This window comes from Lipophrys pholis (assembly GCF_963383615.2).
Source record: "Lipophrys pholis genome assembly, chromosome: 9".
Taxonomy (NCBI): Eukaryota; Metazoa; Chordata; class Actinopteri; order Blenniiformes; family Blenniidae; genus Lipophrys; species Lipophrys pholis.
This window is the reverse complement of record NC_137639.1, coordinates 22,042,297-22,098,685: the sequence shown is the minus strand read 5'-3', so window position 1 is coordinate 22,098,685 and position 56,389 is coordinate 22,042,297. Positions and strand designations below refer to the sequence as shown.

Here is a 56,389-nt window from a genome sequence, read left to right as displayed (position 1 = left end):
TCTCCTCTCCAAAGACCGGGAGATTACACTTATTATTTACACTTATTTATGTATAGTTAATCTTATTTGCATATGTGCGTATTACTCCGTTTCCATAATTCACACAGTGGAGTATATTAATGAAACAAGTGGAAAACACTGCTGAATTTAATTCCATAAATGTTTGTACAACCGCTAATACATTGTCTAAACTACTCAATTGCAAAAAAAAAAAAAAAAGCAGGTATGGATTTATTTTCTCAAACGGTATTCAACGTATTAATTTATTTTCAAGCACATTTAATTGCGATGTCAATAGAAGATATTCAATTCATTTATGGGACATGGGTTTATATTTTTTGCTTCACTCCCAGGATGATGTTCGTTTTTCTTCCAGCAGATGGAGATAAACACTCGCCTCGCTGCTCTGCGCATTATAAAAATAAAAACACAACCCTGTCCTGCTTCTGTGGCCATACTTAACATCGTGCTTTACAGATAGTAAGAGCGTCTTCACTTCTTCTATATGTTCCTCGAAACTCATTGACAGGTAGGCTGGCCTAATCCAAGTTGCAAAGTCCAAGTAAAGGCTGAGTTGACACTAATTTGGCTTTAAGTTTATTTGTCCCTTAAATACTTTGAGCTGCGTTCTTATATTTATGAACTTCACAATAATACACAACTTTTGAGCTATGTTAGAATATGTTTTATTTGGTGGCACATTGGTATCTTACCTTGAAAACATTTGTTTTATTTGAAAGTCAGCCTAGACACAATCGTTAAACTTTCAGGTGTAAAGAAAGTCTTTCAACTCATTGCAAACCTGTTACACAAGATCAGGGGATGTAAAGCATCTGGCTGGAGGGTCAAAATCAATCTAGGAGGACTCATTCTGGCCCACTGGATCAGATGAAGACACAATAACTTCTGTCCACTGGGGGTTGCACTGCTTCTTTACGTGTAGAGTTTGTAAAGCAACACAGACAAGCTTAAACTGAAGTACTACCAATACAATACAAACACAGCGACACAATCGTGGATTCAAACACCAGCCGGGCCTCTCTGTGTGGGGTTTGCATGTTCTCTCTGTGTGTGTGCGTACGGGTTTCCTCTGCGTAATCCGGTTTCCTCCCACAATCCAAAAACCCTAAATTGCCCCTATGAGTGTGTGTGTGTGTGGTTGTCTGCCTCTCTAGTGGTCTGTCCAGGGTGTATCCTGCTCTCACTCATGGTGAGCTTGGGATCTGTCACAGCACAACAAATAACACACACAACAATATAGGGTGCTTCATATTTTTTATGGAAATATCAATGAAAAGGACTTAAAAAAAAAAAGATGCTTAAAAAGTTTACCCATTTCATTTTAGAAGTTTAGAGACACAATGTATACAAAAAGCTTAAAGAATTGTACAAAAATATTTGTAAGATTATAAAGAAATAGGGTGAAAGAATCAATTTGTCTGACACAAATCTTATTCAGACTGAAGGATAGAAGAGAAATGCCCACAGAAATAAAATACTGTATCCGCCCATGTGACCCGGTGTTTTTTTTTTACAGTCTTTGCACGATTCTTTATTCATACAGTGACTTTTTTAATCACCCTCTGGCTCTCCACAAGCACCTCTCTTCCATCCTGTCTCTCTTGCCGTGTGATCACTCTCCTTTTTCTTGTCAGGAGGTAAAACGCAGACACGCTTCCCACCGTGGCAAAGCTGAGCGCCAGAATCACAAATCCCAGTCCAAGCAAGTGAGACATGCCCCCTTTGGACTGGTTCAGTTGGTCCCACACTCCCACCGCCACACAGCTGAAGCCAATGAGGGTTCCCCAAAAACCAAAGGCCAGCATGCAGGACCCACACGACAGTTCGACACCCCCGGTCACCACCGTGATGCCCGCCACGGAAACAACTCCATCTGGTAGGGTCACTGTCTCAGACTTTGGGTTGTAGGTGACTGTAGAGGGGGCTTCTGCCAGAGCTGCAGGATTGAGGGTCTCCATCTTTGCCTGGTTAATGGCCAAGAGTGATCTCACGTTCAGCTTCTTCTTCTTCTTTTTTTCTACATTATAATACAACAAATTATTATCAGATTTCCATCTCTATTTTTACTCACATGGCTTCAAGTTTAAAAAGAAACAATAACAATCATGAGACTGAATCACACATAATTACAATCTTTTCATTTCTTGAAGATTCTAGAAGATAGTTTGTATCCATTAGTGCAAAATATTAGATTTGTATTTATTTTATTTGTACAAGTAAATCACTTTGAGACACATGTTTTCATTTGAGAGAGAGAGACGTATAAAAACACATAACACAAACATACATAATATTATACGAAGTCAAAGACAGAATAAACAACCAGACAGTTGTTTTCCAGGTATGCGTGTTACCATCAAATAAGGTTATTATTTATTACACACTTCCTAAAACGAATATCCAGATGTTGGTGTTTTTTAAAATAATACTTTGTGATGGTGACAATGTTTGTTTTCAAAGCTTCGTTTTGTAAAGACTGATCCATGGGAAAGCTGGGACAGGTTTAGACACATTAAATAGGATAAAAGCCCAAACTGTATTACATTTTAAACACGCATACAGATGTCGGCTATTTTTAGCTTTTTTTTCCATTTAACCTCACCAAGATTAAATCCTGGTTTAATCAGCTAATTGCCACAACTCTTCACCGGGGCAGAGCCTCCATGGTGACACGAGGACTCTCATCCCAACACGCCTGTTATCTAAGTGGCTAACATCAGTGTCGTTAGAGTTGCCACCCAATATTTCATTTTGAAAAACAAATAAAATGCAAACCTTAAATATTTAAACAAGGAGGTGTAAGATCAAACTTACAATATCTTTCATTTCTCTTTGAGGATATTTCTGCTTGTTTTTCACCGTGAAAAACTAAATGAAAATAAATGTGTTGTTTTTGATTTGTCTGTATAAAACCTGCAATGAGCCAGATCGAACCAACAATGGAACCGAGTCAACATGTCCAGCAGAATTTTAATACACTGAAGTCGCATGCAACCCTCTTCTAACAAAGGAAGAATTCATTTTGCCACGAAAAGCAGGTGAAGAAAGTTCATTGTTGTCACTTTTTGCGGATATCCTTAATTAGGTCAGATTGCCTGTAGAAAACATAATATATTATTTAAAGAGCTGGAGGACTGCAAATAACTTGGTAAAGTATTTTAGTGAAACAGGTAAGTTGTATTCACAATGGAAACAAATGAAACATGACTTACCTCTGTGTGATATCAGGACTATATGTCAGCAAAAAAAACAGAGTTGCATTCAACAATGTGATTCACAACTCTCCAAGCGAAAGCTGTGAGATGCTCACTTTCCCTCTGGACGGCGGGAACTGACGCCCAAGTCTGTTTCTCAAAAGCACAAACTTCTTGAGGCCCCACAAAATGGTGGCGGCAGCCATCAAGATTGTTACCATAGTTTGTTTGTCCTTCTCTTTCCTTGTGTTCAGTAGGAAGCTCTCGTCTGTCATTACGCCTCATTATGACCCATTAACAGATATTTATCTGGAAACAACTCCCTTCCTTCTTTCCTCTCGCTTTCAGTCTTAAGATTTGAGTTGTGTCCCACCAAGGCATTGTTTGGGCTGAGAATGGGTTTTTCCTTTAGATTTTTTTTTTTTTTTAAACTTTGTCCTTGTTCAGCAGTCTCAGTTATTGTGTCACTGGAGGATACTTGTTTTTCTGTCTGGGCTCTGATGTCTGAAACTTTGAGGTGGACTGATCAACTTCTTGGTTAGTCAAAATAATTAACCTTATTATAGGTCACTCATTAACTGGCTTGTATTTGGAAAATTTTAACTTCGGGATCTTTTTAAGAGGTCTTTCAGGGGACAATTTATAACTGAGACTTTTTAAAGTCATCAGAACAAAATAAAACAATCATGTTTTGTTTAATTATAATAACGGAAATGATTTTAAAACCTAAATCTCACATATTTATTGATTTATAGCTTTAAAAATACCTCAATAGCATCTATTTTCTAATAGATTTCTGTTGGAGGATACAAAGTCATGTTAACATATGTCATTAAATATTACTCTCCTTTGATGTCATTTGTTATTTGCAGCAAAGTTTGCTAAACATGCCTCCCATGTGTCGATTGTTATGTTTTCTATGGGACCCATTTTTCTTATTTTGTTAGAATTTGTAGTTAAAAGCATAGATTAGATGGTCTTGTTCACCAGTAAGTTGTGCTTCTTCAAGGCAAAAATGAAAAACACATAACTTGCCCAATAAAGGATTTAACACCCATTATTGTTTAGAAACACTTTGACTTGAATCCAAAGTCGTCGTCTCAAAGCTGGCTCACCCTTTACAATCAATGGCATAATTAGCTCGACTCTTGTGTTGACACTTTGCCTGGGGGAGGTTGTGAATGCTGACGTTGTGCAGGTCAATGCTTTAACACAGGTGACGTGTGATACAGGCCATTAATACCGTGTAAAGCTCCACAGTCATCTGGAATTTGGCCCATTGGCCTACATATAGATCATTTTAGATCTGTTGTCTTCTGAGGAACTTTCTTTTGTGCTTATTTCAACAAGTGTAATACATTACACCCTAGCCTAAATACACATTTTAATGTTATGAAGCAAAGTTGAGGGAAATAAATGCCGTTGTATGTCTTCAACTAATAGCTCTATCTTGACAATGGCTGTGGTAAGTAAGACATCACACATTCACATGACATCCACAAGTACGAGACCTTTTTAAAAGTAGATGTAAATCCTCACTTGCTCTAGCTTCAGCAATTAGTCCCGCCAAGGGTACAGGTCATATGTCAGGGATTGCCCCGTTAAGGGGGAGGGGTGGGGTGGAGTGGGGTAATTCTTTCAGCCATCGCAGTCACAGGATGAAGATGACGGTAATTGGCTAAGGACTGGATCGGGTGGGCCGGGGCGGGGCTTGTGTAATCCAATAGATGGACTCAGCGTGCATTATTTATGGTGCAAAAACATATCCCTCTGAAAAAAACAACTGATGAGGGATAACAATGAAACACGCAGGAAGTTCCTCTGGCTGTCATTGCTGCTGTTTATAGATGTTTCTTGTTGAAATTTTCATTTTTAATGTCCATATTACATTTCACCTCAACACTTCATTAGTCTGAAACAATGTCTGACACAGTAGAAATTATATTAATAGTATAAATAAAGCAGGAGCAAAGCACTCAAAGTGTGATGAAGTGAAGTTGATGTGGGCCCTCCGGTCAATAATTAAGATCTAAGTGTGTTGAAATAATGAGATGTGCTTCAGGATTGTGGTAAATAAAGTTATCCTCTAATGAAAATGAAGGTGAAGTGATTGTGTATGTGCTAATCAGCGTGAGAGTCAGGGAACCTTTAAACCCTTTTTAGAGGAACGAAAATTAAAATGATTAGCCCTTTACCAATTAATTCTCCCAAACAAAGAAAAGACTTGAGGTAAAAGCAGGTAAAACTATGGCTCACAAGGGGGCAGGATGCGGAGGGAAGGCCTGCAGTGACACTGATGTGAGGGGTGTAGGTGGGGTTGGAGGAAGGGGGTAAGTGGGAGAGGGCTTTACGCTGCCGAGGCAGATGGTAGACTGGAATTAGATGTCAGTGGTCACCTAAACCCATTGAGAGGCCACCACTGAAATAGCCAATGTGCCGCTGGTAAACTTTAAGCCACCGCTTTGAAAACACCCCCACGACCACATTGACAGAGTTTCCAGGATCATATCTGATAATCTGCGGACGATTTTAAGCAGTTACATGTTTTTTACGAATTTATGGCAATCACCTACACATCAGTGTTTTGAAGAAGTTATGACCTATAATAAGATGCTCCAGAGCTTGATGCAGTGGCTATTATTAGGCTGTTAAGACTTACTTCTTGGGTGCAATACTACAAGCAGAACTTTGAATTTTTACAGTTTTTAAGTGACCTAACAAAGGAATTTCTATGACATTGTTACACAGTGATAGAGTCGATCTTTCTGGACTTTCCAAACCCAATAGAGAAAATCAGGATCTGGGGGTTCATTTTAGTCAAAAGCTCATCCACCTTAAATCCAGCATTAACAGAATTAACCCAGTCATCTCCTGGAGGAGTTCTGTCACCCCCTCCCCTCCTTATCCCTCTCTGCTTCTCAAACCAGACAGACACTCAGTTCTCCAGACATCATCCGCCCACACCACACACAGGTAAGATTTCCAGCCACTTCTGATCACATTCACACTGCCAAAGTAAATATTATTTCACATGGTTTTAAGTGTATCATGTCCTATTCCTTTTCCAGTAACTCTCAAGGCTTCCGTTTGGCTTTTGTAAAGAAAAGCCAAAGAGCCAAAAAGAATATATTTTGGATAAAGAAGAGTCATTTGGCGAAGACAAAGAAAGCATCGGAAGAACTCAGGTGGCAAACATTTGCCAAGGGGTTTGACAGAACTGACGGATTTGTAAGACACTCACAGTCACAACAATGGGAAATGCCACCAGTAGCGCAATATCGAAGGAGATCCTGGAGGACTTGAAGCTCAGCACCAAATTCACCGAGACTGAAATCAGCCAGTGGTACGAGAACTTCCAGAAGCAGTGTCCAACGGGACGCATCTCGCCAGAGGAGTTCGAGCAGATCTACAGCCGCTTCTTCCCTGACAGTGACGCCAAGAGCTACGCGCGGCATGTGTTCCGCTCCTTCGACACCAACGACGACGGCACGTTGGACTTCAAGGAGTACATCATTGCACTGCACATGACCTCCACCGGGAAGACCACCCGGAAGCTGGAGTGGGCCTTCTCTTTGTTCGACGTGGACAAAAATGGATACATCAACAAGGCAGAAGTGACGGAGATCTGCCAGGTGAGAGGCACTCACTCACAAGCGTGTGTGTGTGTGTGTGTGTGTGTGCGTGTGTGTGTGTGTGTGTGTGTGTATGTGTGTGTGTGTGTGTGTGTGTGTGTGTGTGTGTGTGTGTGTGTGTGTGTGTGTGTGTGTGTGTGTGTGTGTGTGTGTGTGTGTGTGTGTGTGTGTGTGGGTGTGTGTGTGAGAGAAACAGCAGGGATACAAAGGAAAGGAAGAGACTTTATTCATGTTTATGCTGTTAAAAAAAGAAGGAGCTGGTTTTGAATTCCATAAAAGATTGTGTTCAACTTTTTTCTTTTTGACAATTAAGTGGATTTCCAAACATTATTTTCTTACTTACTGTGGCACTTGTTAATTTTTCTTTAATATAGTTGAGATAGTTATTACTTTCTTTGAGGGTGCAGTATTTTTTTTTACCTCACAATAATTATCTTCTTAAAATATATATTTTGCCAAGTATTATAAGGACTATTTTAAATGATACAACTCTGGTAGAGCTGATAGAACAATAAAAAAAGTAATCAATCTGATGATTCTGCATGTTTTCAAGAAGACCGATTCAAGCTAAGTTGTCAACAACTGGAAATTGTCCATCCTTCTCATGGTGTGTGGACTCAGTCCTAATTACCAGCCCAATTAGCCAGTCTATTTGAGCCTAAAACTCCCTATAATCTCTGTGATCACAGGTTTAGCTCTCAGCCAATATAGGCCTCTCAACTCCTGAGCAAAGCTACACTTGAAGTTTATAACAAGTATCATCGTCGTCCACGTGTCTCTGACTCGTCGGGGGGGGTGGGGGCGTTTCGCACCGTGGGCACCGCAACAAGCACCAGCCGTAGTTTTTTTTTAATAGTCAAAACACAGCCTGGAGGGTGTCAGGTTTCTTATGTTTTACTTCAGAACAAATGATGTGAAATTGCAAGAGGTTTAATCAGATGAGCTGAGAATCCAGCTGACATTGTAATGGGATTTAAATCCTGGCCAACTGGCCTGACTCCATAAGCGTCACGTTTTAGACCACTGCATAAAATAGCTTTATTCAAAGGCCTCGTATATGTTGAACAACCTACATGATGTATGTATTCACAGTTTGTAAAACAGTTACTGTTTTGGATCTGCTACATGTACTGATACTATATCCTTTTTTCATAGAACTTTATTGAAAGGTATGACATGGAGATGTGGGTTTAATAAAGAAAATATAATTTAGGGAAGCAGATTTAGCCAATCAAATAGACGAACCTCTGCGGTGAACCACACTGACAGAGCAGAACACACAACTCAGTCCAGTTGTGTGTTTCGTATTGCTTACTTTTGTTTGTGACCACCGACAGCAGCTTCAAGTCATGGCAGGTTTACAGTCTGAACTGTTCAGCCCACAATCTCGGAGGGGAAAGATGGAGGGAGAGTCCAGGGAGAAAATACATGACATCTTGTCGTTTGGCATGTGGCCTGAGTCTTGGCACTAATCCATGTTAATCTAGGTGTCTTAAATGTGGGAGATGAGTGCTTCCTCTCTAAGTGGGACACACACTTAAAGGCCTGATGAACCTGAAGTGCACAGTCATTTAAAATCCCGTGGATTTTAAGTGGCAGATCAGCTGCCTCTGACAAACCATGCACCAGCTGCTCGATGTGATGTTGTAACTTTTAATTTGGACATAAACAGTGACGTTTGTGTGATTCTATATTGTGATGCTTAGAAGTGCTCTTTGTGCTGAACTTGGCATGAGACTCAGTTGAGCATGTGACGGCCAAAAAGTCACTAATGATGGTAATGAGGACAAAAGAAAAGTGGAGGCTTGAAGTCTTTCTCTCCATGTGAGGCTTTTTTGTTGTTTTTCTGCAGCAGATGCTTGATTATTACACATATGTTCAAGAGACCAATTAACTTCAGAGGACAGTGAGCGTTCTCGTTCGAGGCACGGGTTACATACAAGCCAGCTTGTGCACATTTCCTTATGGCCCGATGTTCAGCAGACATGATGCAACATCATCACACTTCTCATCTCCATTCTGCCTCTCAGGCCATTTTTAAGTTGATCCCCAAGGAGGACCAGAGTAAACTAGCAGAGGACGAGAACACACCCGAGAAGAGAGCCAACAAGCTGTGGTCTTACTTCGAAAAGAAAGACAACGGTAAGCGAGATCACATATGCGTATGTATACATCGTGTCCCTGCTGTGAACTGTGTCTCTGTGTACAAGGGGGAGATAAAGTGTAAGCTCTGACTACCTTTCTTCAGCAGATGTTTCAACATCCTCCAGGGGGGATTACATTTTACAATCAGCTGTTTGGCTTAACAATAATACAAGCAATAAATCCACCTGGGGGCACATGGCACATCCCCACTTAGAGCATCTCTTATGTCATGCAAGCTTTACTATGTACGAACCAGCCACTGGCTGTTTAACCTGAGGAGACGCCACTGTCTCTCTCTCTCACACACACACCGGAAATTAGATGATATTCTTTTGATTGTCTTACATGAAACAGAGTCAGAGTTGCCTCACGATCCTCACTGGTTCTCAACATTTCTCCTTCTCTTTCTGTCCCGACAGAGCGACTGGCTGAAGGAGAGTTCATCAAAGGTGTGATTGAAAATGAGAATGCGATGCGTCTTATCCACTACGACCCTGTCAAGCAGTAGTCACCCCTACTTGTCCCCTCTTCCTCTCTTTTATCAAACCAATCTGCTCCAAACATGTTTTTACTCTCCTCTCAGCCTCAGCTCCTCCGACGTGTAAATACTCATTCATGCAGTGTCTTGGTTTCAAATTACTTTTTCAGTAAGTTATTAATTTATGTATGTTTGTGTTACTCTTTGTGAACGAATTTATATCAGATAGAGGCCAGGTGAAGCAAATTGTGGTATAGTGTTTCAAGATGTGTACACTGAAAAGGAAAATGCATAGCCCTATGTGGAAACTTTTAACAGAAAAGCTAATCTTGTACTAAAAGTAACCTTTATGAAATTATTCAGGAAAAATTTACTGTGATTGACCTTATTATTGATAATTACCTAATTGATAGCCCCTCATAGATTTTTTTTTTTTTTTTTTACAGAATCTGAATTGTCTTAATTGAGGTTGTCGTAGTAAAGTGTTGTACTCCTTCACTGTACAATAAAGGTTTTCTCATATATCTGTGGTTTAAAAATCCATTTATTTATCTAGCCCAGAAAACAATAAATTCTTCTTTGACCTAGAAACGATCTGTATATTACAATGCTAGTGGCTGACAAAAATGACGGGTTTTAAGTTTGCCGTTTTAATCCCAGACTGTAAATCCTGGATTAACTCAAATGTATAACCTAAAGAAATGTAAGGTAAATTTAAGTACACAATTTGGACTTTTTTAAATTGTTGTCTTCTCTGATATGTGAAATGCAGTAAATCCCAGTGCTCAGTTCACTTTTGTAAACCTTTGGCTGAGAGTTTGAGTGTTTTCAGGGTGCAGATTGTAATAAATGTGCGCGCAGCCCGGAGCTATGCGTGCCTGCATTTCTTTTCCAACTTTCATTTTGACCCCCGACAACCCGCTCCTTTCCCGGCCCTCGGCATCTCTCCTCACTCTACTCCTCCTTCTCTCCATCCAACTCGGGATTACTGGTTTGCACATAATCTTCTGTTCAACATCGGAGAGCAGACTTTTCAAAATCTCTGTAATCTTTCTATCTCTATGGGTTTGTTTGTGCTTCTCCACTGAGACCGTGTTTGTTGGAGCTTCTGCACATGCATGGCATAAAAATTCTGTCAAAAGATTGTGTCTGCACAGAGGGAAGACTTGTTCTTTCAGATATACTGTATATATGTGTGTGTGTATATATATATATACGTATATATATATACGTATATATATATATATATATATATATATATATATATATATATATATATATACACGTATATATATACACGTATATATATACACGTATATATATATATATATATATATATATATATATATATATATATATATACACGTATATATATACACGTATATATATATATATATACACACGTATATATATATATATATATATATATAGTACATGGATCAGCCGTTACATTATGACCACTGACAGGTAAAGTGAAGAACACTGGTTATTTCTATGTCATGGCACCTGAATGAAACCTTTTCCTCAAAGTTGATGAGTCAGAAGTGGAAAAAGCGAAGGAGAGCGTAACTGTGATGGCGAGAGGAAGGGGAGGAATTGTGGAAAAGAGGTGAACTAGCAATAGACTTATGTGTAGACTTGTGTTTAGAAGATGCATGTGGTGATTGAGACTTTAATAGCAGGAGCTCCAACCAAACTGCTGCAGGTTCTGATAGAAAGTTGTCAGAATACATTGTGAATTTGTTTTGTCCGGAGGGCCGACAAAGTATTAGCTCATAATGGTCATGATGTTATGGCTGATCAGGCGGGAGACAAACATTTGCTTTCCTACAGCGAGGCACTGAGAAATACCCAGAAAACATGCAAACTTGCATGCGAGTGTAATCTGCACATACATCATAGGCTTAGCATTTTGATATGTGTTGATTCCATTGTTTTTTTTTAAAGCCTGTTCAGTTTATCCATAGTTCACAGGAAGCCAAAACAGACGACAAGAGAAACCCGAAGCTGGTTTCCATTTTGACTATATAGTCTTTCTCCTTTAGTTTTTCAGCCCTTTCAGTTGAAGTGTGTAAGCAATCCCCTAACAAGGTGAATCAGCTCTGTCCATGGCGTCGTCCATCTCATCCATCTCCCTCTCACAGTCTTCACACCCCTCCGGTCCACAGCCGCCAACCAAAACAAGGGTTGGTACGTCCCCGTTTCCCACGCCAACCACGCTGCCGTTCGGGGCCCAGGCCACATCAATCATGCCATCTGGACACTGTAATAAGCCGCTGACTGAGTAGAGTCCTCCTCCTGGAACGACCTCATCATAGGATGGGGCGTGAGTGGCGGCTCGAGCTTCCTCCAAACGCAGTCTCTGCTTGCGACGGAGCTCAATGATGGTCTTTGTGTAGGAGTTTAGTGTGACCACTGCTGCTCCCATACAGCAACTGAAGGACACCCAGGCAAGACTGGGAACAGAGAGACAAGGGAAAGCACGTCTCTACAACATGTTCAAATCTAAGAGAAATATCAGAGTAAAACAGGCTTCAGTGTTGCCACATACGCAAACGACCAGCCGTAGTCCCAGGACTGAGGCCTCCAGTCTTTGGGGCCCACTATGACCGTCATCTGAAACACTGTGGTGTACATCATGTGCGCCACCATCCCAAGAAGGCCTGTACAGGAGGTGAAACAAACCAATTCAAGGAGCTTGAATACATTTCCAAAAAAGATAGAGGTACAGCAGTTACAAAAACTGAAGGGGTCACTTGGCCTCACCTGAAAGCACAGTGCAGATGGCAGCATAGGCGTTGATTTTCAGAGCGTGCATCTCTTTATGGGAACACAGGACCTCCAGCCACATGAGTAAGAAGCCCATCCCCAGCAGGCCAATGTACGTAAACTCAGAAATAACCGAGAGCCAGAGCACACCTGCAACGTGTGCAAGCAAACACATGAATAAATGCACGGCAAGACACACCAAATAGAAATTACGGGGGGGGGGGGGGGGGGGGGGGGGGGGGGTCTATTGAGGTCACCTTGTGTTTCCCCTGGAGTTAACTCTATGAAGCTGCGACATTTCTCCCCTGAAAACAAGATGTCAGAGAATCAGCTTCGATAACAGGCAGATATGTTACTGTGACCAGGACCAAGTGTTCTTCTGGATCTCACCGTCACTGTGTTTTTCACAGCTTTCCCAGAAGCCAGTGTGAAAATATCTAAAAGCAAACTTGTCTTCCCCCGTCTCCCAGATGTAGTGAACCGCATTGGCCAGCTGCCTCTGTCTGATCCTGGCCAGCTCGTCTCTCCTGGCTGGTGACAGTGTACGATTGAAGGGGTTCTGAGTGGGACTCTCTGTAGTCGAGCACAAGAAAACAAGCTCACTTTTGCATCTGAATATCTGTTAGAAATCCTCTCATCTTTATTCTCACACATTTATGATAAACCTATTTCCCCTTCGCCTATCCAGACTTGCATCTTTTAAAATAATGTGGGAGGAAACCTGCATTAAACAAACACAGGACCATCTTCCTTCTTGCCAGGCAGCAGCATGGACAAGTCATCCGACAGGAGGAACATTCAAATTACAGAGCAGACGTGTGTCAACAAGTTCACTGCTCAACCTCACTGAAGTATTTTCCATTGTCAAAATGTCATGCACAAGATGCCCCACATATATCAACAAGTACATACAGCATCTAACAATAGGTAAATGAATCAAATTCCTGCTTGAAAGAGCCGGAGTCTGCAGTGCTGACCACATCCTGGTCTGCCACATGCCTTATACAGACACGATTCACCTCATCAGAGCTCATCGTCATGTGCTACATGTTTTGCTGTTGTATGCAAATAAAGTAATTTTTTTCTCAAAACAGACAAAGCATACAGGTGATGATCAGAGTTGATTCCTCTCTGCAGTGAGTGCTGCCAATCTCGGAGCGGATTAAACATGTCTTTCAAGAAAATAGAGACCAGAGAGCAGACGGAGTCCCCTCGCAGGGCAAATAAACCTTTAGGAGCCGACCTCACACCCCACAGATTAATACTAAGCCATAATTAAGTCTGCTGGGGGACGAAGGTACGTGTAGAAAGAGATTAAAAAGCATCACAACCAAGGCCATCGCTTTCTAACAGAGGTGGGAGTCACTTTATCCAGTCAGATTATTTCCAGGTATTTGATTGTTACGCAGTGAACTTCAACGCTTGTGTAATCAGATCAAACAGTCAAAACCAAAATGTTTGAGGACTTTGAGTCAGAGAGCGTCAGTGACATATAAACACAAACCCACAATTTGGCACGCTACCTCAAACTGCACACATTCGTTTCTGTTGTGCACACCTACACAGTCACGCAAACAATCTCTCCATTCATTTAATGTTGGATTGAATCTTGATGTACCCTTAAATTGTCTAAAAAACAAAATCAAAGCTCATTCTTTAACTTTAAGAAGGTGATGAAGCAAAACAACCCTCTTCACCAGTGACTTGACCTTCCAGGAAGAATACAGATTTGATATTGTACCTGTGGCAGATGTGCAGCCTTCTTAAATACTGCATTTCTATAAATTTCTCAGATTGTGGGTGTGTTTATTAAGTGTAACCCTGTGACCCTTTTGGTTACAATGCTGTAATCCAATTATCTCTGGCGCCAACAAAGGCCTGGAGCCAAGAAAACATTGTGTCGGCAGGTGTGAGAGACGCTTCGGTGAATCCAAGAAACGACGTTGTTAATAGTAGAAGGTGACTTGCCCATAAACATGTTACAACACAAATTCAGATTACTCATCGGGGTAGTTTCCCACTTTCTGGCCGTTATTATCTGTTGCACGATTTCAAAAGCTCCTGTTTGTTGCTTTAGAACATAACAAGGGCATTCACTTAAAAAAAAAAAAGGGTATTCATTTTTAGGTAACGTATGTTAATTAAAGCTTTTCTCCTCTCATACAATGACTTGTTGCAACGTTTAACACTTTATGCACCATAATATTCAGTCTTATCTACTTAGAATGCAATTATAGAAACAGAATTATTATTATTCTATTTTCTGAAATAAATATTGCAAATGAATAATAAACCTAATTTTTGTTTTGGTGATCTTCTAATGACCGATGTCTATTTTAGAGTTTCTATGATATCTCATTGAAATTTATTTATTCTATCTGCTGCTATTCCAGGATATGTTCAGTTTAACAAAGAGTTGTCAAGCATAGTCAAATTATAATAAAAAAATATTTTTGAAATCACTGAATAAATTAATAAAACTGATTAATTAATCAAAAAAAACAAGTTTGGATGGTTTTTTTTTAAAACCACTTATTTTTTGTTATTTACATCAAACTGCAGTGGTAAACATAATACAACACTAAGATCAATATGAAGCAGTGAACACTCATGACTTCATTACTATTGAAGTAGCATCAGCATCAATGTCACCATGTGATGGTGAAATAGTGAAAACATGCACCCTGAAGACGACCTGAACATCGCCCGATGTCCTGAGGGGCAGGAAGGTTTTAGCCAACATTGGCCTGCAGATAAATACCATGACTGATCAAATGCATTCGTTTTGTATATTTGAAGAACAAAATTAACCACAAATAAAGTGAAGCTGGAAATGAGCTGTATTGTACTGGGAGGCATTGATAGGAAATGGCTTTAGCAATCATTTTACAAATCAAATTGGTCTGAACGTGTCTCAATGAACTAAAATGAACGTAACATCATGGATTTGACAGACTTGATCATTTTAATTTTCCCTTTCTTTACAAACAAACAGATCTTTTCTGCATCCAGTTCTCACACACACAGGTCAGCGATGACCCGCGGGTCTTGTCTGTGATATTTGGTGGGAGACTGAAGTGTGTTTGTGGTGACGAATTACCTGTGGTGTAAGGCTCGCTGTTGTTCTGACCACAGTTCTTCATCTTGACGGGCGACAGGCAGAGCGGCTTGACCACCTTGTGGGTGCCCTCACACCAGTACGAGGTGCAGAGAGCCAGGATGGACAGGGCCAGGGCCAGAGTGGTCAAGGTCAGGGAGAGCAGGGAGCGAGAGCGGCGGGACATACCCTCCAGCATGGCCGCGCAGGGGACGAGGGAGTCGAGGGGGGGGGGAGGCCACACCAAGAGAGAAGAGGGAGAGAGTGAGGAAAGGAGGGGATAAACAAGGGGAGGGGGGGGAGACCACACACGGAAATACGACAAAAAACACAGAAGGTATGACTGCATTCACAGAAGAACCAACCGATGCATCAGGGCGGTTTTGAGAGGTGAGGAGTTGCCAGGTTTAAATGGAAAGACCAGATAAATGTGACGTAACAGAAGGTGACAACAGAACCAAACAGCTGACTCAGGGATAGTCAGTGTGATTAAAAAGGGAGGAAGATAAGCAGAATGGAAGAGGGGAGTGTGAGTGGGAATGAGATAAGATGCTCTGAAGTTGATACGCGTGGGAAAGGACAGATGTGACAACAATAAATGAACAAGAGGGGATTCCGGTGGACGAAGTGAACTCAGCAGGATGCTGGGCTATGACAGTATCCTGCCCAGGCAGCTTCAATCTGATGTCCAGCTATTGATCCCTGTGGGAACCGATCTGGCCATACTCTCCCTGACCTCAGCACTACCGCTGTTCAACACGCTCGCAGGAGGTCATTTGAAAATAGTTGAATCTATCCTTACAGGTTGCACATCTGCAGAGGGGATGAAGCGCATCCTCGAAAGTAACGCATTACAGAGCAGGGTGGGTCGAATGAAAGAGCTGAACTGATCTCACGGAGGATAAGACGGAGGGGTCCATATGTTGGATGTTCCTCAGGTCATGCAAGACTTCCAGCTGTTTCATAGGAGATTTTAAAGGAAGACTAAGTATTGTTTTGCAGTGAAGCAGCCTAGCACCTTTGTGTGTCCTGGTGAGTGCCCTCAGGCCCACGGCTCATTATGACCTCCAGTGCTGGACCTTAAGTGGAGGAAAAGATGGAGGCAAGCAAAACAATAGATTACTTTTTGGATGAAATTATGGGTAAGCCACAGATCTGAATGAATTTCTTTTTTTTTTATTAGTAATCCCTGCAAATCTGCTTTAATCTGTTTGTGTTAGGTGTATTTGAGTGTGAAGTGCACTCTGACCATGTCTGTGGTCTCTCTTTCTTTCTCTCATGCCTGTGAGCCTGCAGCCGCTGAAATACAACAGTTCCATCTTGTATGATTACTGGCTCCTCATCTCACGGTGGTTTATGTGAAATACACTAATACTATAACCTGACTGACAGCCACACAGAAGTGAGTGCGGCAGCTAACATGTAACACCATTCCAACATATAAAGCCTTCCTAAATGTCTTCTTTCAATATATTTTGGAGATGTTGAGCAAACCATCATTGACGTGACGGAGCGGGGATGTGGTGCATTTATAATTACTTTTAAACTAATACATCCGAGTAATTCACGACCAGGTATTGCTGCGCCTATTTCACCGCAAACATTTGGAGAAGTTTGTGTATTTGACAGGTTTTTCAGTCAACATGACCTCTGTATTGTCTCCAGTATAGTGAATTCCTGCTTCTCCACCGAGGTGAAACAAACATTTGATAATCTGTTTGATTGTGCGTTAACATTCTTTCTATTAGCATCGTGTCTATTTTCCCCTGAATTTTAACTATTTTGCTGCTCTTTGTAATCAGTGTAAAGAAACTATGACCGATAAACACAGAGTACAGCATCAACACATTCAGTTGAAGGCTCCTCTGCCAATGGAAAATCTATTAAAAAGGTTCATAGCTCATTGATATGGACGACACAGACCCTGTTAGTAACTTCATCAGAAACTGGATGCACACAGGTTTTCCTACTTACCCAGATTCATCTTTAATACAGTCATACCAATTCTATTTCCTTTCATCATGATCTTATACTTTCTTGCATATAGTGTGTACATGCATATATATGCATTTACACTTGTGTGTGTGCATAAAAAAACATTTACCACTGCATTATTCATTTACTTGACATGAACTTTGATTTCAGTCATGTATATGTTGGAGCAGTCGTGTAAAAAAATATGTTTGCCTGTTCAAAGTTTCTATGGTCTGTTTCTGAAAGAAGAAAATCAAACAGAAATTATGGTGCATGGCAATTTTTGTGAAAATAACCCCCAATACATTTTCATACAAGTTTAATATCTACTGTCTTGTGTCAAAATAGAAGACTTAGGGACATTTACAATAGTTACCAGTCAGATTAATATGGATAATCTATTAATATATAACTCCAAACAGCATCTACAGCTTCTTAAATTGAGGACAAATAAAATATCAAAGTGTGACCAAGTGAAAACAGAAAATATTTGTCATGGTGTAAACATGTTATCCGACTCTTTTGCTTTCTGGATGGTCAATTCAATTTTAGAAATTAAAATACAAGAGATGAGTACATACCAAATCCCTTTTCTTAGTCCTCTGTCCTTATTTCACATCCCTCAGGACACATCCACCAGGGTAAACCTGTTTTCAGCCATCCTCGGTTATCTCTGCCTCCGTTCAAGAGCATTTAATCAAAAAGCTCCTTAAGATTGATTTAGTTACTCCATCTTGAGCAGATTCTCTGTGTCACTACCCTCTTCATCTGCATCCTCCTCCAGGATGAGCATCAGTGGCCCTTACCTCTCCGGCTCCGCTCCATTCGGTAATCCTCACCGCCAATCGACAAGACGTGGACGCAAACCCACGGACGGACCGAGTGTCTGCGTCCGCAACACTCTAGTCTCTTTTCTCTCTTTCTTGGGAATTTATGTCACAAACGCATCCTGAAGCGTGTAATCCCTCTAAGTCCATCTGTTGCTGCAGTGCCCCCTCTCTTCCGGTGCTTGTCCAGAGACGCCACATTTACGCCCACCGTCTCCAGTGTGGGTTGCATGATGCTGCACATTCCGTCTCGTCTTGCACGTTTGGACACTGAAAGGACGGAGACGGCTACGGACCGGCACGTTTATGTGTAGAGGCTTTTCCTTGTACTTCTAATCAGACTCAGCTCTGTGCAAATCCAAATCCTGAGCCCGCTCACTTAATTGTCTATTTTTGGGCACCGAATGTGACATATTAAAAAAAAAAGGAAGAGCTTTGCATTGTCACAATTATTTATTTACAGAATATGTACATTAGAAAAAAATGGCAGAGGAGAAAAAAAAAAGACATTGTGTGCATGAGGGTGAATTTAAGGAGGGAGTGATGTATTCAGGCGTTAGCCCCAGGCTTGAGATTTACAGTAATAGAGAACCAGCTTGCCATCGCTGCCGAAGCACTGAAAGAGATCAAAATAGAAAGAAAAATAAATAAAACACACACAGGAGGAATGTCCAAAGTCCAAATATAGTTTGGCGAGTTCAGCAGTTCATCACATTCACAACTGTTTGGTCTATAAATGTCAGAAATGTGAACGTTTTGCATTTTCTTTTTTAATAGAATCAGCAGCAAAAACTTAGTGCCCGCTCCTGAGCTTTATTCTCCCCAGAAGGAGAAATGTTTTGCGGGATATAGATCATTCCAGTAAATGAAGCAGGGGGACAATCAGTCGACCACTGGGAATGTGCCATCTTTACATTTGCTTATCAAAGCATCTATCAGTGGCCAAGGATTTTGGCTGAAGCCACATGAAGCGTGCCCTCTTATTGCCCCCCCTGCTGGTCAAAGCTCCACATGACCAGTCCACTCGTCAGACCGGACCTGCAGGCACACGCCCACCTGTGACTCAAGTCACTGAAATCCTGCATCAAACATGGAGGCAGAGACTCAGAGGTTCAGTTCCTCATTGCTACAAGTAGGTCAAGAGGTCTTCCTTCCATATTTTTAAATAAACCCTCACAATCTGTAGTCTGAATTAATGCCTATGGCTGCATTTCACAAAATTTTGATACAATAAAAAAGTTCCCTTTTCCCATACTTTTGTCAAATTTCCATATATTTTACATTTGTCATATACATTCAAGCCTGTATCTTGTTTTATAATTTAGTTAATAAGCCATTAAAATAGATTTCAGAAGATCAGATGTTTTCCATATAGGATGATTAAAACTTTTATTTTCTTATGTTGAAATTATATAAATACCTGACGAAACCTTTTTCACAGCGATTCTGATCTTTTGAGACAATTCTGTAATTCTGTTATTTCACAGCATGGGACATCAATATTTATACTTTAACCAGGTTATTTGTGCTACAATCCCAGATGGATTACATTGCACTGTAAACTCCATCAGGCGCCTTCACAAATGTCTGCTGTTTTAATAGATCTGAATTGCAAGATTGTTCAAGTGTTTGAGTGAAGTCTACTCATTTGTAGTAAGACAGTCTTCAGTTTCATATGTCATTTGTAGGGCCTGGTTAACCCTTTATTATCTGCTGACAGGGTTTTGCACCCTTATTCCCTTTAACGATAAAAGAGATTTCTGTAATGAGGTCGTACAAACGCAGCCAAAAATAAATATGAGCATTAAAAACAGGCTGATTGTCTCATCCAATCAAATGATCCGTTACCAAAACAAATATATCTGCAAAAACATTTCACACAGATGTTATGATTTTATCAGGAACGACAGATGAGGAACATTTTAAACTGAGGAAAGTGGCAAATCAATGCAGAACTAAGTAAGTAACCAAGTAAGTATTCAAATACTTACGTCAAAGAGGGCTCCTACTTCTTGATCTGGTGAAGGCGCAAAAGACTGGTTCACATAGATAAACTGGGGAGGGGGGGGGGGGGGGGGGCAGACAGTTTCATATTAAAACAATACTGACATGATCTGCAAAATCAAAAAGCTGGTAAAAACATTTCATCCTTACCAGCTGTTCACTGGCTTCAAGTTTGAGGAAACGAGAAATAAACTGAGAGAGAGACTGCACAGTCCTCCCCCTCTCCATTGCCCACTTCCTTGTTTTCATAATAGGGGTGTCTCCCACCGCCTTCAACAGCACGTCAACTGAGAAAATAGAGACAATAACAGTGAAAGTTCTCGCTGTTGAGACCCAGACTGATTCACACAGAGCAAAGGAGCTGTTCAGGGGAATTCCTTCAGAGGATGTGAAATCCACGTAGGGCGTATGACCACCATACCACAGATACAACTGTGTCTGTGTACATACATACAATGTATGTACTTTCACCACAGAAACACAGATTATAGAACTAAATCATTGACTTTGACATAAAAGTCTTCAACAACTTATGTTGTATTACATTACAATACTAAAAATAATCGTGTTTAAATTACTCTTTTTCTTTTAAGTATCAGATCTGCATCGTAGTGTATTCAGTTTTCAATTTTGCAATACTCTTCAGTATTTTTTGTGAGTATTGTATAACTGTGTGTGCGTGTGTGTGTGCGTGTGTGAAAAGTACAGTATATATAGCATTTAATCACCTTTCCAATCACTTCCAAATAGTTATTACATTTTTTTTGTGAGGTGCAACACTTTGATTACATGGCTGAACGTTTCTATGTAGTTTGCATGTTCTCTATGTGCCTGCACATTGTTCTCTGAGTACCCCAGCTTTCTCTCCATCCTTCTAACTCCTATACCACTTTGTCCTGTTCAGATAGTAGTATAAAAATGGGTAGTGGTCGGTGTTCAGGTAGCGTTAGATACATCTATTAGGCTGAAACTGCATCTTCGTTGCGAATTATTTTCTTAATAACTAAAAAATGTTTTTAAAGCGAACACTGGGACGGTAAAAATGCTGTAAGAATCGGTATAGTTTGAGTAATTCCCACATAATAATCGCAGTAACTACAAAGCTCAGTGAATAGTTTGATAGCTTGAAGCTATCTGCTGCTGGAGAACACAGCTTTAAAATATGATGCTTCACTGGAAGATATCAAGGCACCGTTAAATTTACTACAAGTAATACGTTTCTGGCAAACAACAAACTCTCAGTAGATAAGACATCAACATTTTCAAACTGCTGACATACTTGATATACTACTAACAAGAGTTAGCTTTTAGCCTCTCCCAATACAGGAAGTACGACCTGCTGAACGAGACACGCCATTGGCCAAACAGAAAAAAGCCTGCGTCTCATTGGCCAGATTTACTGGTACGTCAAAAAATCCGGAACCGTTTCCTTTAGCATTAGCAGCAGTGGCTGCAAACACAGAAATATCGTTAACTAAGTGAGTGATACTATTAACGTGTCAGGCCCCCGTACTTTTTTTCTTCTCCTCGTTTGTCGTGGCGTCGTCGGGCGGAGGTTGTGGCTCCTCTTTCTGTGTTTCTGTCGGGGACTCTGCATGGTCAGACATCCTCTTCGGCGTCCACTCCGAGATACTTTTAGGATTCCACCCGATTGGCTAAAGCACACGTCACTCCACATGATCCCATTTCCTATTGGTCAATACGCTTGAGAGAAGGCGGTGCTCATTAAACCGAGGCATCTCAGTTGAACTTTTGGATCTTCGCTACAGCGAGGTTCGTTCTTACTTCAACAAAACCCATAATGTGAATGTTTCATGTTAAATTCAGTTGTTGTCTCAATATTGTGTATGTGCTTCTGATATTGCGTGTTCTATTTCGATTTCATTGGAATGCCAGTTAGATAAACTGTGCTTGTTTCTAACATGAGTCGACACATGGTAAACAATACTTCAACTTTAACCTGAAACTTAACTTTCCACAGTCCTCCTGCACCTGCCAACCAACTCTGCACACTTCTCAACAACAGAATCAACAACAGTAAGTCATATTACTTCTAAATAAACAAGGCTGTCGCAGCATTTCCCGTGCGATTGTCTGTGATATTGTGTGGAGGTCATGCTTATCAAAACAGAACAGCTAGGAGGAAATAAATCCTACAAGGAAGACTCTCTCTTCCATCTTGAGCAGGTGCATTGCAGGATTTCATCAGCCATGATCTTACATGTACAATGGCAACAACAAATATCTGTGCAAGATAGCTTTTTGCTTGCATCCATTGACTAATAGTGCAAAGGTACCAATCAGTGTATCAGAAATCAATGCTCTTCTGTGAATTTGCTCTTGCAGTGGCCAAAATTGGCAGACTCTCCACCAAAGACACAGTGCTCCTCCTGTGTGACATGCAGGAGAAGTTCAGACCCAACATCTTCCAGTTCCCCAACATTGTCAGCAATGCTGCCAGATTGCTCCAGGTTGGTCACACTCACCATTTCGGTCATTATGCATTTTTTCCTATTCGAACAGTGCGAGTTCAATGCAATCTGTTGTCTGTCCTCCTTCTCACAGGCCAGCCGTGTTCTCAACATCCCTCCCATTTTAACAGAGCAGTACCCAAAAGGTCTGGGACCCACAGTGCCAGAGCTGGGAGCAGAGGGCCTCACAGCTCATGCTAAAACCTCATTCACCATGATGATAGAGGCCGTGGAGAAGGAGCTGGAGGCTCTGGGCAACCCCAAACAAGCAATACTGTGTGGGATAGAGGCGCATGCTTGTATCGCAGTAAGACCATAGGACTCCCATTAAGACTACTCTGAGCACTTTGCTCACCTTTTACCAAAGCAGTAATTCTCAGTTGTGCTGTTCTACTTGCTATGTGTATTATGGGGCTTCTGTAATAGACTTTTCAATATGCACATTGTGTGACATGGGTGTAATTATAAGGACATTTTTATTACAGGGTTTGATTGATAAATAAATAGATATATAGATAGATAGTTTGCAAGAAATAAAAAAAAAACAACTGAAAATTAAGGGAAATTACTTGAGTTTTTATATCATGTTGAAGTTATATGAATATGCTATTCTTTTCTTTACCCTGTGTGTTATAATGGTTCTGCTGTTGAAATCTGTCATTCTTGACTATTGCTTAGTGTACCACTTACGATCTGCTGGAAAAAGGGATGGAGGTTCATATTGTGGCTGATGCTGTCTCATCCAGAAGGTATCTATGTATTACTCTGAAGTCTTTCTCTCCCATAAAGTACATCTATTACACAAATTAAGAAAAGGCGATACTACATGTCAGATTTCTATTTCTCTCTAGATTTAGCACTCGCTAGCTCACGCTCATTTAGTAAACACTGATGGTTTTAATATGTTTATATTGTTTAAAGTTGTTTTTAAAACACTCATCAGCTCAATTCTATGAGGGTGTAAAATTAGATGTGACTATTGTCAGTATTACTGTTGTAATGTTCATGATCTGAGCAACTCTGATATGATTTATGATATAAATGTGAAATTATATCTTCTCTCTGGCCAGAAAACGTGTTGATACAGTAACGGTACATACCACAGTCGCTGTGTGCTTTGGGTAAAACGTGTTTTATTCTATCCTCAGCCAGACGGACCGATTGTTCGCTCTGTCGCGACTGAAGCAGAGCGGGGCTTTCCTCACCACCACAGAGGCCGTCCTGCTGCAGCTGGTTCAAGATGCCAAACACCCCAACTTCAAAGAGGTGTTCCTGTTGTTCTGCTGAGTCATCTTTATTGATTTAAACTATGTAACACAGTAACACACCTCCTTATCACTAATAATGTTGAGAGGTTACAAGCAATTTGGAAGGGAGCAGTCTTCAAACCCAGCCGTAGTCATAAACCTGCTACCTGCCTGTGTGAACATGCCGACATTGATTTCACAATTATAAGTGACTAACGCATGTTGTCAACTGTGTTGGCAGATCCAGAAGCTGTTGGCCCACCCGTCCCCTGACACCGGCCTCCTCGCCTTCTTCAGCGCTCTGTAGACGGATCAGCTCCCGTCCTTGTGTTGCACCATACAGCCCTTCAGTGTATCCAACACATTTGTGAAAGTAATAAAGCAGTGCTGCTACTTTAAATGTGTACTGTTGTGTGTTGTTTTTTTTTTACATCTGAATGAAACCACCAGCTTTGTTTGTAAGTCAGATTGCTGTCACTCTGTAATGACGACCGGATAGGCTGAGGAAGTACTGGCGCATGCCTGAAGAGGTGGGGCCAGTTTACAGAGGTGGGTACTCTTGAGTGATGTCACAGGGGGGAGGAGTGGGTGACGTAAGTCTGGAGAAGACAGAAAGGGAAGGGAAGGAGAGCGAGAGAGGGAGGGAGGGAGAGAAAAAGGAAGCTCTTCGATAAGTTTTTATGTGTTTACAAAGTTACAGACTTCCACAAAGTGACGATCTGATTCCAGTCTGTGTGGGAGTCGGCATGCTGAGGGGAGAGATCTGAAGGGAACGGCGTACACCAGTTTGCGAGCAGCTGTGCACAGCTGATGACAACATAAAATATTTACACTTTTCAAGGCCTTGGGCCTCGAGTGACCATAGAAAGGTAAGCAAGTTTCTGTTTCCTCATAAGATATTGGCAGACCCGGAAACACTATGACGTAAGCATGTTCATGTCATGTCTTTGCTTGTGAGTGGATGGATTCCAGAGCAGCACAAAGTATCTTGTGTCTGAACTTACTGGTTTGTATTTGACGTTGGCTGGAAGTACAGGGGAAAGGATCTCCCTCTCCGTGCCTCCACACTGTCTGTGGAAAACAGAGAGTAAAATGACTTGTTCATCCAGTGTTTCCTTACGTGATCCTTCAGATCCTGGACAGGGAAAAAGAAAAACAATGTCCTCGGAATTGGACTCCAGTCTCACCAGCATCGACTGGCTGCCCCAGCTGGGATTCAGCAGCCTGCGCTCGGGCAAAGAGAGAGGAGGAGGAGGAGGAGGAGGAGGGGAGAGGGACAAGAAGAGAGACAGAGGGAGAGAGAGAGCAGACTTCCTACCCTCGGTGCCGGACCCCTCTCAGTCTAACTGCAAAGGGAAGCCCCCTCACAGCTATGCCACCCTCATCGCCATGGCAATAGCAGCCGCACCAGAGAGGAAGCTGAGTTTGAATGACATCTACACCTGGATCAGTGACACCTTCCCATACTACAGCCGAGCAGGCCGCGGGTGGAAAGTAAGCTTAAGGCACAGACACGCCATATTTAAACATAAGACAGTAGTAAATACATGTTATCCAAGTGGTCGGTGCGACTGTAATCGGGGTACAGTATACCATAAATGCTGAGAGAGGGATGTTCTTATCAACACAAAGTCAATATAAATGAGTAATGAATGTGAAGCAGAGGTAATACAATTCAAAAATAAGTTACATGCCAAACAAGTAGTGTAACTGGTGCTGTGAGTTCAGGTTGACTGAAAAATACAGATGATTAGTTACTGTCAGCGTTGATAGTTTTCATTGTGAAAATACAAGAACTCTGGCATTCAAATAAATTTTAAGATTTGCTGGAAAGGCAAACTGGTATTCTCCACATTTTTATGAGAGCTGACAGATCCACCCAACTTACATTACTTAACAAATATCCTCTCTGGTAAACTGTCTGCACGTGTGGCTCCAAAAGGTTTATTGACTTGTTTGCCTTTATCACAGAACTCTATTCGCCACAATCTGTCGCTGAATAAATGTTTCAGGAAAGTTCCTCGACCTCAGAGTGACCCTGGCAAGGTGAGCAACGTTCTACTTCATGAAGCCGTCAGTCTGTCAGTTGGTACTCCTCTAAAAGTGAGTAATGGCTGACATTTCTGATGCATTTCTAGGGCTCTTATTGGACAATGGATGGACCTTCTGAGGTGAATCAAGCCAGGGCGCCTAAACGACCCTATCCCGAGGACGACAGGGACGGAGAGGTATGCCCATTACTCATATAAGTATTTTATAGCAAGATTTTGCTTTTGTTAATATCAGAAATGCAACAGTGTGAGGAAGTAACAGTTTTGATACGGATACTGTCCAAAGCAGAAATAGTCTAACCTAAAGCTTCTCAAAGGGATGAGTCTTCATTTACTTATTGGATTTGTGGCGTAGATGGAGCAGTGGGAAGTAATTAATTACTGTGATGCCACTACATCTGGCGGTAACGCGCTATTAACTGATGAATATTATGAGATTAATACTGCAGTTACATTCATTTAATATTTTTGTAGTTTTCTCACCCTGATTACTGTTTATATTGTTGCCATTCACACAGAGCTCACATGCCGTGCCTTAGAGCTCACACTGACAAAGAAAACTAAAGATTGAAGTATTTTTCTTTAGCTCCTGTTTCATTAGCATTATAACATTGGAAAAAAACCCACATTATTTTAACGGGACACTATTTAAGTTTATTTTGCTATTTATCTGTCCAGTAGGTCTAAAAATAGTTTTATTTATTTATTTATTTTCCTTTGGCTTTAGGCACTACTTCTATGTTTTGTCGATATTATTTTCAGTAAAATTAAGCAAGCCTATCTTAATTAAGGCCTTTAGTTATAGAGAGATATTATTGTCTTAAATAAGTAAATTTTCTATCCATCAAGAGAAGCAAGACTTTAAACATAAAGGTCGACTGTCATTTAGGTCTCTTGAGTTTCAAAATAGGATTCCCTCTTCATTCAACCGACCTACACAGAGTTAACAGCTCAGTTGATGTGTCACAACACTAATAAGACAATTAAAAGTAACACCAACTTTTCCTAGTAACTTCATATTTTTGGTTAAAGTAACTTCACTACTTTTTACAGAAGTAGAACTATAAAAATCATAAATCTTCATAAAATTCAAAATTTGAGCATATCAAAGCCTGGGAACGTGGAGAGCTTGGACTCGTTTAGTTTCACTTGGTTTTATTTTGAAGGCAACTGAAACTCAGAAACTGTGTTGTGCAGTTGCAGGTTCCTCAGCCACCAAAGAGAGAGCCTTCCCCTCATCAACCACAACGAGCGTCAAACACAGACCACCTGCTTCTCAGCTCAGATCCAGTTGGATCCATCCAGCAGCAGTCACCTCGTTCTGCCTCCCTCTGTCCCCCCCCGCCCAAGGTAGAGTCACTCCCTCCTCTTCGTCACAGCCTGGTTGTTTTTCATAACCAAAACAGCCTTTGTCTAAAGTCTTGTCCTTATTTTTGCAGCAACCGTCCCCATACATGCCGAGCCCCGTCTCCTGCCTCCCTCATCCGTCCGTCTCCCCCGCAGCTCTGCTCCCACCTGCTGCCCCCATGTCCTCCCTCACCTCCTTCCCACATCCTCACCCACCCGTTTCCTCCTACTCCAACCTCCCTCCTTCTGTAGCCAGCATGTCTTCAGCCTCTCCAGCCGCTGTTTCTTTCTCTGACGCCACGCTGTCCTCAGGTCCCGCACACGTTTCCACTTTCTCCTGCGCTCTCAACTCGACGTCTGTGCCCGCTTGCACCGTGACGGGACCCGGTCACCCCTCTGCACAGGCCGTCCCGCCCTCTGTGGCCGGCACTCCCGCGGTCATGGCAAACTCCTCCACTGATCCCGCGCAGCGCTTCACCTTCGACGAGCTCAACTTGCCAGACTTGTACGCATCATTCAAGTCACTCTGCAAGACGATGCGGGAGCGGGGAGGCTCTCAGTGTGAGTGTAAAGTGTGTTTTAACAACATGACATCAATTAATGGCTTGCTCGAATGACTCATTTTCTTCTCTCTCCAGCGGATGTTGTTCCAATAGCTGGTTCATGTAATGACACTACTCCACTGCACACTCCCATTCTCCTTCCAATGTCCCCTCATCCTGTACCTGGACCACCTGGACCACCTGCACCTGCCTTACACCCTCCTGACCCGGAGCGCATTTCACACTACAGTAAGGCTGGCTTTGGCCTGTCGGCGCAGTCATGATGGAATTGCATAAACATTTGCATAACCTGGGAAAGTTCACCGCTTTTCTAAAGTTGCCTTCCTCCCGTCTGCCTTGCAGCCGTGCCACCAGACTGGTTCAGTCACCAGGATTCCCTGAAGGAGAGCTTCCGCATTGCCAGCAGTCTAGACTGGGCAAACATTGACCTCTCTGGTCACCCAGGTCTGTGCTGTTCACCACAGTCTCACTTCTCATCAGAGAACACAAACTCTTTTTGTTGCTGCAGCCTCTAATCTGGAAAGATCTGATACTTGGGTTTTGATTTTGGTGACATGAAACTGACCATAGCGGGATAACGTGCAATAATGCAATTTTTCAGTATATCAGCAAATGCAAAGTTTTGATTGTAATAATTAAGTGAGTCCCATCAAATACAAAGACATCAAAAAAAATTCAAGATTTTCTTATTTCGAATTCAAACAGTAAAATGTCCATAAATATTTCATGTATTACAACTAAACTGGAACAATCAAAGCCCTTTTTTTGTAAATTCTTAATTTATAAGATATCATAACATTTTATAAAGTAATACAAGCAATGGGAGATATGTTGGATATCACAAGCTTCTTGGTTTTCTCTTCCCAGACCTGCTGGAGAGCATGCGGCAGGCGGAGCTGTCCGACTGGGCGCTGGACCCGGCGCTTTTCACTTCCCTCTGTGACTCTCTCAACCGCTTCTTCGCTCAGAAAGGCATGATCACCTCGGGATGTAACTCCCCCGTGGCCCTCGGCGCACCCCACCCTCTTCAAGCAACCCCCTTCTCCGCCAACTCGCCCCTCACCCTCGCCAGCCTCACTCACCCTTCACCCATCGCCTACTCTCCGCTAGTTTCCCCCTCCAACGGAGCCCAGCCGCCCCGCAGGGCCGTGCACATGCAGGGGCCCAGTTTCCCGAGACCACAGCTAACGCAGCCGGCAAGCACAACCGGTGAGGCCCCAACTTCTCCCTCTCACAACATGTTCGCTGTTTCATCAAGCAGGAAGGGAATCTTTGTTCTTTACAACGTCTGCTTCTTCGGTGCAGTTAGTAAGCTATTAAACTGAACCCAAAACCTTATGGGTCGCATTTTGTTGAGCTTTTTTTCACTGTCTCACAATGCAAATGAACAATAATGGTCAGAGGTAAAATACCAAATGCAGTGCTGTAAAAACAAAATGTCACAGAGTAAGAAAGATTATTAGTTAATGTGTAACACTTAAGAGTGAATGAATGGACGATTAATCAGTGTTTAATGTGAACACCCTTTGTTCAGTTCTTCTCAGTAAATTAGGTTTTTGTTTGCGCTGAGCTGAGTGATGGACTCGTTTGGGCAGTACTGTTCAAAGTTTTCTCAGAAACAGACCGTTGACAGAAAGGAGAAGTGATTCAAAGTGAAGTCATTATTTTGATGTGGTCTCACTTCCTTCCAGCATTAACTCTGTTCATGTTCCTCCTCTGCGTTTCAGCCGGGATCCAGCCTCAGTCGCTGACGCCGCGGCAGCGTCCTCCTCTCAAGAGTCTCCACAGCAACAGCGAGGAGATCCAGGACGACTTTGACTGGGACTCTCTGCTGGCGTGACCGCCAGCAGTGTGTGTGTGTGTGTGTACGTGTGTGTGAAGAAACATATCAGAGGAATGTCAGTGGTCATTCTTGCCTAACTCTTAGTCGCAGCTGCCTCACTGTTGTACATTTGAAAGCTTTGTTGAGAGCAAGTCTGGGATCAAGGTCGTCGCATATGACTGAATGTTGTATTTCAAAGTTGAAATTTGTTTTGTCTTTCCATTCGTTACTCGAATTCATATGCTGTAAGTAGTGTTTAGGATGGAACAAATGTTGTGCCACAAGAACATGAAATTTGCATAGCATCATTTAAAATAGAAATATTTAGCTTGATATTCAATTTTACATTTTAATGGAAAGTGACACTCGGCGGCGGGGCAATCCCACTAGATTCTAAATTAAAAATGTATTTTTAATAACTTCCAGGAGAAAACAATAACACTGCCAACACTGTCTTCATTTCTGTTTTGGGTTTTTTAATTGACACCTCAGTTTCAATTCATGTGTCAAGTTCTTGTAGCGAAGCCTACAGCTGGTAGAAGAGTCACCTTCTAAAGAATACCATAGGTGCAACCTAGAACTACACCGTATAAACTGATGTTATTAAAATTAGGCTGACTATATTTTGACAATTTAATGTTTGAAAACTTTACTCAATTTATGTCTTAAGGGACATTCCCTTGAACACAGAAAACTGGACATTTTCGTGAATTTAAAATCCCAGACAGGACGTGAAAACTAAAGCACAACATGGCCTGTTATTGACGTATAGGAAACATTCTAAAAAAGCTGGACCTATAAGAGTCAGACATGACTTGCACGTGATTGTTCTTCCTTGATGACCAAGATATTAAATGCAGGAAACCTGAAATTGAATTGAAGAAAACTTCAGAGAATTACGTTCCGTTTCAATGAAGTCAACATTTCATCCTAAAATCTGATGTCAGATTCGGTTCCTGATGGCGCAGGGTTCGTTCCATAGTTAAGCTTCTCGTACGGTGTGCAGGTAGAAGGCAGGCTGGTGTTTGTTGGACATAAAATTTTATAAACAAATAAAAACTTCAACTTCTTCTTGTGATTATTGCATGTTAAGAGCTGGAAAGAAGGACATGGAAAAAAAAAAAAAAAAAAGAAAGCCAAACACATCCTGTGTTTTTATTTTATTTCATAAATTTCTTTTGATTTTTTTTTTTTTCCCATTTTACTTTTCAAATGTGAATGTTCACAGTCAACACCACACAAAATTCAACCTTACCCAATAAAAGAGATTTTTTTTTTCCTTGTTGATATAAAATAACAAATTCATCAAACTAAATTAAAAGAACAGCATGGAGCATGTTGTCAAGTCCCTGTTGTTTTGTTCTCCTTCCATTCACTGAAATAATTGTCTTTTCTTTTTTCCTTTTTAAAGAAGCCTCAGTAGCTCTGCCCCTCCAGTGGAAAGAGGGGGCTGTGAACCACAAGGACAGAGTGGTTATGTTTCAACCTGAACGGGATCCAATATGAAATGTGGTATTTAGAAGAAAACCTGATTAACAAAAAAAAAAAAAAAAAAAAGGTGAAACATTGGCTGAAAAACATGTGACCCCTTGTAATACCATTAAATCAATGCAAGTGCAGATTTTCAAAAAACAAAAAGGTTTCATTCCTTCCTTTTCTGAGTCACTGAAATGAATTTGGACAAAGAGGGAAATGGGGACAGATACTGATACATATACACAGAAATCGGGCTCTATTGCATTCTTGCACGCTCACAAATGTGCATTTCCCAGTCACACATGGCAGCAAACAAACACATTCAACACGGTTCCATCGGATCACAGATGTCGGAGCTTTCTTTAGTTTTCTACAATAGTCAGGAAGAAAAAAACCCGAAAAAAACCCCAACATTTGATTAAAATGGCATCTCCACACATGATTTTTCTTGTTTATTTGTTCCCAAAAGTTGGAAAAAAATAAATTACATTTACATTAAATTAAGAGTGAAATAGATGGGAGTAATTTGATCACATTGTGTCTGAAATGTTAATGCGGGGTTCTCAGTCCCGTGTCTCAGTCTGGAGTTTGTTAGAAATGATCCTTCATTTCAGTGCTTCAGTGTGTGTCTTCATTCACAAGGGGAGAAAAGAGGAAGAGGCTGGTACAACAGTTTGTCTGCTCAGTTTGTTAGTGGCTATGTCGCCTCTCCCTCCGTCTCCTTTGCTGTGCAGCGGTGTTAGAATAGAGGGACACTCCTGCGAGAGTCTTCTGCTTGAACAGACTTTCCTTCATTTCAACACAGGACTGGGAGAAAATAACCACGACGTGACGGACGATACGGAACTGGATTAAAACAAAAATAAATAGATCTCTATTTCCCACCCCAAAGTAACCCATAAGTGAAATGAAAAGGAACTGAATGTGAAAAAAAAAATAATAATTAATCTGAAATGAAATAATGCTTTTTAAAAGGAAAACAAACAAAATATTTAGATAATTTTTTTTTTTTAACTTTAAATATAGAGATGTAGACATTTCTCTGTGGACACAAACTGTGTTGAGGGGAGATGGATGACGGGGGCAGCAGGTACGACAGAGAGGGCTGTAGAGGGAGCAAGGTAGTGGCGAGGCTTCCTCAAAGAAGAAACGGATTGGTGCTCGCTCCCGTTGTTCCGCCTCCTCCCACTGATCCTCCTGCCCCCATCACTCCCCCCGTTCCAGCAGGCCCACCCAAAATCAGCTGAGGACTCGGTGTGCCTCCGGGACCCAGCAGGGCCGAGCCGGGCGGCCCCATCGGAGAGAGCCCGGCGTAGGGCATGCCCATGGGGCTGGCCTGCATCATGCCCAGGCCCATCCCCGGGCCGGCCATCCCCACACTCATCGGCCCCATGCCCATGCCTGGTTGGACCATGCCCAGCATGGGATTGGGAGGCACTGGACTGGTGCGGAGGCCGCTCAGGCCAAGTGATGATGGCTGAGGCGAGATGGAGGTCATGGCGGGGGCCACTCCAAACGGGTTAGAGGAAGCAGGCGTGGGAGAAACTCCTCTACTGGAGATGGTACTGCCCGGAGTCACCGCCATGCCGGGAACAGGAGATGAGCCTGGGACAGAACAAAAAACCAAAACCTAAATCAGGTTTTGTTCAGGGACGGCAGCCCAAAACTGGCACGGAGAACGACACTGAAACCACACGACCAGCAAGCTTTAAAGTGAATCTACAAGAAAAAATATTTAAAACATACTTCCCATAAAATGAACAACTTCTGCACAGGGAATAAACCAATACACGAAAACAAGACCATCATCACTCATTTCCAAAGCGCAGCTGCATAAATCGATCACACCAAAGTCAATTTGTTTATAAAGAAACCGGAATTTGTAGCCATCAAACCGTGTTTTGGTAACGGATGTCATCCCAGAAACCCATGCGGCAGGTTTCCGAAGATATCAAAGATGACGTTGTTGGCAGCTCCAGCGAAAATATCAACTTTCTTAAAGAAAGAGTCTTCAAACCATGAGAATAGTCGTAAATGTTGTGAGACTCATTGAAACCGACTCCGAAATGTTTTATTTTTCCCATTTGGATTCCGGTAGAGTAACTTTATTGCCATTTTTTATTTGGATGCACTGTGACCCAGAAGTGAACAGTAGACGGCACTGAGCCCATAACTAAGGAGGAAAAGCTATTGAATTATTAGAATGAAAACCAACACGCTCAACGCCGCAGAAATCATGAAGCCAAAGAAGCAACATGCAGTAGAAAACACTGGCAGATGAGAGTTTAGAGGGCAGATTTCCCATGCTGGTCATGATTGGTTTGGGAAACATTTGAGTGTATTAATATTGTCATTTGTTGCCGACTTGGAAAAAAAATACAGTAATTAGTTACTTGTGCTCGAATTTTTTATTTATTTTTGTATTTTTTTAAAGTCGCAACTGCCTTCTGAGGCGTTTTCACTGTGCAGCTCCTAAATGTTCAAAGTTCACCACAGAGCAGATTCTTACAGACTTAAAAGTAAAGCATCCGTCATGGTTGTATTAACGTCGTCAGAAGAGATTTCAGATAAAAGATATTGCAGAAAGTGCAGCTCTGCTTTGCCTCAAAGGTTATTGTTGTACTTTCAACACGCGGCTTCTAATTCGAGGTTTTCAGATAAACTTGATCCTGCCTGTTTTTAAATCATTGACAGGAAAAGAGCCGAGGAGCACAAACTCTTAATGTTGACTTAAGACTCTTGCAATGTGACAGGTACAAGTCATCGACTCCTATGTGTAAACCTCACCTGTATTTTGAAGGAAGGGGTTGTGCGCTGAGGAAGAAGAGATGGAGGGGGGCGGTGGCTGTTTAGGTTTGGGTTTAGATGACACCAGGGAATCGAGGTCGACCAGGGCTGCGTTCGGGCCGAGGAAGGACTCAGGAGTTTTACGAACGGGGAGTGAAGAACCGAGAGAGGACAGGTCAAAGGGCACCGGGGAGCCTGTTGTTGAAGAGCCTCGTCGGTCGGGATCTCCTGAAAAGGGCGAGCGGCGGACAAAGAGCGATGAACAGTAGCAACGATCAAAGAGAAGAGAAAAGGTTTGATCAGGAAAACAAAATAGAACTCAGTGGCAAGAACTCGAGGAGGATGAAATGTGAGACAAGACAACTGTTGGGTGCATGCAGCTGAGAGTCTATATAATGTAAAGTACCTGAACCTTCAGCGTTCATGAGTCCGTGTAACTTTACGTGTCAATGTACCTGTGCCGTTTGTGTGTTTGGCGGTGCCACTCCAGAGGTCGGAGGTGATTGGGTCAGAGGCAGGGCCAGGCCCGTCTCTTGCCCAGGGGTCTACTGGCCCCCCCGAGGAGGAAGTGCTGGGTGGCACTGAGGGGCCCCAGGGGTCAGCACTGGGGGGGGTCACAGCTACAGGGGAGGGGAGGAGACGCAGGGGAGGGGAGGATTAACACAACACCTTACAGGTACAACCCACAAGAAGGGGGAGCAGGAAGCTGGGCTGGGTTCCAACAGCGGCGTTTCTCTCCTCAACCTCTCCACTGTGCCCGTGAGGACGCGCTCTGATTTTATGTCCACCACGTTAGCCGATTTCATTTTAGGAGCTCAGTGGAGGTAAAGGAGAGATAAGAAGCAACTTTGTAAATTATAAAAAAGGCAGAAAAGGGCGAGAGAAGAGACAGCTCTGGTTGAGACACAGCCACAGTCAGTCCTGAGTAGAAACAAGAGGATAAAAATCTCTGGTTTAGACACAGAGGGAGGATGGATTCAGCATGCTTGCTTTCCTCATTACAAACTGAAAGCGTGTAAAGTGAGACGATCAGATATGACAGCATGAAGAACATGGCAGTAAACGTGAGAGGACCTTCATGAGGGCAGGAGAAGGAAACGTGGAGTGAAGAGGAGCAACAGCGTTCAACTCGTTCATCCACTTTTCCAAACATTCAGCGATGACAACAGTCCCACCCACCTGATTGGCTACACAGTCGGTACGTGGCCGGCGCTGCCAGTTGCTTACCTGAGCTTGCCCACGGGTCGACGTTGTTCACTCTGTTGGACGTCTCTCCCCAGGGGTCGGGAGGAGGAGCTATAGTGGGTGGGGCTCCCCCGCCCCACGGGTCGGAGCTGGTAGGGGATGTGGGTGATTGTACTCCCCATGGATCTGAGGGGGCTGCACCCCAGGGGCCCGACGCAGCTGGGGCAGTCATTGTGGGCGGTGGTGAGGGACCAGCAGAGCCCACAGTGGCAACGGCAGCAGCAGCAGCAGCAGAGCCCCCCCAGGGGTCCACAGCACTCAGCTCCATCAGGGCACCCTGTACAAGAAAATATATTAATCACTACTGCTTAAGTGAGACGTACTATTTCTTACAAGGATAATGTCAACCACAGTGATGATCATCACAGGACAAGACGTTTTCAGAAAATATGAGAAGAACAAAGGCTGAATCAACAAAAAGAGAAAAAACTTTGTTCTATCACTTAGAATCTTCCTGAACACATTGGAGTACTCGAATAAAGCCGATATTAAACCCTGTAGGACTGCAATACTGTGTCAGAGTGGGGGGACAGCAGATTGACCTTTTCAGACAGGGACCAGACAAAGGTGGACTGATGAAATGACGGCGAATGAAGTTGCTTCTGAATCACTTCAATAGATTTTATTCATGGGCGATAAGTACTGTGCACTTCACATACACGTCTTGTACTTCAATGTTTTATCTCCTTCTATAAAATGTCAAATACAAACTCTGATCAAAATCCATAAAAATAGGTTTGAACTTTCAGACTAACAAAATCTGTAGTACTTTTTGTGACTTTATCCGAGTCTCTGGTCTAATTTTGATTGAGTCTACAACAAATTAAAACATTACTGACTACAATGGAGACTTTTCACAAACTTCTCAAACAGTGCTCCAGCATCTACTCTGAGCCTGCTCAGGTTGGATCGGTCCGTTAGTGGTTAGTCTCGCTTCCTCCCAGCAGGAACAATCTGATTCTGTACCCTTTCAGTGTGACGCATTTCTGTTCTCCCCACAACGAACTGATAATCTGTCCAGGATGTATATTATTGTAGAAGTTGGAAGCTGAGCCGATGTTAATCTGCAGTGATGCATTTTAGCTTAACATGGTCTTTCTACTTGTGTGATAAGATTTATACTTCAAAAATTATAAAGCTGATATTTAATTAAGAATATTACTCCACGAAGCCTTTTAAGACTATACACAAAAAGGTTGGTGCTTATTTGCTCAATACTGAAAAAGCCAATAAATATGTAATCCGTGCAGCCAAATCCAAACCAATAAAGCAGAAAACATCAAACAGAAAGCCAACAAAGCCAAGAGGGAGCGTGAGATATCCGTCTCTGCCAGGAACACACCTCTTCAGGTTTGGATTTTTCCCGCTTGCTTTCTTCGATGGCCATCTGCAGCCTCAGGTCATCGCCCCTACGCAGCCGCTCCTCCTGCAAATCACACAGCAACCTGAGAACACACCTTGAGAAAGCCTGACACTGGCTCAGTTTACAGATCAGGCTGGAAACCTTAAGCTTTGATCATTGTCTACAACCAACGGGCAGTCAACATCGGTTGACTGATCACTAAATCACAAGACACTGATGTTAATTACATGAAAGAAATTAGAGTTTAGAAAATTTATCTTGAACTTGAATGATTCCTACGGTAAACATGTAGACAGTGACCTTGGGAGATACAGGGAGTCAAAGCCACACTGAAGAGGTTCAAACACCAAAAGCAGCTCTGATTGGCTGAGTTGATGGCGACTTTTGAATATTTGAAATGAGAGCTACAAGAAGGACTTGACAATCTAATAATAAAATACCGACTAGAACATGAGGAAACGTACTGTCTTTGATGTTACAGAAGCCATTTTCACGATGACCGAGCAACTTTAACCCACTTGGCGGTTGCAGGGTTAGTGTGAAGCTGTTCACTCTGCATGGGGAGCAGGATCAGATGGTCTACACAGTATCCTCTGAGGTTTGAGTTGGACTCTGATCGGTAACTGTGTCAACAGTTGAGGTGCTAAATATTAACCACGCTAAATGTCGTTATCGAAATGCCGCATATAAAGCGTGTGCAAACGTTGTCAATAGAAACACAATCATGACCAAGGACAGTGTAGATTGTTGACAACATGACAAAAACAGTGCTGAACTTGGGAGAGCTGCAGAGACAAGTTACCTGATCTGTTGGGAAGAGGAGGAACGTTGGCACGTTACATAAGCAACGATAAGGGTCAATATATTTTGTAAAGACTTGGCATAAGTAAACAAACTTAACTGAAGTGATACAAAAGATGCTGGGCTGTACCTACTTCAGTTAAGCGGGCAAACAACTTCCAAAGAGAACAAAAAGGAATCACAACAAAGGAAAGGCGTATTAAGAGAAGAGAATTTCAAATCAGGAGTCGAGGTGAAGGCATGCTGTGAACGGGCACCAGGGCGGACATGATCATCAATACTTCAGATCAATGATAAAAATAATCAATTATATTTGCTAATACCCTAGATATAATTACATTACTGATGATTCATGATTTAGATGCTCATATTAAATACATTTTGAGAAAGATTTGAAAAGCAAACCACCCCCCGCCTTATTTTTTTAAGTTTAAGCCATCTCAAAAAATGTGTCATTTTACAGAAAAACTAAATTATCACAACAGAATCACTGCATTTAGTCCAAATTTGTATCTTTGGGCAAATGACGTGGCAAATCTCGAGTATGACTTTTTTTTCTTGATTCAATATTTGATGCACGTTTGAAGAATTTCAATTGACAGAAAGACAGATATTTGCTGACTGGACCGCCAGTCAGCTGGACACACTCTCTGCCCCTGACCTTTTGGTGGATCTCTTTGCTGAGTGTGAGTGCATAGCGGAAGTCTGCATCCTCCAGAGGGTCCGTGCTATTCTGGGGGAGGTCAGGGGTTAAATGGTGAGAGAAAGCTAGGTGTTTCACGTCAAGGTCATCTACAACACTCCTTTGTGTAAACAGGTGTCGCATCAGTTTAAAACAAAAAAAAAACCTTCATGAAAGCAGCGGCAAACTTTTTCCCTCTATTGTTATGTTACCTGTTCTGCCTCCTCTTTGCTCATGGCCAAGGCCAGCTGGAGCTGCAGATCTTCCTCTCCAGAACTCTGTGGCCACGCCTGCTCAGGGTCGGCCCCTCCAGAGTGGGAGCCCAGTGATAGGCTGCCCCCGAGGCTGGGTGCTGATGGTGCTGAGGAGGCTGCACAGACAAGAACAGACTGTACCACTACAGCTCCAACCACTTGTTGAATTCGTTAAAACACTGATCATCGTCCGCGTCTTACCACTGGAGGTCTGTGCCATCTTCTCTTTGGTTTTGAGGGCGTGGATCCTCTCCTCTCTTAATCTCTCTTCATCTTTCAAGAGTGTCACCAGCTGTTTGGCTTTCTCTCGCACATTCACACCCTGTAAAATAAAGTGTCACACATGCACTGACTGCATCAATCTGAGTGTTTTATACTATATAAACAAGACAGTTTCAAATAAATGCAGACACTTTTAATCAGTATATACGTACTTTCTTAAATTAGTAGGCAAGTTTGAAACCACTTTATAAGGTTGCACAAAAGGCTTAACACTTTGTTAGATGTCCTTGAATGTACCATGAAGCGGCATGTTTGACAAGTGCGCCTGCATTCCACAAAGGGGGACCTTACTCCGTAAACACTTCAACTTTCGTTTCATCTCGGAGGGCATGAGAGTGTTTGTGTACCTGGTCTTTGCCATCTCTGTCTATGTACTGGAAATCTTTGAGGGTCTGGACTGCGTATATGTTCTCTCGGCACTGTTGGGCAACACGTTCAGAACCCGTCTTAATCAGGTACTCCATAAGAGTCATAGCCTGGTAGAAATAATAAAAAAAAAATAAAAATGTAAATAAAAAATCACAACAAGCGACTCACTGAAGAAAAGTTGTACAAGTTAAAGCAATAGAAACTGAGGTGTTAAACCAGCAAACATGTTTTGGTAAAACATCACATCCATTCAAGCCATCCAACATAAAGCACAAGTTAAACTGGAGTGAAAATCAATAGTAACTTGTAATAGGTGAACTCAAATGGAAAGATTATGAAAAAAACCCAACAGAAAAACAAAGCAAACCATGAAACCCAAACATTTTATGACAACACTAATATTTGGTGTGAGGAAAGCATCACTCCCTCACTGACTCACTGACCACTCGTGTAGCAAGTGAGTCAGACAAAATACACTCCTTACTCAGCAGTGAATTAAGCACAGAACGAGGTGCATGTCACGGATGTTCTTAGATTTCGTAGCTGGACTGTCGAAATATTTGGAAGATCAAGTTAAAGTTATTCCATCTAACTTGAACAACATGCTATACTGTGTGTAAAGGAATTATTTTGACACGGGCTACATTTAAATTATGTGAAAATGGAATGGAAAAGAACATAATTTACTATCAGGCAAATGAAAATGAACTGTGAGTTCTCCTGCAGCACACACAAACCTTGTACACATGTCTCCAGTTCTTGCCATGGTCATTGAGGCGTTTCCAAACCATACTCATGATTTCCGAGAAGGCCACAACATTGTAGGTCAGATCAGCAATTTCTGACATAAGCGAGCTGCTGGGGCCCCATGGGTCATTGGACGTCGCCTCTCTAACCTGGACAGCAACACAACCAGGGTTCAACTTTCAATCTTCGCAACCAGCAGATGCAAAACAGTGACTGACCGGGTGTGATTCGATTATCTTATAATGAATGTAACAAGAGGCCCGAGCGAGGAAGTGCCTCAATGCGATATTAAATTAACAGAAGCTGCATAATGTCATTTGTAAGGCTCAGATCAATTGGACACACTTCAGTTGAGAACATATGGCGAATGTGTACAGAAGAAAAAAAAGAGGCAGAAATGATGAGAAAAAAAAACAAAGTGAGAGACACACAACCTTGATTTCAGCCTCTGAATAGTTGTGGACGATATTCTTTACTTGTCGCCGTAGCGATGAGGTCGACATGGCAACGGTCTGGCCGCTGAGTTCTGTTGCAATCTGAAGAGCAGATGAAGGATTGTCAACTACAGGTAATGGGATGCAGCTTCATAACCAACAAATAGAAATCTAAAAGACTTTGTAACATGGTAACAAGACCATGAGAAGATTAAAAATCAAAAGACGAGAGTAACATGGAGTTATTCAGTGTGATGGCAGCATTGACGCCATCCATTTGAGGAAGTGTGATTGGCAACATCTGCAACGACGGTGGCAAGCCAAGTCTGCATGTTTTAGTCTACGTTGACCTGCGTTCATGCAATTTGATCAAAACCTGTGAGGTCTCATTCGAGCACAAAACAAGTATCTTCAAGCAAACACAGAACATGACTCGCTCAAGACACATTTGATGTATATGTATTTTGTATTATTTTTTTTTTGACAATCTCATTATGATAATCAAACATGCATTGTGTGTGTCTATATATAAAAAGAGAATGAGACCATAAGAAGAAGAATTACGAGATGGCATTTGTGCCAGAAAAGTTGTAACTCCTGGTCGTGTCATGTCAGTGTCTTGCACACCTGTTACACAAGAGTGATGCAGAATAGGGGGCCTCTCTTCCTGGGGCTGTTTCCTCTCTCTATCTTGTCCACCACTCATTCATGGAGTGTTACGTCTCAGCTTGTCTCTTTCTTCCCGTGGCAACATTGGGTCCAAAAGCTGCAGACGCAGGGAGATGAGAACTATGGAGCGAGACCAATATTTTGGTTAAAATCAAATGCACATCAATTTGGAGTGGAACGCCACAGCCCAACAGCCGGGCTGCAACTTCTGCTCGGACACATTTCAAAGTAGCCATTATAAAATTAAGACAAAGCAGATATTCAGAGGAAAATAAAATCACATGATCTGCAGCTGATCCACACATGGTTGAAAATGATGCTACGTTTTAGTGAAGTGCTTCATCTCCCTGCTCAGTCTGTGGCTTAGGAATTGAAAATGCTTTTTTATAATTACATTTTGGAAGCTATAGATTATATAAACTCAATCTCCATCTCTGAAACAAGTCCAAATAGAAAGAAAACTTTTACTCGAGCAGATTGTGAAAAAATTGCATTATTACTGGCAAAATTTTTTAGACCGTTAGAGAGACTAATTATTTCATTGTTTTTAAATTGTGCCATACTTGTAATGAACAATCATTTGTGAGATGAGCAGCAGAGCTCAGTGTGTAGGTTGCCCCATGAAACAATTGCCAAATCTTCTCTGTCAATGCCTACAAGCTTTTCTTTGTTGTCGATTCCTGGCTTCAGTTTGTTGAAGGAATAAATTGTTAAAACTGCAAATACGTCTTGTTTCTTTAGACTTCAACCACCAAACAAGTGTCAACAGCAAACAAAAGCTATTTGGTATTAGCAGAGAAGATATGACAGTTTTTTTTGTTTTTTTTTAATACACTCTGCTCTATTGCTCATCCCACAAATGCCGCAATATTTACAAGAGGACTAATTATTCTTTCCAATGGAGCAAGATATATTGTCAGGAATCCTTTTTATAGTAAAAATATGATTGCGAGGACAAGCGTCTTACGTTTTGCATGTGGTTTACTTCAAGTACATGATTTACCTCGTCAAACTTGTAGCTGATTATCAAATCGAGTCAACAATCATTGACGTTTTAAAATGTTTGACAACTTCACACTATTTGACAGTAGTAAAACAAAACAAAAAAGCACATCAGCAAAACATTTTTTGTCACAGTATTGTGTCGTCACTGTAAGGCCACGCTGAATCTGACATAAACGTCAGACTCATCCTGTCTGCTGGAGAGAATCGTTCCATGGCATACCACTTGATCCCTTCGTATCTACAGAGCATTGTTTGTATTTGATCGCTTACACAGCAGACTGAAACATTGTTGCTGACCAGATGCATCCTTTCACAGCCACAATCTGCATTTTCTCACCAAACAGATGTGACCTGAGCTCATGTCATAAATAGGACACTTTGAGGTGTCACCTAGGTCAAAACGCTGCTGACTGTAGGCGTGTCAATGATCCTCGGTGAAGTACCCGAGTGTTTTATTTAAATCACATTACTTTCTCTTTGTGAGATTAAACATGGACATAATCTTCACAAGATACACACCAGTGCAGAAAAGGCTGCTGTGGGATAAGTTGACTAAAATGAAAACTGATATAAGCCTACAATAAAGTGCTAAGCATCGATTCAATTACTCCCTCTTACAAATGAGGGGGAAAAAAAAGCACAATTTCTTTGCAACTTAGGATGAATCAATGTGTTCCACCCACAGAATAAACATTGTCCAACAGTCCAAGAAGCTGAGCTGCTCTCGACTCCCTCGGGCTGCAGCCGATCGCACTCAGACATAACCAAGACAGAAATGTACACACACTGACCTCCATAACTACAAAAAGGTAAACATGATATTGGGTATCTTTGTTTATTACCAATATCTTTCTCGCTGTTTTCTAGAACTTTGCAATGATTTGTGTTATCTGTAAGTTGTTTCTACTCGACCATGAACAACATTAAATATTTTCCGCTTTGGGATAATCAAATATGTACAATCCTATACTATGACTGCCAGACATTATGATGGATTTTAAGATACATTTATTGTACATGCAGATAGTTTTTCCCTTCCACAGTTTTTAATTAATCATCACTGTTCATTTCTCACACTTCACATTAATACCAAGGTGTATTTTCATCAAAACTCTCTCTAAAGTTGACAGAAGGGGAAATCAATGGTATGCTTTAAGCCATAGCAATAAGAACTTGAATGAAAACTGTTCTGAGGTTTAAAATCTTCAGGGGGGGGGGGGGGGGGGGGGTCTTTATACTTTGCATCTGATGATTAAGTTTTCAGGTCATACAAACCCTTTCAATGTGCTGTATAAGTGAGCATCAGGCTACCATTGCAAAAGTCACTTCAGGGGCTCTGTATCAAAGTTCAGACACTCCACCTAATCTGTGATCAAGGGCAGGGCAGAAGTGTGTAAAAGTGAGTCAACTATTGCCAATATCAAATATTCCCGACAGATTATGACTGGCCGAGAACCAATAGCACTTTATTAAGTCTGAAATGCCACAGGAGTGAAGGCAATCGGTTTGGAAATTACATGTGGAAGTTCGAAAGTTACTCATGAATGACACGTCGGAGTGGGCTATCAGGGAATCACAGTCCCCGCTACACCCAGCTGCTCTTACACAAACCCTGCATGGGGAGGGGGAGGCATTTAACTTGTTCCTCCTATCACCCACTGCACAGCCCGACAAAGAAGTAACCCCCCTTCCACCCAGAGATTACATTAACCACCGAGAGCCGAACGCTGCGTGCACTGTCACACCTCACGAAACGATAGCAACCGAGCTGTCAGTTAACGGTGCACCAGCCAACTTCACACCGAGCGGCGGTGGGCTGCGACGGGGAGAAGGGGCGTCTGAAAAATGTTGCAAAACGAGCATTTCAAAACACAGTTAATCGACTAATCAACTATCTGACGGCAGCTGTCATTCGGTGATGTTAGCTTTAGCCACCTAGCGAGGGAAGCTAATCGAAAACTGTTGGCGAGCACTTTCCCACCAGGCTCTGGTTAAAAAAAAAAAAAAAAAAAAGTCTGTTAAAAGTACACACGGGAGCTCAGGAGGGCGTAGCACCTGCGAACAAACTGTAGCCAGACAGCCCGGGGAGTCTCCGGCATCAACAGTGAATGGTTAAAAAAAAGGAAAGTTGCGGTTACCTGCCAGCTGATAAAAGAAATCACTTGCTGCTGCTGCTGCTGCTGCTGCTGCTGCTAGGACAGATTAGCACTGTGGCAGTTAGCGAGCTAGCTGCTGCTGCTGCTGCTGCTACTTGGTAACTGCTGCGATGACGGACGCGCCGCTCGGGCTGCAGCGGGGACACGTCCAGCGCCAGGGCAGCGGGGGAAAGACTCGCTCAAACGGCCAAACGTGGGGGGGAATATCCACGGCCGAGCGCGGAAAATATCTAAATGAAGTGTGTACTGACCCTGTTGTAGCTCCAGTGTACGAGGAGATGGCCGAATTTCCGCTTCCGTCCTCGCCTACAGGACAGACCGCACCCCCCCGTAGCTTTGTTTCTGCCGCCGCGATACGACCACCCGTAATAAATAATGTGGTTTCTTTTTTAAATCGATAAAAGCAAACAACAACGTTAATGACTGTTTGTCACTGCTGGGAGTCTATTCATGGACGCACACGGATATGTGTTTTTAATTGGTTGCTTGGTGCCTCATTATTATTTATATACCACAAGAAGGAAGAAATCACATCACATCACATCACATCAAATCAAATCACATTTTATTTTATTTTATTTTATTTTATTTTATTTTATTTTATTTTATTTTATTTTATTTTATTTTATTTTATTTTATTTTATTCAAATGATATTAGAAGTGCTCATATAGAAACAGAATCATTATAGTCAGTCCCATATAAAGCAGATACAAATCTGTGCCAAAATGGACAAAACATTACGAGCTACTTTGGCTAATACATGGTCATATTGAATATTTATAACATTTCATCGAGTGATACTCTTCCCCATCATCCATTCAGCCAACTGTAGCTTAAATAAATAAATAAATAAATAAATAAATAAATAAATGAACAAACTGATTGTCGCTGACTTCCGGTATGATGAGTGATCAACTTTTGGAAGTTCTGCAGGTTCCCCACGGGTTGACTGGCAGAAAGGTAAGACATCTCCTGGAAAGTCCATCAAAAGACCAACACACAGTGAGTATGTGTTCCAACGATGAAATTCACCAGGGCTAATGTATATAAAAAAAATACAAAACTAAGATGTACCAGTTTCAGTATATACTATAGAGGTCCAAACTTATGGAATGAGCTGGAAAGTAACTTAAAACAATCAGCCACATTATCCATATTTAACAGGAAACTAACGAACCAACTACTGGAGAATTTTGCACGTGGTTTAATTGCTGCTTAGTACTCACAGGGTTAAACTGCTTTCCCTCTGAACATGATCAATTCAAGGTGGAAGATATTAATATTACATATATGTAAATTTAGTCATGTTTTGTTTTGTACTGTGTTTAGGACCACAGTTGTAGGAAAATGTTTGTTTATCTATTTATATACATGTAAATTTAGTTTGTTTTTGATATTGTAGATAAATCTTTGTCATTGTAGATGCATACACAAACTTTGCACAAATTAATCTGCACAGATCACGGCTCACTAATAATATCATCGGTATCCAGTTGTGGTTGAGCCATCCTTGGTTTAAATGCACAGATTAAGTTGCCCTGGGTGGTAGTGTGTTTGACGCATGATAAGCTCCAAGCTTTTTTTTGGGTGTCCATTTTTTCACAGTTTTCACATATTTCATGCACAAGTCAAACTCCCTGTTTGTATGTGTGAAATTGTGGGGAGAAAAATAATAATAAAGTTACAACCTTTCACATGTCAAGGACCATAGTTTAATGATCTATCTATGTCTTATACATCAGCTGCATACATTTTTAAAAAATATCTGAACTCGTATACTATTTATGAAGTATAACAAAGAGGTGGCAGGTTGCATATCTTAAGTCTTTTTTAATGTCTTTACTTTAAATTTGACGCCTCATCAAATAACACCCAATATTATGTAAAAGGTCACATCATATTAACACATATGGAACATAGATCACATTTGTTCTTTAAAAATATCAGTGTGAGAAATCACATTCATGTAATGTAATGAGTTTCCTATGAGGTCCCCTCAGAAACGCAGTTGCCCACACCGTCCACAGAGAGGCACCCTTTAACTACCTCCAGCAGCGAGTGAAAGCAGAACAGTCTGATGCAGAGTTGGAAGTCAGTGGAAACATAAATAATACACAGTAAGCCCCAGATCAGAACACGTCAAAAACACCTGGCACGCATGTGTGTTAGAAGTTCCCCTTTTATCCTGCGTCCCTCTATCCTTTCACCTTTTGCCTTTTCTCCGGAGAGAAAAGCATCTAAAGTATCTAACGTGGAACAGCAATACACAACTGATCTCATGAACACAAATGAAAAAAGTCCTGGTGATTGTAATGTGTATAAAGACTACTTTGACACTCAGGTTGTTCGATTGTTACGTCACATGAACACAAAGAAATACACGTAGAACAAAGTTCACTTTACCATTTGTTTTGTAAAGTGTCTCACATATCAAAAAATAGTAATAAACATACTATTAGCATGGACAAAGCTTTACAAGGCTAAGAAATCAATACTATTAAATACATTATATTTTCATTTACTACTGATTGTGTTAAATTAAAGTTTGCTGCTCTTGGTAGTTCGTTGACCTCTTTGTTGATACTACATTGTTTTCCCCTCAATGATGGAGGCTGTTTTAATGATTTTTCTTTCTCCTCAAGTGACTCTTGCTCTAAAAATAAAGTTATAGTTGTTTAACTTATTTTAAAAACTCAATAACAAACAGCTCCTTATATTTAACTGTAATTTTCCGGAATCTGCGCCAACTGGATTGCCACTTAATAAATTGACACAGTTACTGTATAATATTCAAACTAAAGCCACCTCCTTTTGTTCTATTACAGTGTGTCTCATTGTATGAGCTCATTGTGTCAACAGAGAACGAGGGAATGTAGGTAAAATGAAGTCATGTAACAATTGAGGTGTGATTTGTTGTTAGCTTTAATTTCATTATTGAAACATCCATCCATAATAGTAATAATGCATGGGTTTTATACAGTGCTTTTCAGGACACTTAAAGACGCTTTACATTGTATTATTCATTCACTCTATACTCGGTGGTAAACTACGTATGTAGCCACAGCTGCTCTGGGCAGACTGACGGAAGCGAGGCTGCCAGACTGCGCCATCCACCCCTCCCACCACCACCAGCCACTCGCTCTCACACTACATTTACCCAGGCAGTTTGGGGTTCAGTGTCTCGCCCAAGGACACTTGAGCATGTAGGCAGGCGGGGATGGGAATCGAACCTACAACCTTACGATTGGGAGACGACTTATTTTTATTGCAGAATTTGGAAACATGAATAATTGATTGATTAACATTTGTTTTTTATATATAGTTAACATAAATGCAATACAAGCAAAAGCCACCATGAAAAGTTATATAGTGAAAACACAGTGAAGCTATAGTTATGCTTGTTTACATGCAAAGGATGCATCATGAAGCATGACATGTCAAGGAAGCTGGTTATTCTCATATAATGACTAGTAAACACACAATTTCACGTTTTTCCAATGGTTTTATATGTATGTGTACAGTATAAGTCTCAATATAAATTATTTGAATGTATGCAATATCTTAGTAGGCATAATGGGTACAGTTAAGTAATATCATACACTATTTTTATTGGTACTTGGTATTTACTATTTTTAACTGGTTTAAATGCCCCAGTAAACTCTTCTACGACACTGGTGTATATTGAAAAAGATGTTTACTGATAAGTATTACAAATAAAAATAAATGGGATTTCTGGGAAGTATTACTCTTTTTCCTCAGCTGATGTGGTGTCCGTTGTTTCTTGGCTTGTATATATTTATATTTCAAAAGCAAGTGATGGAAAGAGTACCAGCTCTGCTTTAAGTGGAAATAATTTCCTTTTTACGTAGTTAAAAGCACACAAAAATATAGTAGTGTAACCAAACACATACGTTACATAACTTGCCACACTCAGTGAAAGCAAAGCTGTCGGGAGTGTGTTGTGGTGTGTATGTGATAGGATCTGCGCATCATCGCCTGTGTGTACATAGTGTTACACATTTGGAACATGTGTGCTCCTAACACCATACTTGTGAATGAAAGTGACCCACTCTAGGCATCGGCTTACAACAAAGTTGCGAGAGTCATGCTTTTGTGTTTGGGTGGCGAAGCCGGTTGTCACAGCAGGGCCCAGAGAATCCCACAGAGCGAGCACAATCATCAAGCACATATTGGCGATGGCTGTCCGCGGCCCAGCCGTGGTGTCAGTAACCCAAGTGGAGACAAACCCGTTGTGATAGCAGCCAGTGTTTATGTTACATAATGCCTCGCCATCAGGCTGTTGGCAATAATAGTTCTGTAGTATGAAGTACCAACGGGAAATATATCTGAGAGGGCAGAAAGAGGAGGAGGGTGTCGAAGCCATAGGAGCTGGGGAAGACGCCAGCCCTGCAGCTGATGCTAAGTAGAAGCCAGAGTTGTCATGTGGATAAAGTTCACAATTAAGCTGTTTTGTATGTGAAGGTTTCAGCTGTTGGTTTTTTGTCAGTCTGCGATGATAATATGAACTTTCTAAAAGGTGACACACATGAAGTTCATGACATGGAATTGGGGGGGGGGGGGGGGTGATCAAAGAAAAAAATCACATATGAAAACATTAAAGATGCAGATATGTAGGCCATTAGGATGTCATTCATAAAGTTGATATTGTAAAGACCAAACTGTATTACTATGTCTCCTGCTGAGAAATACATAAATAAAGGGCACCAGAGGAAGAAAGGGCAGTGATATGAAACAAAAAAAGGGTCGAGCACTTTACACTGTAATCCAAGTAAGTCGGGGATCATGAAAACAGCTTGTTGGTCTATTCCGATCATTCCTGCATACCTGTTGATTAAAAGAGGAATCCTACACTGAGCGGGAATTCACCGACTCAGACTCACCCATGGGGGTGAGAGAAAGAGACATGGAAAGAAAAAGGAGGGGGCTTTTATTTGGGCAACAAAGTGAGTGACAGCTGAGGAAAGGGGAGGCAGGAGAGTGACAGGTTAATGTGGGCAGGCTGACTGACAGACTGGAAACGGAGCAATATTAACACTGCTGTGTAGTAGAGTAGAGGGAGGAGGGAGAGAGGGAGTTTGAAATACCTTGTAGCTGGTTCACGCGTATTTGGCAGCATAACAGGAGAGACAGAGCGGGGGAGAGAGAACGAGAGAGAGTTGGCACAAGAGTTGGAAAAGAGAGCGAGAGAGAGAGTTCAGTGTGCGTGTCCTGGACAGAAGCACACAGTCATTATCCAGGTCTTGAGTAAACACCTATTAGCCTCCTCTATAAAGCTGCTGTGCAACTGCATGGGATCGTGGAACAAAGGCAAAAACATACTCCTAACCTCCAGCTTAATTATCAGCTCAGCAACAGATACACAGTAGATCTGGAGCACTGAAGAGCAGCAACCGTTACCAGTGACTGCAGCTTGTTGACAGGTTGAGGAATCTTCCATTAGATGCTGCACAAAGCTGAGACAAAGTGAACAGAGATCCTCCAGCCGAACAGAAGATGACAGTAAGTGTTGCATATGATTTAAATTCAACACCAAACTCTTTTTGCACAGTTAACCCATACCAATATTGCCATTGCATGCTCAGAAAAGACAGTATTCACGGTAGGAGACGACACAGAAGTTAAATCATACCCAGTTCGTGCGGACAGCTAGGAGGCTTAATAGATCATTTTAGATGTGGGTTTTTGCAGTTCAATTACGAGAATACATGCAAGCACTGCATTAATGCATTGGTGACTTTTTTTACTGTGTAAAGTGCTTAGTGTGTGCAGATGTTTGACAGAGCTTGTGTTGAGAAGATTTTCAGCTTGTGATGTTTGAAACTCCTACTGCTCCTTCAGTTTGTAAATGAAGTGAGCGCCATCAGAAGGAGCTGGTATTAAAATCTCACATCCATGCAGTGCAATGCCAACTGCCATTAACAAATAGAGGCTTGCTTAATTAGCACCCCCAGTTGTAAGGACAGGACAAATGCCAAGATGCTTCTGATGCGACAGTCTTGTTAAATGCTTTGTAAATGCTGAATGTATCAAAGCCAATGAAACTCTGGGAGTTGGATAAAGCTCCAGTTGCACAAAATTGTCAGAACCCAATAAATTAGACTGGTTTCACTTCAGTATCTGCAGAACGAAGAGCAGTTTATGACAATGTAATCGGAGAAGTCGGTGCTAACGACTCTGTAAGATTGTGAGAAAGCAATAAAAGCAAATAATACATTACTTATTTTTAGTTTTCAAAGGATATAAAAAGATTCCTCTGCAGAAGCATGGGGCGGTCTACAATTTCCTTGAATGAGAAAATGATCTAAAAGATACTGTCAGTTTGGGACTTCTCAAGGTCTTCAGTGTCACATAGAGATGCAAGTTGTGGGTCCAACCTGCAGCGCAGCTTCAATCTTTACTCTTGTGGTATTGAAACAGTCCATCATCACGGTTGTTTAAAATACAGCTGTCCTGGTAATATCTTTGCCAAGCAGTCTCCCAGACTGTCTGAAACCCTCGCTCCTATTTTTAACAACATATCAGATCTATATGTTTGTTTAAAAGCAACACATACCTCAGATTGATTTAATGTCTGACTGTCTCGCACGCTGTTACTCAGATGATTTCCAATTATCAAACTTAATTGTCATTTGGCGCCGCTGCCTAAGAGTTATTAGGTACTGATATATTTGACCGATCATTAACATGCCCATTAACTCGATACCCGATATAAATATCACAAACGTGTGTATTGTTTGCAAGCAGACAACAGAAGCGATTCAATTAAAATCTGAAAGAATTGCTCTCAGAGCTTGGTTACATAACGTATGGAAGGTCAGAAGTAAAAATATGTTATCCTCATGCGATCGCTTTATCTTTTGCGTTAAGCTGCGTGTCTTAGCTGTTCACACTCTTTCTCATCTGCTGGGGTATGGAGTGGTGGATCTAACTTCAAAGGACATCATCATGTATGTGACTTCACGAAGCGGAGCACGACGATGGAGATGGCGACTGAATGACAGCGCCAAATGTTCTGATCGGCCCGATAAGACATCACGCTGATGTCTGAAGTTCGGCCCAACTATAAGTCAATGGAGATAAAAGCAGATCAGCGGAAACCAATAGCGTAACCCAACATGTTCCACTCATTTCTGCCAAGTGCTTATCAGGAATCAGGATAGAGCAAGCGCCGCTCAACAGGTGTACAGTGGAAGAGAAATGATGGTTCCCCCCAAATAACGAGAGGAAGAATTTGTAACAAATCAATACTGCAACGAAGGAGACATATGAGAATCGACGTGTCATTATATCGTCATGTTGCAGGTTCATGTAATACATGTGAATGCAGAAACCCAAACTTTATTCTCTGAAGTTATCTATCACTGGCATCAACACTTTGCTCAAATATTGGCTTGTATTTCTGAACCAATCATCGTCTGAAGGCATTGTGCAATACTAATAATTTGTCTGTCTGTGTGTGTGTGTGTGTGTGTGTGTGTGTGTGTGTGTGTGTGTGTGTGTGTGTGTGTGTGCGTGTCTGTGTGTGTGTGTGTGTCTGGGTGTATTTCCAGACTGCAGCAGCTCAGGAACTTGACGAGCGTTGCTTCCTTTCGGCACAGTCCATGCAAAAGCTTAAAGTATCCGAGCACTTCCAGGTGGTGAAGCTCCTGGGAGAAGGTTCCTATGGAAAGGTCATGTTGGCCGTTCACAAGGCTCGAGGTTCGTACAAGACTCAACGTTGAAGGTCGAAGTAGTGTATTGTTCAGAATAGTAGAAGTTTATATCAAAATGAAATTACCTGAGTTTTAATTATGCCTTTAAATTCCTCCTGTTGGACGTCAAATATCTAAAATGTCATACTTTCTTTACAACACATTTATCTCGAGCTCAGGTTTCCCTCTTATGAAGAAAGTACACAAGTCGTGTGGGCTCGGTGTTGCCATCTCATAGTGCTCACTTAACCTTTTGCACTTCTGTTGCACTAATGAAGTGCTTTGCGACATTCTTTTGGATAGAGTTGCTGCAAGCGGGGTGTAGCTGTGAAACAAAGTCCTCCCAAAGGGGAAGTTATATTTGTTCACAGTGTCAATGATTGGCAACACTCGCGTTCCAGCAATGAAGACAGACTAAAGCTAATTAGGTAATGCATTATTCACCACGTTTCACCTCGTTCCATTCCACCCAGGAACTCCCATGGCTCTGAAGTTCTTCCCTCGACAGTCGACCACACTCACCTCTTTCCTGCGCGAATACAATCTCTCCCTTTCCTACTGCACTCATCCGTCTCTGACCCGGGCCCTTGGCATTTTCTTCTCCACGCCGACCTACTATGTCTTTGCCCAGCAAGCCGGTCTCTACGGTGACCTGTACAGTGTTATCACGTCAGAGGTCAGTTTGGTCGATGTGTGGCGTGATGCACAGTTTTTGTGTGTGGCTGGCCTGTTTCGCAGAAAAAGGCATTTATATCTGACTGATATGCAGAAAAGTATGAAATAACACTTGTAACAGCACTCAGGTTGTAGTGTGTGTTTCATCATCACAATGAAAAAAGATGTATTTGATTGAAGATTAGTTTTCAAAGTGTGGAGCTTGCCTCATTAGAGTTATTAACATACGTTTTAGAAATAACAAGTGCAACCGTTTTGCACTAGCACAGGATTCCCATGGTTCCCAACAACCATTAACAATAATATCCTATAATGTGAGAAACATTAGAAAACTAATGATCATAGCTCACATCTTCATCTTTGCGCACAGATCAACTGGACTTGTTTGTATGTTTTGGAATATGTTCGGCCTCTATTGAAGTTCCTTTCCCTAGATGGGCTAATTTCTCCAGGGAACAGCATGATCGGATGAAGTTACTCGGCTAATGGGCAAAATATATTTCTAAACATATAACCAACTCACGTTGACCTGATTGAATTGCTTTGAGATGCCTCTTACCTGGACAAATGACAACAAGCATGGAGACAGAATGTCATTTTTTACTAACATTTCACTGTTATCCAGTCTTTCTAATACTTCTGTTTCAAAAATGAACATGACCTTATTTTTTTCAAAAGTGATAAAATCATAGAGCTAATTAAGTTGTATGCGATTTTCAAAGATGTGATTTTACATTTAGAACAATGTCCTGCTTGAATAATGTCCATTGGACATGTTCAGCCCGGCTTTCTCAAAGAACCTTTTCCTGCTGATGAGAACCTTTTGAGCTCCCGTTTCTGTCAGCGAAAACCTGAGACATGCCCAATAACACCTAGCAACCCACCCATTTCTGCGTTGAGGCCCCTGCCAGTAACATAATAGTGTGCTGATAAGAGTAAGGGCGCCCTGCTCTTGATGAATCAAGTGGGAGTACATGAAGTAAAGCAGGGTTTTCCAACAGCGTCGCCAACAGTTATGGTGACACAGAATTCACTGCCTTTATGCCAGTAATGTAATGTGCTGACCAGATGTCTTGTGATTTTATTTTTGCATCTGAAACTGACATGGAGTGAATGAGAAATTGTTTGTATTTTCATGATGAAGCAGCGGCATCATTACAGATGGCTCATGTGTTTCAGGCTGGGGTAGATGAACACTGTGTCCAGAGGGTGATGGCCCAGCTGAGTGGCGCCGTTACACACCTGCACTCAATAGGCTTTGTCCACCGTGACATCAAGCCGGAGAACATCTTCCTATGCGATAGCTCCTGTCGCTGGGTCAAACTGGGAGATTTTGGCCTCGCCCGGGCCAGTGGCACTACTGTTCGAGCTGTTTGGTATGAGTCGCCCTTCTGCACCCCCGAAGTGGAACCAGCTAAGGAGGCTGAGAAGGAGATGGAAAGGAGGATGGTCGAGGGGACTGAGGACGAGATGGAAGACATTTGGATAACGGTGGAGCCCAGTATCGACAGCTGGGCCCTCGGCGTGCTCACTTACTGCCTGCTGACATGCTGCTTCCCCTGGGAAGAGAGCACTCACGACGACCGTGGCTACCGCAGATACAAAGAATGGTTCGACCGAGAGGCTGGACAGGGGGCGAAAGGGAGGGATGATGAGAGGACAGATGAGGAGGACAGGAATGGTAACAAAATCAAGGTGACGAACCAAAGAAGTAACCCTCTTCCGTCGCAGTTCGAGGGCCTGAGTTCGCTTGTCATGACTCTGTTCAAAGAGCTACTCCATCCTGAACCCAAACACAGAGGAAGCCCAGAGGACATCCTGAGCTACCTGGGAGGGCCGTGGCTGATGGAGACAGAGAAAGACGAGAAGAAGAAAGCAGAAGAGGCAGCAAAGGAGGCCAGACAAATCAGAGAGAGGGGAGGCTTAGAAGAAGAGCTGCTCAGGGAAGGCAGGGGGGAGAGATAAGCTTTGTCTCAACAAAACATTTTTAATAGTGATATTTCTGTCAATGACTGTAGATATAACAAGGAAAAAATATATAAGGTGCTGAACTTTTCATATAGTTTTTTTTTTTTTTTAAATAAATACATGTTCTAAAGGTACCACTTCCTTTGTTGTATATATTTTCGTGTGTTTTGAAAAATGAAAAGAAAAACTATTGTGATTATTGTATAATCAAAAACTAGCCACTGCACTGGTGTATAGAACATGAGCAGGTTGTGTTGCAGTTAGAATCAATGTTGTTTTACATCAGGATGTCTTGATTGTGCTGCTATATGCTGGTACAAGTACTGTTGATTGCTGGGAAGATGATATTTACTGTCCACTTCTATTCACTGCAGTCATTTTAAGCCCATTTGTGTATATTAAATGTTTTTGTTTCCTTTTGCAATTAAAACAAAACTGTATCTTTGTTTTTGTTTGAATTTTAAATTTAAAATTTTTAAGAAGGGTGTTTGCAGACACCAGATGAGAGCCTCTTATAACAGATCCCAGTAGAGTATGTCTATGGAAATAAGCAACATCTTTGACGTGGAGCCGCAACAGGTGCTGCAGAACAGCAGAGGCACATCTAAATATGGCCCAAACAATACAACCTGATAGTGACACCGGTGTGATCTTTTTCCAAGATTGAGCGACGCTTATCCCGCATGTAATACCTGCACCAGGAGGGAAAATGATTTTAGAGCTGGAATGACCCGATTGTCCTTGGCGTTATTGTCCAGCGAACACAACTGATTGAGCCGTTGACGGTAAATCAAGCCTCATGTGAGAGCCACACATGAGGCAGGCTGACCTCAGCTCTGTTTGGGTGGGGAGTTGTCCTATATCTGTCACATAGAACATTTCCTGGTTGAAAAATCACCTGCATTCCAGTTGGTGCACCCTCAAACGAATGCTGTGACTTTTCTAATAGCCACTTTGTTCCCCTGTCACCATTTAGTTATGTTGTGATATGAAACGTCTGAAAACAAAGTTTTATGAAAAGTGAAGGAATATTAGATTTACTTTTCCGTACATTACTTTGCATTGCATAATCGTTTTAGCTTTCTTGTAATCAGTGATTGCACGAGCACATTAAAAATTCAGTCTTAACTTTCACATTGCAGTGTGCGCGTCACATTTTCAGCTTTCAGAGAGGTTCCCCACTGGTAGCAAGCTGATAACGTGCAGTGTGAGTGTGTGTGTCTATCAGTAGTGCCTGTGCTAACCCCAGCTAAGGTCTACTCCAGAGGAACTTAAAAATAGACCCCAGGTCCATCTATTTACACACCATGCACATCATCACCTTCCACTGACTATCTGCACTTCGCAGGCCTCCAAATGTAAAAGTCAGGCTGCCTTGGCGTCCGCAGACCTGCAACAGCACAATCTGATGGGACACTGTGACCCATCTAGCTTACAAAGTCCCTCATCTCCGTTCTCTTTTTATCTCTGACCCCTGAGCAGATTACTTTTTCCTTTCTCCTGTCATCCCACTTCAACTTTATCTTCCCCTTTCATTTTTGCTTCTGTGGCCACGTGTACTTGCTGCGCTCTTCACGGTTGTGTTCCTTTGATCTCTTAACGTCTTTCTTCTCAGATGATCCCAACCATAAATCGAGGACTGGTTTAAAGCTGGGTCTTAAAGTTCACTTTGTTTACATTAAGCACCCGATATGCCATTTAGTAATAGACGCTTGGGGCCCGCTGTGTTCTGTGAACCCGCGGATAAATCCTCATATGACATTCAGGTGGGGAGTTGGAGAAGGAACTCAGGCTGACAAACACAAACACATGGCGCTGACCACAGAGACAATGGACCGCCAGCACAGAGATGATGGCCGAGGTGCAAATCTGCTGGCGCTGTGGGAGAACAGATAGCAGAGATGATGAAATCAGGAGAAACAAGGACATGTGGACAGATGGACTGCTGGCCCCGGCTAAAATCCAAAGCTCAGTTTACTCAGGTTGATGTATGTATTTTTCAAGTCATGACATACTTTGTCAAAGGGAAAGATCCATCCCCTCATAGAGAAAACCAGTAGAAGTGGAGACATTGTTTTTTTTAAGTTTTCTTTCCTTCTTTAAATTGAAGTCACTTTTTGA

At 41.8% G+C, this 56,389-nt stretch overlaps 7 protein-coding genes across 11 annotated transcripts; 4 read left to right on the top strand and 3 right to left on the bottom strand.

Moving 5' to 3' along the window:
* Nucleotides 1-5,581: 5,581 nt before the first annotated feature.
* rcvrn2 (recoverin 2) lies at nt 5,582-10,607 on the top strand. Its single transcript, XM_080471295.1, has 4 exons — nt 5,582-6,188; nt 6,284-6,847; nt 8,878-8,989; nt 9,412-10,607. Exons 2-4 carry the CDS (start codon nt 6,467-6,469, stop codon nt 9,498-9,500), a joined length of 582 nt encoding a protein of 193 aa, XP_080327421.1. The 5' UTR covers nt 5,582-6,188; nt 6,284-6,466; the 3' UTR covers nt 9,501-10,607.
* Nucleotides 10,608-11,116: 509 nt separating this feature from the next.
* On the bottom strand, nt 11,117-18,214 carry LOC308114669 (germ cell-specific gene 1-like protein). The gene is made up of 7 exons (XM_080471740.1): nt 18,117-18,214; nt 15,340-16,415; nt 12,630-12,812; nt 12,497-12,544; nt 12,237-12,389; nt 12,022-12,133; nt 11,117-11,926 (listed from the first exon to the last, which is right to left on the bottom strand). The coding sequence occupies exons 2-7, from the start codon at nt 15,683-15,685 to the stop codon at nt 11,554-11,556; spliced, it is 1,215 nt and encodes a 404-aa protein (XP_080327866.1). The 5' UTR covers nt 15,686-16,415; nt 18,117-18,214; the 3' UTR covers nt 11,117-11,553.
* atg12 (ATG12 autophagy related 12 homolog) lies at nt 17,302-21,780 on the bottom strand. Its single transcript, XM_080471744.1, has 4 exons — nt 21,655-21,780; nt 20,292-20,428; nt 20,129-20,191; nt 17,302-18,753 (listed from the first exon to the last, which is right to left on the bottom strand). The coding sequence occupies exons 1-4, from the start codon at nt 21,746-21,748 to the stop codon at nt 18,694-18,696; spliced, it is 354 nt and encodes a 117-aa protein (XP_080327870.1). The 5' UTR covers nt 21,749-21,780; the 3' UTR covers nt 17,302-18,693.
* On the top strand, nt 21,534-24,263 carry isoc2 (isochorismatase domain containing 2). 3 transcript variants are annotated; one of them, XM_080471741.1, is made up of 7 exons: nt 21,546-21,914; nt 22,123-22,178; nt 22,488-22,612; nt 22,707-22,919; nt 23,291-23,361; nt 23,761-23,878; nt 24,101-24,263. In XM_080471741.1, coding segments are annotated over exons 2-7 (594 nt in total). In that variant the 5' UTR covers nt 21,546-21,914; nt 22,123-22,177; the 3' UTR covers nt 24,167-24,263. The 3 variants fall into 3 exon arrangements, with proteins under 3 accessions (XP_080327869.1, XP_080327867.1, XP_080327868.1); XM_080471742.1 differs by having other exon boundaries at nt 21,913-21,944; XM_080471743.1 differs by lacking the exon at nt 22,123-22,178 and having other exon boundaries at nt 21,534-21,918.
* Nucleotides 24,264-24,473: 210 nt separating this feature from the next.
* On the top strand, nt 24,474-30,990 carry foxj2 (forkhead box J2). The gene is made up of 10 exons (XM_080471739.1): nt 24,474-24,728; nt 24,992-25,353; nt 25,831-25,905; nt 25,998-26,087; nt 27,108-27,260; nt 27,350-27,818; nt 27,896-28,048; nt 28,163-28,264; nt 28,688-29,029; nt 29,548-30,990. Exons 2-10 carry the CDS (start codon nt 25,018-25,020, stop codon nt 29,658-29,660), a joined length of 1,833 nt encoding a protein of 610 aa, XP_080327865.1. The 5' UTR covers nt 24,474-24,728; nt 24,992-25,017; the 3' UTR covers nt 29,661-30,990.
* A 1-nt stretch (nt 30,991) lies between these two features.
* epn1a (epsin 1a) lies at nt 30,992-44,214 on the bottom strand. Of its 3 annotated transcripts, XM_080471735.1 has the most exons (12): nt 40,710-40,850; nt 40,083-40,184; nt 39,639-39,797; nt 38,880-39,008; nt 38,452-38,572; nt 38,209-38,366; nt 37,976-38,047; nt 36,493-36,576; nt 35,133-35,427; nt 34,361-34,525; nt 33,906-34,133; nt 30,992-32,723 (listed from the first exon to the last, which is right to left on the bottom strand). In XM_080471735.1, the coding sequence occupies exons 2-12, from the start codon at nt 40,149-40,151 to the stop codon at nt 32,257-32,259; spliced, it is 1,947 nt and encodes a 648-aa protein (XP_080327861.1). In that variant the 5' UTR covers nt 40,152-40,184; nt 40,710-40,850; the 3' UTR covers nt 30,992-32,256. The 3 variants fall into 3 exon arrangements, with proteins under 3 accessions (XP_080327861.1, XP_080327863.1, XP_080327862.1); XM_080471737.1 differs by lacking the exons at nt 34,361-34,525; nt 37,976-38,047 and adding an exon at nt 43,895-44,214 and having other exon boundaries at nt 40,710-40,871; XM_080471736.1 differs by lacking the exon at nt 37,976-38,047 and having other exon boundaries at nt 40,710-40,871.
* Nucleotides 44,215-48,977: 4,763 nt separating this feature from the next.
* On the top strand, nt 48,978-55,401 carry sbk3 (SH3 domain binding kinase family, member 3). The gene is made up of 4 exons (XM_080472349.1): nt 48,978-49,433; nt 51,485-51,632; nt 52,099-52,301; nt 53,480-55,401. Exons 1-4 carry the CDS (start codon nt 49,428-49,430, stop codon nt 54,263-54,265), a joined length of 1,143 nt encoding a protein of 380 aa, XP_080328475.1. The 5' UTR covers nt 48,978-49,427; the 3' UTR covers nt 54,266-55,401.
* The last annotated feature ends 988 nt before the right edge of the window (nt 55,402-56,389 follow it).

What these genes read in the sequence shown, in the direction of transcription:
- rcvrn2 (XM_080471295.1), top strand. Translation starts at nt 6,467, where the DNA reads ATGGGAAATGCCACCAGTAGCGCAATATCGAAGGAGATCCTGGAGGAC. An exon ending in AAGTGACGGAGATCTGCCAG is followed by an intron (nt 6,848 to 8,877) that starts GTGAGAGGCACT and finishes TCTGCCTCTCAG; the next exon opens with GCCATTTTTAAGTTGATCCC. An exon ending in CTTCGAAAAGAAAGACAACG is followed by an intron (nt 8,990 to 9,411) that starts GTAAGCGAGATC and finishes CTGTCCCGACAG; the next exon opens with AGCGACTGGCTGAAGGAGAG.
- LOC308114669 (XM_080471740.1), bottom strand. Translation starts at nt 15,685, where the DNA reads ATGCAGTCATACCTTCTGTGTTTTTTGTCGTATTTCCGTGTGTGGTCT. An exon ending in CTGTGAAAAACACAGTGACG is followed by an intron (nt 12,545 to 12,629) that starts GTGAGATCCAGA and finishes TCTTGTTTTCAG; the next exon opens with GGGAGAAATGTCGCAGCTTC. An exon ending in AACTCCAGGGGAAACACAAG is followed by an intron (nt 12,390 to 12,496) that starts GTGACCTCAATA and finishes CACACGTTGCAG; the next exon opens with GTGTGCTCTGGCTCTCGGTT.
- atg12 (XM_080471744.1), bottom strand. Translation starts at nt 21,748, where the DNA reads ATGTCTGACCATGCAGAGTCCCCGACAGAAACACAGAAAGAGGAGCCA. An exon ending in TTGAAGCCAGTGAACAGCTG is followed by an intron (nt 20,192 to 20,291) that starts GTAAGGATGAAA and finishes CCCCCTCCCCAG; the next exon opens with TTTATCTATGTGAACCAGTC. An exon ending in AAGTAGGAGCCCTCTTTGAC is followed by an intron (nt 18,754 to 20,128) that starts GTAAGTATTTGA and finishes GATCTCTTTCAG; the next exon opens with TGCTTCGGCAGCGATGGCAA.
- isoc2 (XM_080471741.1), top strand. An exon ending in AGGCGCATGCTTGTATCGCA is followed by an intron (nt 22,920 to 23,290) that starts GTAAGACCATAG and finishes ACTATTGCTTAG; the next exon opens with TGTACCACTTACGATCTGCT. An exon ending in AACACCCCAACTTCAAAGAG is followed by an intron (nt 23,879 to 24,100) that starts GTGTTCCTGTTG and finishes CTGTGTTGGCAG; the next exon opens with ATCCAGAAGCTGTTGGCCCA.
- foxj2 (XM_080471739.1), top strand. Translation starts at nt 25,018, where the DNA reads ATGTCCTCGGAATTGGACTCCAGTCTCACCAGCATCGACTGGCTGCCC. An exon ending in TCTGTCCCCCCCCGCCCAAG is followed by an intron (nt 27,261 to 27,349) that starts GTAGAGTCACTC and finishes TTATTTTTGCAG; the next exon opens with CAACCGTCCCCATACATGCC. An exon ending in GGAGCGGGGAGGCTCTCAGT is followed by an intron (nt 27,819 to 27,895) that starts GTGAGTGTAAAG and finishes TTCTCTCTCCAG; the next exon opens with CGGATGTTGTTCCAATAGCT.
- epn1a (XM_080471735.1), bottom strand. Translation starts at nt 40,151, where the DNA reads ATGTCGACCTCATCGCTACGGCGACAAGTAAAGAATATCGTCCACAAC. An exon ending in GATGGCACAGACCTCCAGTG is followed by an intron (nt 38,367 to 38,451) that starts GTAAGACGCGGA and finishes TTGTCTGTGCAG; the next exon opens with CCTCCTCAGCACCATCAGCA. An exon ending in GCAAAGAGATCCACCAAAAG is followed by an intron (nt 36,577 to 37,975) that starts GTCAGGGGCAGA and finishes TGTGATTTGCAG; the next exon opens with GAGGAGCGGCTGCGTAGGGG.
- sbk3 (XM_080472349.1), top strand. An exon ending in GGCCGTTCACAAGGCTCGAG is followed by an intron (nt 51,633 to 52,098) that starts GTTCGTACAAGA and finishes CATTCCACCCAG; the next exon opens with GAACTCCCATGGCTCTGAAG. An exon ending in ACAGTGTTATCACGTCAGAG is followed by an intron (nt 52,302 to 53,479) that starts GTCAGTTTGGTC and finishes CATGTGTTTCAG; the next exon opens with GCTGGGGTAGATGAACACTG.